Source organism: Solanum dulcamara, chromosome 11 (assembly GCF_947179165.1).
Source record: "Solanum dulcamara chromosome 11, daSolDulc1.2, whole genome shotgun sequence".
Taxonomy (NCBI): Eukaryota; Viridiplantae; Streptophyta; class Magnoliopsida; order Solanales; family Solanaceae; genus Solanum; species Solanum dulcamara.
This window is the reverse complement of record NC_077247.1, coordinates 61,647,708-61,708,890: the sequence shown is the minus strand read 5'-3', so window position 1 is coordinate 61,708,890 and position 61,183 is coordinate 61,647,708. Positions and strand designations below refer to the sequence as shown.

At 34.0% G+C, this 61,183-nt stretch overlaps 6 protein-coding genes across 14 annotated transcripts in view; 3 read left to right on the top strand and 3 right to left on the bottom strand.

Moving 5' to 3' along the window:
- Positions 1–4,507: 4,507 nt before the first annotated feature.
- On the bottom strand, positions 4,508–8,712 carry LOC129873782 (cysteine-rich receptor-like protein kinase 42). Its single transcript, XM_055948957.1, has 6 exons — positions 7,669–8,712; positions 6,663–6,773; positions 6,192–6,542; positions 5,742–5,976; positions 5,512–5,656; positions 4,508–5,152 (listed from the first exon to the last, which is right to left on the bottom strand). Exons 1-6 carry the CDS (start codon positions 8,417–8,419, stop codon positions 4,751–4,753), a joined length of 1,995 nt encoding a protein of 664 aa, XP_055804932.1. The 5' UTR covers positions 8,420–8,712; the 3' UTR covers positions 4,508–4,750.
- Positions 8,713–23,244: 14,532 nt separating this feature from the next.
- On the bottom strand, positions 23,245–33,901 carry LOC129873601 (polyribonucleotide nucleotidyltransferase 2, mitochondrial). Its single transcript, XM_055948727.1, has 16 exons — positions 33,450–33,901; positions 32,600–32,755; positions 32,331–32,501; positions 30,742–30,867; positions 30,502–30,663; positions 30,247–30,366; positions 29,678–29,815; positions 29,398–29,560; positions 28,444–28,569; positions 28,104–28,234; positions 27,049–27,268; positions 26,861–26,944; positions 25,967–26,046; positions 25,449–25,592; positions 24,247–24,909; positions 23,245–23,861 (listed from the first exon to the last, which is right to left on the bottom strand). The coding sequence occupies exons 1-16, from the start codon at positions 33,789–33,791 to the stop codon at positions 23,757–23,759; spliced, it is 2,931 nt and encodes a 976-aa protein (XP_055804702.1). The 5' UTR covers positions 33,792–33,901; the 3' UTR covers positions 23,245–23,756.
- A 1,521-nt stretch (positions 33,902–35,422) lies between these two features.
- LOC129873800 (isocitrate dehydrogenase [NADP]) lies at positions 35,423–41,265 on the top strand. Its single transcript, XM_055948985.1, has 15 exons — positions 35,423–35,798; positions 35,875–35,918; positions 36,040–36,149; positions 36,465–36,502; positions 37,008–37,085; positions 37,621–37,674; positions 37,754–37,855; positions 37,962–38,050; positions 38,153–38,256; positions 38,396–38,464; positions 38,556–38,671; positions 38,811–38,845; positions 38,927–39,069; positions 40,110–40,232; positions 40,689–41,265. The coding sequence occupies exons 1-15, from the start codon at positions 35,546–35,548 to the stop codon at positions 40,780–40,782; spliced, it is 1,452 nt and encodes a 483-aa protein (XP_055804960.1). The 5' UTR covers positions 35,423–35,545; the 3' UTR covers positions 40,783–41,265.
- Positions 41,266–42,579: 1,314 nt separating this feature from the next.
- Positions 42,580–44,054, top strand: LOC129872364 (glutaredoxin). The gene is made up of 4 exons (XM_055947352.1): positions 42,580–42,740; positions 42,837–42,925; positions 43,588–43,686; positions 43,813–44,054. The coding sequence occupies exons 1-4, from the start codon at positions 42,685–42,687 to the stop codon at positions 43,893–43,895; spliced, it is 327 nt and encodes a 108-aa protein (XP_055803327.1). The 5' UTR covers positions 42,580–42,684; the 3' UTR covers positions 43,896–44,054.
- Positions 44,055–44,643: 589 nt separating this feature from the next.
- LOC129872363 (uncharacterized) lies at positions 44,644–50,146 on the bottom strand. 3 transcript variants are annotated; one of them, XM_055947349.1, is made up of 9 exons: positions 49,936–50,146; positions 48,280–48,662; positions 47,979–48,012; positions 47,560–47,781; positions 47,175–47,264; positions 45,644–45,709; positions 45,462–45,553; positions 45,327–45,374; positions 44,644–45,086 (listed from the first exon to the last, which is right to left on the bottom strand). In XM_055947349.1, exons 2-9 carry the CDS (start codon positions 48,618–48,620, stop codon positions 44,984–44,986), a joined length of 996 nt encoding a protein of 331 aa, XP_055803324.1. In that variant the 5' UTR covers positions 48,621–48,662; positions 49,936–50,146; the 3' UTR covers positions 44,644–44,983. The 3 variants fall into 3 exon arrangements, with proteins under 3 accessions (XP_055803324.1, XP_055803323.1, XP_055803325.1); XM_055947348.1 differs by having other exon boundaries at positions 48,280–48,651; positions 49,936–50,145; XM_055947350.1 differs by lacking the exon at positions 49,936–50,146 and adding an exon at positions 49,590–49,884 and having other exon boundaries at positions 48,280–48,651.
- Positions 50,147–56,417: 6,271 nt separating this feature from the next.
- Positions 56,418–61,183, top strand: part of LOC129873975 (uncharacterized) — a 5,860-nt gene continuing 1,094 nt past the window's right edge. Inside the window, exons 1-3 of one of the 7 annotated variants that reach the window (XM_055949180.1) lie at positions 56,418–56,734; positions 58,360–58,402; positions 59,170–59,645. In XM_055949180.1, coding sequence (XP_055805155.1) covers positions 59,194–59,645 — 452 coding nt within the window. In that variant the 5' untranslated portion in view covers positions 56,418–56,734; positions 58,360–58,402; positions 59,170–59,193. Of the gene's footprint in view, positions 56,735–57,293; positions 57,632–58,359; positions 58,591–59,128; positions 59,646–61,183 lie in introns of those variants that run through there. The other 6 variants (XM_055949179.1, XM_055949176.1, XM_055949183.1 and 3 more) reach the window with 6 other exon arrangements.

The following is a 61,183-nucleotide window of genomic DNA, read 5'->3' as shown; positions in this document are numbered from 1 at the left end:
CACCAGTCTAGCTTTCAGCCTTTCAACCTCACCTGTGGATTTATACTTGATTTTGTACACCCATTTACAACCAATAGGTCTCTTGCCAGGAGGTAGATCAACCAGAGACCAGGTATGATTAGCCTCCAAAGCATCAATCTCCAACTGCATTGCCTGAACCCATTGAGGATCAAGAGAGGCAGTTTTATAGGATGTAGGTTCAGTGATGGCTGAGTAAGAAGCTAGACAAGAGCTGTAAGCAGGGGAGACATGAGAGTAGGATATGTGTGCTGCAATAGGATAGGAACAAGTGTTGCCTGTAGAGGTGGTGATAAAGTCTTGAAGCCAAGATGGTGGCTTACTGGGTCTGGAGGATTTTCTGGGTGGAACAGGAAGGGAAGGAGACTGAGATGGTAGCTCAGGAGGTGATGCAGGAGATAGAGGAGATTGGATAGGATCTGAGTGTGGCTGTGGAGGGAGGTAAGAGGTGTCTAGAAGAGTGAGGACTGGGAATAAAGGATTAGAGGAGACTTGGGCATCCTTGAAAGGGAAAATATCTTCTTTGAACACAGCATGTCTATTGACAAAGAAGGATTTGGAGTGAAGATCATACAGGAGGTACCCCTTTTTTGATGAGGAGTATCCCATAAGAACAGCTGGTATGGCTCTAGGAGAGAATTTGTCATGAATGTGTGGGACTGTGGCATAGCAAAGACAGCCAAAGACTTTAATGTGGGCTAAGGAAGGAGGGTGTGAATGAAGCATTTCAAAAGGAGTTTTGAACTGAAGCAGCTTGGAGGGAATTCTGTTAAGAAGATAAACTGCAGTAGTGACACACTCACCCCAGAACTTCAGAGGGACATAGGATTGGAACCTCAATGCCCTGGCCATCTCCAGGATAGTTCTATGCTTCCTCTCAGCAATACCATTTTGTTGAGGAGTATACACACAGGTGGTCTGGTGAAGGATGCCAAGTGTAGACAGCATATTCTGGAATGCAGCACTCATAAACTCACATCCATTATCAGTTCTCAGAGTCTTCACAGTTGTAGAGAATAAGTTGTGAACCTGTGTGAAAAAATTTCTTAACACTACAATAGTGTCAGATTTAGAGGTTATAAGAAAAATCCAAGTAAACCTGGAGTAATCATCAACTACAGTCACAAAGTATTTCTTTCCATCATGAGTGGGTACCCTGTAGGGACCCCAAATGTCACAATGAACAAGTTCAAACACAGCATTTGACACATGAGAGCTTAAAGGAAAAGGAAGTTTAGTTTGCTTAGCAAGTGGGCAAACTGTACAAGTAGAATGTTCAGTGTCTAGTATCTCAATACTGGATGATTTCTTTATTATATCTACAGGAATGTGGCCTAGTCTTAGATGCCATAGAGAAGCTGTGGCAGGTCTGCTAGTTGGGATGACACTGCTACTTGTGGAGTTTGCAGGAGCTACACCCTTGAACTGAGTTGCACAACAATTGAATTGTGCATTTGAAGCATCTTCCTTCAGAATGTAAAGCCCTTGATCCTCTTTACCAATCCCCTTGACCTGACCACTGAAGAGATCCTGGAAAACACAGAAGTCAGGGAAGAAAGCTGCCATACATTTGAGTTCTTTGGTGAGCTGTGATACAGAAAGAAGATTACACTTAAAGTCAGGTACAAACAGAACATTTCCAACGGATTGATTCCCAAGAATGTTTGTGCTACCAACATGGGAGATTGACATAGCATTTCCAGTAGGCAACATTACTTGTCTCCTTTCAGATGATGATATAGTGTGAAGGTCATTTAGAAGTTCAGTTTTAGATGTCATATGATTTGTTGCTCCAGTATCAACTATCCAGCTTTTATCTACATATTTTGAGACTAAAGCAGATAGAGCACTACCTGCTGTAGCTGCTTTAGCTGAGTGTTCTCCTCCATTCTCTCCTCCTCTGGCCAGCATCTGCAAAATCTGATTGTACTGATCCTGTGTGAAGAAGGCTGCAGGTGAAGATGTGTCATCTGTGGAATTTTGATCTCTACATTGAGTAACCTCAGCTTGATTAGCATATGAGTTTGAATTAAATGTTTCCCTCTTCTTCTTTGACTTCCATCCAGCTGGATAGCCTTTCACTTTAAAACATTGTTCCTTAGAGTGTCCCCTGTAGCCACAGACTTCACATACAATAGTTGACTTCTGGAACTTTTGTGGCTTGTATTGGTTGTCATAGTGCCCTCTTCCTGGGTTGCCATCACCACCTGGTTGATGTCCAAAGTTGCCACTCTGATTTGTGCCATTTCCCCTATTTTTACTGAATAGAGCAGTGCTTTCAACCATTTTAGAAGTAACACTTTCATGACATGAACTTGCTAGGTTCCTTTGGCTTTCATGATCTACTATTAGTGAATAAGCTTTGTTTAGGTTGGGAATTGGACTTTGCATCAATATCTGACCTCTACCAGCTGAATAGGACTCATTCAGTCCCATAAGAAACTCAAGCAGTCTCTGGTATTCAAAGTGTTCTTGGAACCTCTTTGATTCAGCACACGAACACCCATGGCATGGCATGATAGAGTCAAACTCATTCCACAGCCCTCTTAGATGTGTGTAGTATTCTGTAATAGTCATAGTTCCTTGAGTAAAACTATGAATTTCCTTGCGCAATTGAAACACATGCGCACCATTAATTTTGTCAAACCTTTCTTTCAGATCACTCCAGACCTTGTATGCATCACCGGCATAAACAATACTACTCAAAAGTCCAGGTGTAACAGCATTCATTATCCAGGACAACACCACAGCATTACACTTTTCCCAGACATCAAACAACTCAGGCGCAAATTGAGACTTAGGAAACCTTCCATCAACAAAGCCTAATTTGCCTTTCCCTAACAATCCGATGCGCATAGATCTACTCCAAACCGCATAGTTTTCTGAACCTATGAGCTGAAGCGAGATTAGAGAACTACCTGGAGTATCATTCGGATGAAGATATAGAGGATGATTGTGTCCTACGGTTGGAGATTCAAAGCCGGTTGGACCAGCAGTTGCACGAGCTCCATTTAGATTTACATCACCCATTTCCATAGATCCGGACGTAGTCTCAGCTGTGTACATATCTATTGACAGCTGAAGCCCTAGCTCACAGGTTGACTTCTTCTACTGAAGTCTAGACCGCCGATTGTAGTCTTCTTCTTCTACCCTACGATCTTTGTAGGCTCTGATACCATGATAACTCCATCAAAGGAGTTAGAGCAAGCATGCAAGATGCTAGATGAAGAAGATGAAGAAGACGAGAGGAAGAAGATGAAGAGTGAACAAACAGAGTTATAGAGAGAAGGGAGAGCAGAGAGTTTTAGAGAGAGGAAAATATCTGTAAAATGAAGTTGTATGTATATTCATCAGTACATCACCTTTTATATATACATCCACATTGTATATGTACTGTATATATGTACTGCATTTATACCTTTATACAAGTTGATTCTTAACTACATTTTAACTAACCATAACAGCTTGCTAACAAACTCTTAACTACTTTTACCAACTTATAACAATATTATAACCACTCTTCAACCTTGGTAGCTTGCAAGGTTAACAGTCTCGAGGCTAATTAGGTTTAGTGGTGAAAGTGTAGATGGTGATATGTGGGTTAGATGCATGTTACGAGTTATAATATTGTTGTAGACAAAAAAATGTTACTCCCTCTGTTTTATTTTTAAAAAGACTTAGTTTAACTTGATACAAAATTTAAGAAAATAAAGAAGATTTTCTAATTTTATGGTCTTAAATTAAAGTTATATCAAATGTACTAAAATGTCATTTAATCTTGTGGTCTTAAACATGTCACGTTTGACTTGGTATAAAGTTTAAGAAAATAAAGTAAATTTTTCAATCTTATAGTTCTAAATTAAAGTTATGTTAAATGTATTAAAATGCTTTTTTAATCTTGTAACTTTAAACATGTCACGTGAAAAGTTAAAATTAAAATATTATATAAAAAAAAAGAGTCATTCTTTTTAAAACTACTGAAAAGAAAGTACATCATTCATTTTGAAATAAAAAAAATATCTAAGTAGAGAATGGTAAAAATTGACACATTAATTTAATCAGGTTAAATAATCATGGGTAGTCCCTTGGAGATTTCTCAATTATAAAAGAATTAAAAAAATCCATATATGAATTTTGGACATTTTTACTCTTGATTCAAAATTCACAAATAAACATGTAATGTAATTGAGTTCTGAAATAAAGCTACGAAAATAAATCCAAAAAAGGTTCCTTTTTTTTTTTTTGCTAATTAATTCTTTTATAAAATCTATTCAGATAGCTCAGTTTTTGATTCTGTCATGTAATTTCCTTCCCCAGGCCCCACCCCCCCCCCCCCCCCCATTTGAAAGAAATAAAAAAGAAAGTCTATATCCACAAAAGCTACGACATAATAAGATCCATAAAAGTAGGTAGTTGAGGTAAATGAATTTAGTCGGCATTTGATAGCTAAAAATGGGGTCCAAATTGAACCGTCTATATACCCACATGATTTAATTATATGAAAGCATTTCATAATGACCAAAAGTCAAGGACAAACGGATTAGCTTTAAGCAATTCACACACCTCTTTGAAAACGATATATGTAGCTATGCTTCTGTCTACACATTTTTGTATCATTACTCACCAAAAAGGTCCAAAATAAATCATAAAAATGCACAACTAGTTCTATTTCTGTACAAAAAGTGTACAAAAAAATATCTCAAAATTTCCATTTCTATGTTTGTCCTTGCATTTATTTCGTATTTTCAGACTCTTTTAAAAGGAATTCATCACTTTTGTGTGGTCCAGTTGATGAGCTTTGCATACTTGAGGACCCAGTGGTGGTGGCATAAGATGATGATTCATCAAGCTTATAGAGTGCATTTGAGACTAAACTTCTTATGCTGGATTTGATAGAACCGCCAGCTAATAAGCTCGAATTTAAGAAAGGTGGTTGGCGTGGTTCTGGAATTTGATAACCCTCACACGTTAGCATTTGGACAACTTCACTCATTGATGGTCTTAAAGCGACAGAAGCTTGAGTGCATAACAACCCAACTTTTAGGACCTTTGATGCCTCTTCTGGCGGAAAATCGCCTTTCAACAGAGGATCTATTGCTTCAATTACCTGATTTGTTGTGTATAGCTTCCACACCTGAAACCAAAATGACAATATATTGAGTTCAACAGGACTCATTATAACAGTAAAGTCGCAAAATTATTCCTTGTCATACTAATTAAAGTGATTGAACTTTGCTCGCCATAACAGTGAAGTTACAAAACAATTTTTTATAATTAAACTTTACCCAAGTACAATGCCAATGAAGTCACTGAACTCTACCCACTATAACAGTTACCCTTTGACGTTATAGCGAGTAAGTTTAGTAACTTGATTGTTATAGTGGGTAAAATTCAGTTACTTAAATATGATAAAAATAGGTTTTGTGACTTTACTACTAAAGGTCAATGATATTCATAATGATCATGCTAAAGAGAAATCTACAGCATTCTTACTGTTTGTAGTAGGGAGCCAGAGTCCTCTGCAAAGGCAATACTTTTTCTGCCACAAACAATTTCAAGAACAAGCACCCCATAGCTATAGACATCAGCCTTCTCTGTAAGCTGTCCTTTTACGAGGTATTCAGGAGCCATATATCCTCTGTACAGCGAAAATCACTGATTAAGTTTAAAACGGACCAATGTTTGTGAATTGTAATGATAAGTATTTGTGAATTGTGACATACAATGTTCCAGCAATTCCAGTGCTAAGATGAGTTTTGTCAGCTCCAAAACACCGAGCAAGCCCAAAATCAGCAATTTTTGCTTCAAGATTTTCATCGAGAAGTACATTGGAGCTCTTGATGTCCCTGTGGATGATTCTGATCGCTGAACCTCCATGGAGGAAATCAATGCCTTCTGCTGCTCCAACTATAATACGGAAACGTTCTTCCCAACTTAGAATCTTTACCTTGTCCTTATCTACAACAAAAATTCAACAACTCAAATCACAAGTCTGCAACTGTCACAACTTAGAAATGTATAGGTAAGAACAATGCTATGTCAAAGTCCAGGTTCAACTGTCAAGGTATTTTCCGTTCTGCCCCAACCTTTGGGGCCTCACGGTATTGTCACTTTGGGTTTTACCCCAAAAGACGTCTTGACAGTTGGATTCCTTAAGAAAGAAAGATAATTACCAAAGAGGTATTGGTCTAGACTCTTATTGGTCACAAACTCGTATACGAGCAGGCTCTCGGGGCCTTCAATGCTGCAGCCCAACAACTTGACAAGATTTTTGTGTTCAATACCATGGATGAGATTAACCTCATTGAAGAAGTCATCAACCCATTGTCTTGTATTGAAAAAAAGTCTCTTAACTGCAATAACATTCCCATTAGTCAGAGTCCCTTTGTATACAGAACCATTTCCTCCTTGGCCTACTTTTGTTGAAGGATCAAAGTAGTTTGTTGCCTTCTCAAGATTTTCATATTTATAATTCAAGCTCGACTTGTTGTATGAATTCGATATTTTGCCAAGATTAATGCGTGCTGCAACATTGCAAACAAAAAAATTACAATACGTCTTAAGGTTACGTAGTAGTAATATATAGTCATTGAACGTTAGTAATTGTAACAGTAAATTCACAAAACTATTTTATTTTGTTCTACCTCGTTTTCGCTTTAATGATCTTTTACGAGCTGTGTAAGCAGCAGAGAGAGCCAGCATGGTGAAAGCTGTCGCTCCAAGAACGATAGCTACTATCACCCCTTTGCTTACCCCTGAAAATGCAGAAGATAAATTCAATTAATTTTGTATTCTTTTATAAATTTTGTGTTTGTTTTATCAAAAAAAATATTCTTTTTACATAAAAGATCAGAAAATAAGATAGTATTTATAAAATATAAAAAAAAGTCATTTTCTTTCCATTCATATTTGAAAATGACCACAGGGACCATTTCCTTGAATTTGACAACTGAAAATCTCAATTTTATAATAGAAAAGTTTTAATTGTAGGTCACGAAACTTTATAAAAAATAATGAGATTTTAACGTTAAATCGTTTTTAATGTTTGCCGTCAAAATAAAAGCAAAGCACCGCCCCCTCCGCCACTCCACCCCGCCCCCAAAGAAAAAACATTGGGAAAATTTGACCAGGGATGGAAGCAGCCACATTTATTTTTGTCATGGAAATACATTGGATGTGTGAAAATTACCAAAAAAAAAATAATTGAAAAGGTTAAACTCTATATTCCTATTTTTTTTTAAACACAATATATTCAATTTTAGAAACAACTTTAAAAATTAAATTCCTTAACTTTAAATTCAAAATACACTTCTGAATTTGATCAGCTAAAAAAGAAAAGAAACTTTAAAAATAAGAACAGGTTACTGTATCTTGATTTTTCTAAATGGATATATAGTTTAGAACTTCTTTTAGACCAAAAAATATACTTAATATGGAACGGAGAAAATACATGAATCGGAGAACAAACATATGGCAAGAAATCCTGATTTATCAGATCAAAATGGTTTTAGAAGTAAAACTCAATTGATTAAACGAGGAAGAAAAAAAACAGATATAATTCAGTTAGAGCATTCAAGTAATTTTTCAAAAAATTTGTTGATTAAACGAGAAATAGAATCTGTATTGAAAAATGAAAGAAGAAATACTTACCGCCACTACTACCCCCAGATGAATCATTGAGAAAATTTTGTGTAGAGTATCTCAAATAACAGCCAGCAATCAAAGCTCTAGCATCTCTGTTCGGAAAACACCCTTTGATATCTCTACTTGCTTTGTCTAGACATTTTTTACAACCATTTTTACTCACAGTTTTCCAACACTGCGCCAATCCATAAACTCCGTTCAAATTCGCCGCTGCGTAACCGCCGTTCGCCACCGCTGTCCTCGTCAATTCTCCGATCAAATTTCCAGCTGATGCGTTTAACGTAGTCATTTCCTGTCCAGTAGCAACTCCAATTGAGCTGCTACAGTTCACTTTATCTTCAACTGAATCAGTAGTTTCGTTGAAGAAATCGTAGTGATCGTATCGGAGAAAACATCCGTCGAGATATATTCGACCGGATTTACCAGGAAGACAACGAGGAAGTCGAGTTCGACTAGCAGCGTAGCATAGAAGACAATCCTGATGTGATAGATCCTGATAACAATTCGCTAATGCATAAATTGAAATATTTGTTGATTTTATACCATGATTTCCCCAATCGTGATCCGTCACGCGTTGTGAAACAACTTCCATTAATTTAACAAATTGGGGAATGATGATTGCCGCTGTTGTCCTGTTCGTGCCGCATACTAATCCAGCTTCTGAAATTCGAGGATCCGCTTCACAAATCAAAGCAAAATTCACCAACAAAGCTACAATCCATTTTAGAAGTGGAAAATTTGAGCTGGAGTAATTCATCTCTAATTTCTGAAACGATATGAGCAAGCTGCTACTCAATACGAACAAAAGTTCACTGAAATGACGAATGGAGAAGCCGAATGAATCCTCCTTCTGCTTCCCCTTCGTCTTGCTCTGTGAGATTATTTTCTAGTTAATTTGTTTTTGATTAATTAACAAGAAAACAGAAATATGGTAGTTAGAAACTGGAACAAGAGGAGAAAATATTTTTTCTTGAATGATGTTGTCCAAAAATGATTCGGACTTTACAGCCAACCATTGTCAGCTACGTTCCTCTTTTATGTGTCCCCATTTGACCTCTTTCTACCATTACTACTATTAAAAGTCTTTATCTACTTTGTGCCTACTCTAACTATTATATTTTCATTCTGTGTTAAGTCTCTACTATATGTATTGTTTAATCTTTATCTACTTACCAATATATCTAATACTACTTGTTTACTTTATATGATTCATTTTATTTTTTAGATCGTTATATTTTTGTATTTAGTAATAATTTAATTTTAAAATATTTATTTAATTTTTAATGAAATAATTTATAGTTATAAATATTTATGATTTATTTTAGAACACAATTTTTTAAAAAAAAATTCTTAAATTTAATATCAAATCTAGCTACATCAAATAAATTAAGATAAAGAGAATTTATTACTCTCAGTCATAGTCAAATAAATTGTTTCTTGGTTGAAAATTGCATTGCCCTTCATAGTCATTTAGGATGTTTCTAGTAGTTTAATAATAACATGTTTTTGCCCCAAGTAAAAATAAATAAATTACACAATTAAGACGAAATGTCCGAATGGAAAATTGACCAAAAGGAAATCAAGCACTCCCTTCGTCCTTTTTTATTTCTCAAATTTTGATTTTACACATCAATTAAAAAAATAATAATTGGTATATTGAGTTTATCTTTTTATCTCTATTAATTGGTATAGTCTTAAACATATTTACTCACTATATTTTTAAAAAATATTAACTCCATGTTAATAAATTGAGAATATAATAAGAAGTAAAAAATTGATCTTGTCAAAAATGACAAGTAAAAGGGTAAAAATGAAAATTAAATTAGAAAATATTTTACGAGTAAATAAAGACGAAGAGAGTATTTGATACATCACTAATGACATCTTACTTGGCTGCGAAGAGCTACAATTAGATTTTCTTTTTAAAAAAGATGATGATGAATTTGAAAAACGATTACACAATTAAGAAGAGATGTTGAGAGAAGGAAAAATGTCCAAAAGAATCAAGTATTGGTAGTTGATACTTGATACATCACTAATGACATCTGAATTACTTGGCTAGCAAAAGCTATAATTGTAGTTTTAAAAACATATGAAAGTCAAGTATTCAAGAAGATGATGTTTGTCGAAATACACATGGTAATATTATATTATAGAAAAACAAACAAAAAAATACTCCTAGATTGCTCCTCTGGTCCATAAATTCTACATCTCTGTCGGATCATCATATGCAAGTTAATGCTAAAGAATTTCTGATATAACCAATCTGGATTGTGGTGCAGTGGTGGAACTGTTTTATTTTTAATCATAAATTTGAGGTTCGAGCCTTGGACATAGAGAAAATTATGTTGAAAGCAGCACTCCTGAATAAGTCATGCAGTATGTAATTCGAATTTAGTTAAGGCTCCAATTCGAATTTCGAACCCAGATGAAAAACAAAAAAATAATCCTATATTATAAATGTTAAAAATTTATAATACTTCAATTTTGCATCAAAACAATAAATATAAGATATGTGTTAAGGATTTAAATTCATTTAATTTATTAAAATTAAAGTTTGATGTAACATTTTCTCTATTAGACTAAATTTTCAAAAGTATATTTTAATATCAAATTTTATATTTTTTCAATTGTCACTTTGGAGTATATGTGTCACATTGGAATTTAAAACTCCATTTGCACTGAAATGTTGTAAAATAAAATGAATATACAAATTTTTAATAATCCATCCGTGAACAAGAGTCAACTATGGACACAAAAAGACAAATATAGTAGTTGAAACAGACTACAAATTATTATTTTTCCTAAAAAAATTGGACGAGTAAGGGAAAAAAAAAGGAGGAAAATACAAACATAGACAAAATCAAACAAATTAAAAAAATATAATAGTACACAATAACATTGCTTTTACGTATATAACGGCTTTTATGAGGTGATTTTTGTGTAATTTGAGTAGTAGATACATCGTTTTCGTTATTTTTCTTTAAAATCACTAACAATAGAAAAAATTTAAAAATAAAAATCTCCTCATTGAGGTGAAGCTGTAATTTTGCCAGAAGATTAATTTTGATTAAAATGGTATATTTATAATCAAAATTCATTCAATACATATAAATAATTCAGTAAAATATAAATAAAAAAAACTTATTAATTCTAGCGTCGTCTCTATTCTTCGACTTCTGTCTCTCCTTCTAGAAGAGAAAAAGTAGAATTGAATGTCAAACTAACGACAACAAAAGAAAGCTCTTGTTTTTGTAAATACGTTTAGTATTAGTTACTGTATTATTATATCTTCATCATCATCTCAATTGCACAAGTTATTGACTAACAATACATTTTTACAATATAACTATGGAGCAGTTGTAATTTTGACCCCCTTAGTTATTAATAATAAATCATGATATTGATTATTGTGATACTTTATCAAGCATTTTAGATCTTGAATTAATTCAAATATATGTTTTTGATCGCTTTAATTAGAAATGTGTTATAATATTATTTTTAAAATTATATTAGATCTTGAATTAATTTAAATATGTGTTTTGGTTGCTTTAACTAGAAATGTGTTATAATATTATTTTTAAAATTATATTGTCTTCAAATATGGAATAACAGATAAATTTAACATAACACAAGGCTATAAATTGTTTTAGTAATTCACAATTTTTTAGATTTATAAAATTTGCTAGAAAAGTGATCAAAAGTGTATGTTTCAAGTAATTAAAGATTAATTATACTTAATCAAATATTACAAAGACCAAATAATAATTTATCAATATTTTAGGGACTAAAAGAGCAAACATCCGTTTTCTTTTTCTACGTTCTCCACCTTTCCTGTCAAAGTAAAATTTGCTGAGTCCATCCATCCATTGTTCCCGTAAATATTACAATATAAAATTTGAACAGAAGGTACATGCGTTAGATCCTAAAATCAAAAGGAATAATTACGGATTTGAACTATTCTATCATTTAATTTATAAAATATGTATAAAATGTATGAATAATGTATACTTTTTATTAAATATACATATATGTCATGCATATTTTAGCATGTTAATAAACTAACTGACTGAAGGGCATACATAACTTTTCCAAGTCAAAATATAGATAAAAAAAGATGACAGAAGAAGCTTTTTCCCCGCCCCGCTCCCCTGCATAATAAAAGACAGTCCTATATTAACAAGGACGAGTTTTTTCACAAAAAAAATCTCTTACCCAACTGCTTGTATAATCCCTCCCTCCACACGCACACACAAAAAAGAAAGAGCCACTAATGGTTAAACCAAAAGGAAAAATCTAAGTACGTCTGTGTAGTCGGAGTCTTAAATTGGAATTAAACAGTATCTAAGAGTATATTAATTGAAGTAAACAATTCATAAATAGTGTGTATGTATTTAATAATAGCATTTTCAAAAACAATATGTATACATACAACAATAGTATGTATGTTGGCCTCAACTGCTATAATAATAATTGAGAAAATATTACTAATATGGTATAGTGTAAACATCGAATGCGAGTAATTATTTTTGTTCAAACATTTTTTTTAAAAAAAAGAATAATTCAAATAATACTTTAGTGGTAACTAGACAGTGGTTTCATTTTTTCTTTTTATGCTTATATACTTTTACTATTCCATATTAATTGAATTTTTAGAGTTTTTTTTATTGTTCAAAATAGTTAAATTGTTTAAAGTTCAAGAAAAATGTTTAAAGCTTTTTCATGTTTACCCTTTTCATTAATGAAGTTTTGTAATTTTCTAGGAGTTAAACTATATTATTTACAAAGTTATAATTTAATAAAGGACTATTTATATTTATAATTTTATATTTAATCATTTTTATGAGATTGATTAAATAAAAGGGTAATGGAGAAAAATATGATTTAAATTTTATCCTTAAATACTTTTCTTAATATATATGCATTACCTTAGAAATTCAATTAATATGAAATAGATGATGCAGTTAATAAGGAAGCATAGAAGCCTCCAGTGAACAAAATAATGACCTAAAAGTTGTCAATTCTGAGATTATAACTCATTGCTAGGTTGATTAAAAAGTCGTCTCTAATTGGACTTCTTGCTCACAAGAAAATGCTATTGGATGATTATCTGTCACATTTAACATCAATAATGATACAAATGGGGATATATGGGAGGGATGAAAGTCATCTAACGCCATCTCTTGTTATACCCCCAATAAATAGAAAAAAATTCAGTAGAGAGGCGTTTCCTTTTAGTGAACGTAATAAAAATTTGAATGAGTCGATTTTGTAAATTTTTAATACCGTATGTATAAAGAAAAACAAGGAAAAAAGGATAAATTCTCTTACATGGTAAATTATTACACATCTTTATTATTTAAAAATAAATTTATTTTAACCCAAGCTGATGTGTCAAAAGAACTAAAAAGAAAAAAAAAGTTTTTTTTTTGTATTATGTGGTGGGAAGTGATTTGACATTGACGTCCAACGTCATACTCTCACCACGTCTTCACTATGTGATATGATACGGCAAAGATGTAGTGAGATTGTGAAACACTTCTTATTATGTGACTGATTGTATACTTACGTTAGTATAAAAATAAATTCACTTTTAAATAATTCAAATATATAATAAATCGTCATAATAATTTAAATATGTAACTAAGTTTTTTCTCACCAAAAACAGAATGAAACACATGACAAACTTTGCACTGTATCAATGTACTAAGAAGAATGGGTCGACATGTGTGATTCTTTTTGGAGCCGAAGTCAAAAAAAGAATATTACTAGAGTCATTTTCAGATAAATGGCACACGCACAATGAGTCTTTGAAATGACGAGTAAACGTCAATCCCCTAATATTGAACACAAAATTTTCTTTCCTTTTATTCACATGTCTAGTAAAGTTTGCAAGTTGGGATAATAGTGGGATGCTTGAAAAAATGGCAAATTAATTAAGAAAAAAGGTACAAAATAAGGATGCGTTTGGTATGAATGAAAATATTTATTCTTAAAATACTTTTTTCAAAAACAAATAAATTTCTTATTTATTTCTAATATTTGACAAGTAAAAAAATAATATTCCGACAATAATTATTTGTAAGCTAGCAAAACACTATAGGATTAGATGAGATGGGGAGTAGGGTTCGAGACTTGAGGAGGGCAGGTGAGATGGTCAAGGAATGAGATAATCAACTATTGAAATGTTATTTATAGAGCTTATTTTTTCTAATTTCATTAAAACTCATTTTCTTCATTTTTTTTTATGGAGTTTGTTTTTTCTAAAACAAATATTTTTCAAAATATTTTAATCAATCAAACACACAGTAAGTCTCGCTGAATCTTCTTATTCTTTTTGGTGGGTTGGTAAAGATTTTGATTTATCAAACCGCAACTAATGGAAATGACTTCAAAATTCAAAAACATCGGCTGTTAGATTGACGTTAGTACAAGAGTACTCCTACTTTTCGTCCTCTTTCGTTGTTTCTTTCTTCTTTCCTTTTTAATAAAAATGATGTTCAAATTAATTAGCTAGCCTTTTTTGTTTTTGTTGAAATTTGAATTTAGGTCATTATATATATAATAATTCTTAGGGAAATTTATATAGATATGTTATAATAAAAAAATATTTATCATTTATAGCAATAAATTTTATTTTTATTGGATACTTATAGTACATTTATAATATAATTTTAATATATATTACAAAAAATCATTTATAAAACATATTCACACACTTATAATGCATTGTGTCAATTTCTTACCAAACAAGCATAATATATTTTAAAATACTTATAATACATTTATATTGCATAAATTTATCATAGTATTGTTATAGATGGTAATAAATAAAAAATATCGCTAAAATCAGTAATTATTTATTAAAATGTACTCACTCAAGTAATTTTTTCAAATTTCTTATCCCACTTTATTTATTAAAATGTACTCATCTACATAACGACTTGTTCTATAGAAATGATGTTTTGATCCTCAAGACCGGAAAGACCCCTCTAAATGGTTCTAAAGAAATAAAATTGTTTTATGAATAATGATTACTGTTATAAAGTAAATTAACTTAGCAAAATAAGGTGAGAATAAGAGAGAGAGAGGAGCAGAAGAATTGAGAATGTGTTTTTATGTTTTTCATTTCATTGCAAAATGACCAATTTATAGCCATAAGATAAGAGAACAAATGAGCATCTTGCAGTGGGCCCCACGTAAAGAAAAAAAACAATTCAAGTGGACAACCACTTGCACCACTTGTTCTTTAACACTCCCTCTTAAATGTCCATCTGAAATGTGTCTTATTAAAATTTTTACAATAAATAATATACATAGTTATCGTGAACACCCATAAATGTTGTGGCTCGTTAAAACCTTACTAAGAATCACCAGTGGAAAAAAGTTTAATGAAGGAAAAAGAGTACACAACTTCTGGTAATACGCTTTGAGTGCTGCCTCATTAAAAACCTTACCAGAAAAACCCAGTGGGACAAAACCTTGGTTAATGAAAAAAGAGTACAACACGTATTTTACTCCCCCTAACGAAAACTTCATTTGATATTTTGGAGACGACGCATTCCAATTTTGTATCTCATTTTCTCAAAGGTTGAAGTCGGCAATGCCTTGGTAAACATATCTGCTAAATTGTCATTTGACGAACTTGTTGGACATCTATTTCACCCTTTTTTTTGAAGATCATTACTAAAAAAGAATTTTGGGAAAATATGTTTTGTTTTGTCTCCTTTGATGTATCCTCCCTTTAGTTGAGCTATACATGAAACATTATCTTCATACAATATTGTTGGAACATCTCTTTTCAAAGAAATGTCACATGTTTCTTGAATGTGTTGAGTTGTTGATCTTAATCAAATTCATTCTCGACTTGCTTCATGGATGACTATTATTTCTGCATGATTTAAGGAATTGACAATCATAGTTTGCTTTGTTGAACACCATGATATAGTTGTACCACCACATGTAAATAAATAACCTATCTACGATCGACCTTTCTATGGATCAGACAAATACCCACATCTTCGTAACCAATCAATTGTGACATGGATTCATTTGAGTAAAACAATCCCATATCAATGGTCCATCAGAGGTATCTGAATATATGTTTAATTCCATTCGAGTGTCTTCATGTTGAAGAATAACTAAATCTTGATAACAAACTTATAGAAAAAGTTATATCTGGTTTAGAATTATTGGCAAGATACATTAATGCATTAATTACACTAAGATATGGTATTTCAGCACCAATAAACTCTTCATCATTTTCATGAGGTCGAAACGGATCTGTATTAATATCAAGAGATCTCACAACCATTGGGAAACTCAATAGATGTGCTTTATCCATATAAAACCTCTTTAAAATATTTTCAGTATATGTTGACTGATATACAAATATCTCATTTGTAAAATGTTTAATTTGTATACCAAGATAAAATTTTGTCGTTCCGAGGTCTTTCATTTCAAACTTCTTTTTCAGATATTTTACTGTCTTTGGAAGTTCTTTCGGAGTTCCAATAATATTCAAATCATCAACACATACTGCTATTATGACAAATTCAGATCCTTCTTTTAGCAAATAACTTATTGAGATTTCTTCATTCTCATTATTTTCAGGTGCTTGGACCTCCTTGGTGGTATCACCATTTGTTGTGTCTCTAGGCTCTTCTTAAGCAATTTCTCCCAAATTATGATTATCTTGATCATTTACTTCTTTCTTTTTTTTGAGGATTTTTATCTTTGAAATCAATTGGTCTTCTACGTTTTAAGCGTGGCCTAGACTTATTCGCCTGAATAAATTGTCCTACCGGTATATCAACTCGAACTTGAGCATTAGCAGCTGGGATATGTGATTTAGTAACCCGTGAAAGGTAGTAAATGCACCCGGCAGTTGATTTGCAATATTCTGCAAATAAATTATCTTTTGAACTTCTTGCTCACATTGATTTATTCGCGGATCTAAATGAGATAGTGATAATGAATTTCAATCTATCTCATTTTCCAATTACATATGTTCTCCCCCTAATGTTGGGTATACCAATTCATCAAAATGACAATCAACGAATCTTGCCGTAAATAAATCTCCAGTCATAAGTTTTAAATATTTTATAATAGAAGAAGATTTATACCCAACATATATTCCCAACCTTCTTTGGGGACCCATTTTTGTGTGGTGCGGTGGAACAATTAGGACATATACCGCACACCAAAATATTCTAAGATGGGATATATTTGGCTCTCTTCCAAAAGCCAACTATAATGAGAAATATTCATGAAAATTTATTGGCCTTATGCGCACAAGTGCTGCTGCATGCAAAATACCATGCTCCCATACCGAAAAAGGATGTTTTATCCTCATTAGCAATGATCTAGCTATCAATTGGAGACGTTTAATTAATGATTCTGCTAGACCATTTTGAATATGAATATGAGCGACCGGATGCTTAACTTTTATTCCAACCGACATACAATAATCATTAAAGGATTGAGATATAAATTCACCAGCATTATCAAGATAAATTGTCTTTATTGCATAATCTAAAAATTATGCACTTAACCTTATAATTTGAGCTAACAATCTCGCAAAAACCATGTTGTGAGTTGATAATAAGCACACATGTGAACATTTTGTAGATGCATCTATCAAAACTATATAATATTTAAATGGTCCACATGAAGAGTGAATTGGACCACATTTATCACCATGTATACGTACCAGAAATGCAGGGGATTCAATCCCAATCTTAGTTGTTGATGGTTTAATAATCAGTTTTCTTTGGGAACAAGAAACACAAGAGAATTTGTTAGATTGAATAATTTTTTGATTCTTCAAAGTGTGTCCATATGAATTCTCAATAATTTTGCGCATCATATTATAATCGAGATGGCCCAATCGGTCATGCTAAATAATAAAATCATTAGAATCAGCAAACCTTTTGTTTACTATGACATGTGATTCAACAGTACCAATATTTGTATGGTACAATCCAGAAGAAAGTGCATGTAATTTTTCGTACACAATTTTCTTCTTCGTATTTATTGTAGTAATATAAATGTATTCAACCTTTCATTCATTCGCAGTCTTAATATGATAGTTATTTTAACGAATAACTTTGAAACTTAACAAGTTTTTTTGACACTTATTACAATATAATGCATTATCAATTACCAATATCGTTCCTCCAGATACTAATAAGGTCGTTTTTCCAGAGCCTTCAATCAATTTTGTACTATCGGATATTATATTAACATAGGCCCTTTTCATAATTAAATGACATAAATATATTTTTTTTAATATCGTATGAGTTGTAACACAATCCAAAAGGCACATAGCTCCATTACTCATCTTGGATCCAATTGAAGATTGAGAAATTTATTTATTTTTGTAAAATAAAAATACATTATAAGAGATAAAAATAAGTAACAATATTGCTAGAAAAATATAAGTCCTTTTTTTTAAATAGACAAATGTAAAAACATGATAATCAAAAGTACATAAAAACGACAACATATTGTAAATCATATAATGAAATTAAACATCAATTATAATTTCTAAAAATATCTTCAACCTCCAAATGAGTAATATCATTGAGGTCATTAAAATTGCCATCCTTCAAAGCCAGATTTGCTTTAATATTATCATTATGTGGAGGTTTTACCTCAACATTATTTCCAAATGCCAAGTGTGACTTTATTCGAGCATTAGAAGACGAGGCACCACCTCTATTTGCCTTTCTTTTGAAAGAATTTTGATAAAGCCTTACAAAATGCTCAAGCGTTCGACATTTATTTTTCTAGTGATCTTTCATGCCACAATGATGACAGTTACCTTTTGAAAGGCTACTTTGAGAACTCATATTATTCTCCCTTTTATGTTAATCACCACTACGACGATTATTATATAGTCTTCTTCCATTGCCACATCCACGTACATTATTGTGGCCTTGATTTTTATTTTGTCTTCTTTCAGATTGACCATGTGCTTCTACTACATTTGCTTTCGATAACGGAGCAGTTTCAGTGGGACAAACTTCATAATATTTTATTAAAAAAATATTATGTTGCTCAGCCACCAGAAGACATTAGATCAATTCAGAGTATTTTTGAAAATCTTTTTCACGGTATTGCTGCTGTAATATCATATTAGAGGCATGAAAAGTAGTTAGTCTTTTTTTCCAACATGTCCTCATCATTTATAATTTTTCCCACATAATTTTAATTGAAAAGTTATTCTAAATACAATTAAATTATACTCAATTATAGTTTTAAAATCTTGAAACCGTAAGTGCATCCATTTATAACGAGCCATTGGCAATACCGTTGTCCTGAGGTGGTCATACCTCCCTTTTAAATCTTTCCACAATTCAAGTGGATCTTTCACTGTCAAGTATTCAACCTTCAGCCTATCATCTAGATGATGACGAAGGAAAATTATAGCCTTCGCTTTATCTTGACTTAATGCTTTATTTCATTCGATTATAGCATCATCAAGACCCTTAGCGGTAAGGTGAATTTCAGCATCAAGTACCCATGACAAATAATTTTTGCCAGAAATATCAAGTGCCACAACTCCAATTTTGACAAGTTTGACATGATGAAAATTAATTTAAAAATAAATAATGAACATAATAATTTCAAATAATTTTAAACAAATTTATAAAGGCAACATCGTCCGATTTCAACAACACACATTTATGAAGTTGTTTTGCACTTTAATCAAATAATTTTTTTACAATAAATTTTATCAAATCTTGATAACCAAGCTGCAAGAACAAAATTTAAAAGTTTAACGGAAATAATTTAGATAATTAATAAAGTTGGAGAATAAGAGAGGCTTGAATTATTTTTTGAAGAAAAGAAAATGGAGCACAATTTTTTTTCGAAAATAAAAGTGTTTTTAAAAAAGTATGAATGAAAATAGCCCAAATCTGATTTATTTCAGACCCATTAAGAGATTTTTAAGTAGAAAAACAAACGCACTTAATGGTCAAAATTAATTAACTACGCACCCCTTTTTATCATATTTTTTAATTTTTTCTACTGTTTCACAAAAATATCAAAAATTTCTTCTTTTGCTTCCATCATCCCCTTTTTTGGATACATCAATTCAAAATACCATACCCATGATTTTCTTCCTTTTTTCACTCCACAAATCTCTCCACAGTTACATATATTAATCTATTTTTGATTTCAAATATTTTCTCTTTCCAATTAATGATTTCAAGATATTCAAGAGGTAGATTTCTTTCCATCACTTAATTTATTTATTTATTGGTTTTTCATCTTAAAAAATTGGTGATACATATGGATGAAAGTTGATTTTTGTTGTTCATGTTTTTGTGATACATATAGGTTCACATTTTTAATGTATCTAATTATTTTATTTCTTAAATTAATGTATAATACCTTCGTTTCAACATTATGATGCATTACATTTGAATTGTATTTTCGAGATGAATAAATTTATCATGATACATTGCTATTTGTGTACCTTGTTTGAATTGTTAGTACAGTATTTCTACTAGATACATTAAATAGGTAATTATTGCCCATAAGATGTTACATTTAAGATAGATACATTACTGGTAGTCGTTATGTATCAGATACATTTATTATAAATTTAAATTTATGTATCATGTCCAGAACTCACATGTATCAGAAAAAAATTAACAACAAAAATTTTTAAAAAAATCAACGAGTTGTTCTATAAATGTTGTGTCATATACATAACTATGAACAGGGACGGACCCAAGGCAAGTTCAAGGGGTTCATCTGAACCCCATTCGTTAAAAAATTACACTGTATATATAAAATAAAAAAAATTAATTTATGTGACAAGAAGGTGTCACCACAACTTAAGGGCAAGTTCTACAAACTGGTGGTTAGACCAGCTATGTTATATGGGGCGGAGTGCTGGCCAGTTAAGGTCTCTCACGTGCAAAAGATGAAAGTTGCCGAGATGAGAATGTTGAGATGGATGTGTGGGCATACCAGGAGCGACAAAATTAAAAATAAGGTTATTCGAGACAAGGTAGGAGTGGCCCCGGTGGAAAACAAGATGCGTGAAACGCGACTGAGATGGTTTGGGCATGTGAAGAGGAGAGTCCCAGAGGCACCAGTGCGGAGATGTGAGAGGTTGGTCATGGATGGTTTCAGAAGAGGTAGGGGTAGGCCGAAGAAATATTGGGGAGAGGTGATCAAACAGGACATGACGCATTTACGACTTACCGAGGACATGACCTTAGATAGGAGGGTGTGGAGGACACACATCAGGGTAGAAGGCTAGTACATAGTGGCATTATTCCCCCTTATCCGTAGGCGTATTAACGCATTATGATTTCTTGTACTCTGATTTATGTTATTTATGTTATGTGTGTTATGTTACCTAATTATGGTATTTATGTTATTATTTGTCGATATCTACTGTTTTTTTGGTGCTTTGATTATACTATTATTTAGAACTCTTCCGTTATCTACTTTTCTACTTTTAATATTCGTGTCTGACCTTTCTTCCTATGCTTCTTATTGAGCCGGGGGTCTTTCGGAAACAACCGTCCTACATTGGTAGGAGTCAGGTCTGCGTACACTTTACCCTCCTCAGACCTCACGATGTGGGATTTCACTGCGTTGTTGTTGTTGTTGTTGTTGTATATATTTAACATTAAAACCCTGAGCATAAGTCAAAGGATTAGCTCAGTGGCAAATGGGGTTCAATATTTTGTCGCATAAAATTCATGGGTCCGCCACTGACTATGAATATGATACAAACTAATATTGTTATAAAAATATTAGTGCTTATAAATCAATAATTATATTTGATAATGTCTATAGATACACAACCTTCTAGTTGAATAAGTTAAGATGTATGTATCTGATAGTAAAATATAACGAAATTTGTAACAGTTATGTATCAAATAAATAACTATGAACAAGATACATACTAATTTGTTTTTTAATAAATTAAGATTTTGTATCAAAATTAATATTTGAACACAATATATTGTGCATGATAAAAATATAATGTATCATAATATTAAAACGAAGGCATGATACATTAATTTAAGAAAGAAAAATAACTAGAAACATTAAAAATCTGAATCCATATATATCACAAAAAGATGAACAACAACAATTTCTTTAAAAAATAAATCAACAATCTGATTTGTTGAAAAGAAAAAACGTAATGACGAAATCCTTCTACACATTTTTCTTTGCTCTGTACCAACTTCCGTAACTTTTTTTCACTTTCAACAATGGCTCCATTTATGGATCTTGACTCAAAGCCCTTACCGAAGCCACCACCAACTCCTGTATTTTGACCAACAACAATTTCATCACTTTTGTATCGTTCATACCTCACCTCACTTTTTTAGATTTCGGAATGTCTTAACAAGATCGACAGGTTCATGCTGTATCAGTACAATTTGTCGACAATTTTGATTCAAATACTGAGAGTTTTTTTTTTTGGAAGAATAGAAAGAAGAATTTTGAATTTTGAATTGTACTAGCATGTTTCAATTTGCCAAAGATTGAATTCTATTGCCAATAAATTTTTTTCATAATTTATGCTTTCTTTATTTACTTTTATCCTTTTTAAGCGTAACAAAATATTCAATCAACAAGTCTTCCATTAATTTTTGTTTTACCACAAGAGCATTAAAGACATTATTATGTATCGATGACTTATGTATCCTATTTTCTCAAAAAATAAGGGATTTTTGTAATTTAAAAAAATAGAAATAGAATGTAATTAACTCTTAACGCTATGTGATTTATGTAAGTTATACTTAAAATTTACCAATAATTGAGTGATCAAAAATGCTATTAACCCTTTATTTAATGATTTCAAGAATATTTAGAGATGCCTTTTTATTTAACTGATATATTCAAGTTCTTCAAAAAGGTAAAATTTATCTCCACTTTTGAACTCATCCTACTTGAATATTATAAAATTGATATTTAAACATTTTTTAACATAATATATTTAAGGGTGAAACAAGAAACAAAAATAATGACAATAGATCCGTGTATAATCAAGACAGGTGGTATAATCAACTTTAAGTAAATCCGTTCATTAATATCATTTTTTTTGTAAATAATTATAACCAGGTGGAGAAAAATGATCAGTAAAGGTTTTGCGTAATCATAAAATTAATAAACTAATCAAACTTCATTTCCTCCCAAAATTTCAACATACTTGAGCAAAACGTGAACATTTTTCATAACCTTCCAATTGAACAATTGAAAATGAGGAGTGCTTATCATTCGAACAATCCTTTTTGTTGGAACAGTTATTTGATTATACTAATTTTTTTTATTACATGAATAGTTGTTTTTTTATTAATTTTTTTTTTCCTTATTGAGTTTCTTAGATCTCCTCCCGTTGGACGATTTAATAAGTATCTCTCATTGACATTAAACGTACAAGGTCAATTTTATTTTTGTATATATATAGTAGATGATAAACAACGTAGGTGAAAAATGCTACATTTTCCACTGACCGCAACTCAACTCTTCTTGGAGTGGTTGACAAATATAGAAGCAATAAGTAGCTAGCCTATAGTAGTGCACTTAAGTTCTTAACCATAGAGATAAATCGAGTGTCTCATTTGCAAATCTTTTCAAGCATATGGAGTAAAAGTGAGAATTTTTGGTATTCATACAAAAGTGTAGTTATCAGGAGAAGGAAACAAATATACTAATGAGACCTAGCTATCACAACAGAAAAACATCCCCAAACCCCCTATTGTTTGCGTAGAAAAACTTAATATAGAAAGAGCCATGAAAGAATGATTTACATTGACCAAAATCTGAAGCTATTCGCGACACAGAGTGACATGACTAAATCCGACCAGAGGTGTAGGGCTTTGGAACAACCCTGTTCCGGAAGGCTACCTGATTTTAGGAGGCCTTCTGTTTTCTTTATTCTCACGATCCAACTCATAGCAACGATCTCAACGTTCTCTGAGAAATGCAGCTCTTGAAACAGACTTCACAAGCATTGGTGTCTTGTGATTCCCAGTCAGTATTTTCTTAGTTGACATTTTTTACAGCCTGCAGTTTTATGCTTTGCTTTGGTGGTATAATAGCGCCTTAAATTACTCTTCTTTCACCAAAGACAATACTGGAATCCCTTTGGTTGAAAAACTTGAGCACTTCACCCGCAGCTCATCACCTACCTCAAAGTCCCTCTTCGTACCAGGCTACACCAAATAAGAAAATTTTCATTGGGCTTGGAATTAGGATCTCCAGGTTAGATGAATGAAATTCTATTATGAACATCTAAAAGTGGTACAATGCACATTAAAACCTACTGGGACCATCATAATATTTGCTAAGGCTTTTATGAATATCATATGGTTAAACAAGGAAAAGAGGGAAAACAAGCAATGTTCACCAATAGAAACATAAAATAAAGCAAGGGTAATTGAAAACAACAACTTGCCAAGCTGAGCAAGGACAAAATAAGAAAAGATAGCAAATATTTTGACCACAACATGCAAAAAAGGCATTTCACATAAAGCAGACTTATTAATGTAGAAAGTTGAAAATAATAGAGAAACTTGGAGACAGTAAGGTCAAACAAACCTCAAAACGATACATTCCCCGAATTCCACCACCCAAATCAAGCACCAAACCAAGGGCACGAATTTGATGCACTTTTGCTGATACTCTCATACCAAGCTTTAGTTTCTTTGCACTCATAGGGGTCTCAGACGTAGACCCTATTTGAGAATGCAGGCCTACTTCAGAAGTATGTTTCTGCTCACTTTCATCATCACTTATTAGGTCAAGAATGGCATCCTTGGCTCTTTTGGACTTAATATTTCTAGAAGAAAAACCGGATTCTGAAAGTGAGGACGGTGTCCTTGTCTTCTTATCAGATTTAGAAGCACTTTGAGATCCATTATCACTTTTCGAATTCAGACCATCACTTTTTTCCTCTTCATCGCACTCAGCTGCACTTCGGATTAGAACCGCTGGTGTAGCTGATTTCAAAGTTGAATCATTAGTTTCAGGTCCTGCAGTAGCACCTTGTTTTTCTTGCTCATTGGATATATCCTCAATGGCAGCCCAAACATTGACCACTTGACTAGCTGGAGCAACAGGTTCATCAACAATGTCTGTCTTGAATTCAGATCTAGGCAGGGTGGCTTTTAATGATAACTTAATATTACCACGAACATCCTGTCCTATACACATTAAAGAAAGTTGCTGTCCCACAGATACCACATCTGAAACTCGGGAAACCTAATAGTAAAAAGGCACAAATTAATCACAAAACAATAACATGGAAGGAGTAGCCAGTCTAGCCTAAAACCCCATGCCTCAGACTGTTTCTCAAGTACAACAAGGACAATATTAACTATTTGACTTATAAGTTCAACATAGCTTTAGAAACTATAAATCTATGCATGATTTACACAATTTTGACGTATATAGACATTAACCTTTGCTGAATGAAATTTTTTGAGAGGAACCATGGCAGACTGCAAGCAATATTTTAGTTAGTTTCAACGTTTCAAAGAAAAACTACACATTTGCCCTTGAAAGAAATAATATCCTATCACAGAAGGTCATGATTATTTTCTGCAAATAGTCTCGAGCTCTATTTGCACGGTAGGGGTGAGCAATTGCAAATTAGTCAGGTAATATCGACTCCTGTAGAGTGAGTACTAATAACTATGACTGAGCGAGTTCAAAAAAGCATTAAGTTTTTAAACTGCTAAGATCCTTGGCATTACAAAGTTTTGAAAGAGAGGGAGGGAGAGAGGAAAAAGAGAACCTACCGGGTCGTGTGACAATTCTGAAATATGTAAGAGGCCCTGTTGTCCACCATTAAACTCCACAAAGGCGCCGTATTCTTTAACAGATACAACAATACCTTTGTATACGCCACCAATCTCAATTTCACGTCCAATTATAAAATCAACCTGTCAGCAATAAATTACAAAGGATGGAATTGGTTGGCTCAGAAACTTTTCAAGAACAGTGAAGCCAAAGGGAAGTGAAAAACAAGGTATAGAAACATCTATAGCACTTGAGGAACTTTCCAAACAATCCTTTTTAATACCTAATTCACCATTCTGTCTTAGCTGTTCTCCTTTACTTCAGTTACATGATTGTGCTCAATCTCTACGAAAAATGTTACATGCTAAAACAAGAGGCAGTTTTTCTCTAAATGTACATACAGTGGGCCAAACAAAAGCAGTTTCCATCTAACTGAATGAATAGTAGGCCATCAGAGCAAGACTAAAGTCTTAAGCAGAACCTACAGCAAGTAAACAGGAGGGAAACAGAAAATTACCTTCTCCTGTACTTTCTCCATTACTGACTGATTTTTGGCAACTATAGTAAGTGTTCCATCACTAACCGAGATCCGTGCACCTACATTATGAATCAGCAAGGATAAATGAACGCACTCTTAGGAGTAACAAAGGAATCAGCTGGAGAAATTAAAAAATAAAAACTGCAGCCTGGAAAGAACACCATCACAAAGTTTTACATATGAAAATGCAGTATTGTAAGACGTGCATTATCTGTCTCTATGTGTGTGCCTGTGTGTGTATCCATTTGTTAGAGGGGTTAGAGCCCCACATTGATTGGCGAATGGATTGGTTGTCCCCTTATATAGACTTGGGCAATCCTCTCTTCATGAAGTGCTTTTGAGGTTGAGTTTGGACCAAATGTCATATTTTTACATAGTATCAGAGTCAGGTCCGCCCTGCTTGGGCCCCATGTAATGTTGTCAACGCTCCAGTTGGCGGTTTGGACGTGCGAGGGAATGTTCGAGTGGGTTAGAGTCCCACATTGGTTGGGAAATGGATTGGTGGTCTCCTTAAATGGACTTGGGAATCCTTCCCTCATGAGTTAGCTTTTGAGGTTGTGTTGGGCGCAAGTGTCATATCTTTACAACACTTAACAAAGCAAAGCGATAATGTGGATAAGCAATATGAAGCAAAGAAAAAATTGGTTTACAATCAGCACATTAAAAGCCAAAACAAGTATCCCTGCAACAAGTTTGAAGGGAAGAAAATTCTACTTAAAAAATCAAGAACAGTTTACATTAGAGCTATCATCAATGGTCATAAGCAAGAGAGGCACGAGGAAAAATATTATTAACCAAGCGATCACGTCAAAGATCACCAAAAGTACCCAGGTAAAAGTAACAGATAAATCTAATGCAAACTGTTGACTGCACCTGTTTCATCTTCAATTTTCCTCTTCAAAGCACCAACAGGACCAATCAAGCGACGAAGTGCGTCATTGCTGTATTTTAACGTAACTGTATTTGAAGCAGTCATCAAAATATGAGCAAAAGAGAAGTGTCAAATGAAGCGGAACTAAAGAGTTTAGAGAAACATAAGATCGATGATTGAAGCTACTTACCTAGCCGAGGAGAATATCTGTCATCCTGAATACGTGGAGCACTTATCTCACGCTCCATGTGATCAAGGATTTGAAGCCTCCCTTTAAGTGCAGGATCTAGACTCTCACATATGATATCCAAAGGAATTCCAGCAGGTTTAATATCTAATTGTATTGCAGTTACTCCATTACGAGTACCAGCAATCTTAAAATCCATGTCACCCAGATGATCCTCCAGACCCTAGAGAGTTACTTAATCAAGTAAGTAAAACTCACACCAAATTTAGAGAAATATAGAGACCAGCCTCAGACAATAGAAAATTAGGATACAACTTAAACCAATAAGTCAGAGGAAAAGCAGTAATGTAGACAACATGAGTGGTGATGGTAAGTGAAGTTTTGAAGTTGATAACTCTTGTTTACATGATTTGCAGTTTCCATTACATTAAAAGTTTTATGAGCATAAAGTTCAGGACTTCTGGTATGAACTAAAATCTATTCATGCAAGTGCAAGGCAGACAGACAAGGTTCAGATTGGGAGCTTCTAAAGGAAACACACAACAGTGGACTCCACAATCTAACTTTATACCAAAACAAACAAGAGAAGTTTTTCTTAAATTTGATGAAATCCAAGAGTAAATCAAAGGTCATAATGAAAAGTCTAGAGTTTCATATTACAATCATTAAGCATGCAAGAGAGTGTTGGCTGAATAGTAGATACACCTCTCAAAGCCTAGGCCTTTAGTGACTGGATGATTTCATAACGTTAAAGCACACTTTCAAGGTGACCAAATAAATTGGTCTTACTCCAGCCACCAGTATAGAGCAATAGTTTATGAGTTCCAGTTACTATCTTGAAAAAAAGATCCAAAATCCAAATATCCATTTGAATACTGAACGAGGTAAATTTTACCACCTAGCTTACAGGATATTTACCAAAACTAATTTGTTTGTTTCTTCATCCTTTTGAGGACATTCATTAAAAGATGCTTCTTTCTCCCTTTTTTTTGGTCCCCTTCACTGAACTTCACAGAGCTAAGACAAACATTCAAAAAGATCGAAACAACAGTCCTCACCAGAATATCAGTCAATATACGATAATCCTTGATTTCACCAGTTGATGGGTCAACTTCACTAACAAGCCCCACCGACAAACCTGCCACATGTTCTCTTAGTGGAATGCCAGAATCCATCAAAGCCATGCTGCCTACAGAACCCAAATAAACAGGAAGCATGACATTTGCATTTTGAAAGGAGAACTATATTTTACAAGCACAGCCTTAGATCAGGGAAATCTTCTTAGAGATTTTTCCACTCAAAATTTCATCATCATTAGTGCATAATGAAAGTGTGAAAGCATATGACTAGCATTTGCCAGATTGAACAACCTTGAGATCAAGAAAATTGAGAAATTACCTCCACAGACAGTTGCCATTGATGTTGAGCCATCAGATGCCATGACTTCAGAATTGATTCGGACTGCATATGGAAAATCATCTTCTGGAGGTAATACAGCAAGCAGAGCCTTTTCAGCAAGAGTGCCTGTAGAAGATTAACCATCCAGTATCAAGAAAATGATTCACAAATTACCCTGGTGATGCTATAATTAGAAAAAGGTAACATGAATATAAATTTGATGAGCAACAGATTTATCATCAAATGGCTGCCAATCTTCACCAAGCAGATTAAACTAGGTGATTATAAACAAAATCAGAACTCAAATTACTGGATCCTGACCAGGCGCAAAAATGTCTATAAGCTAGCCATATGCCAAGGCTCATCACATAGGAAGCCACAAGAGTTTTGTGGCCAAAGAGTTAGATCGTCTTTTGAGTTAAGCATCATCAAAGCACAATTTCTGAAAGGAGCATAGTAAGGTAGGTAAGTCTGGTCTTCACAAATGCATTTTCATTCTTTTTTACTTTTTGGAGTTCGTAGCAAATGAACAGAAAGACCAAGAAACCCAAAAGATGATCCAAGTGGAGAGAGACTCAACAACTAGAACCGATACAAATATTTATTAATCAAACATATAGAACAACGCAGGCAACCCTGCCCCCTAGTTTAGGATCTTGCATGAGAGAGAAATAAGATCTTCACTCTTTTTCCTTTAGTCAGTATTTGGTTTTTACATGAAATAAGGAAACAACAATAAAACAAGAAAAATAAGGCTAATAGGGAAAGGGAAGAGAGTACATTATTAACATTTCTCTTCCCTCATTGCCTTGTTGGTACAAAACGGCATAAATGTTTCCACATATTGAGGTTGATTACAGCTGCAAATTGACATTCTAGTATTAAGATCCATTTACAGCTTTCACTAACCTCAGGAGCAGACCATATTATAAACCTGAGAACCAAATAGCTTACCATGACCAACTTCACGCCTATTCAGGCCAGTTCGCTTGCCAACTTCATTTGTACAAAATGGTGGAAAACTATAATGCAGCATAAAACGCTTGCTTGAAGGACCGACCAGTGAATCCAGACGTTGAGCATCCCCAGGGGCTCCAAGGGTAACAGTGCAAAGGACCTGTATAAACATCCCATAAGAGATAATGAATGGCAACAAGATTGCATATTTGCATGTGATGATAACCCTAAATCATTAGTACATCCTGTGTTCTTAGTGAAAAATGAAGATACTGACCTGAGTATCCCCTCTTGAAAAGATTGCAGATCCATGTAATACAGGTAAATTACCAGCTTCACAGTACAAAGGCCGAACTTCGTCAAGACGCCTTCCATCCACTCTAAGCCCTTCTGACATGATCCTTCTGTGAACAACCTGATTTTATCAGAAACTTGAGGGGGTTAACATCGCGAAGTGATATCAAGAGATTAGAACCTTAGTTTAGGATGTAATTAAAAATTAGAACCTTATTTTAGGATGTAAAAAGAAGCCCAAACAAATATTCCTTAAAATGCAGAAACTGAAGTATTGAAGTCTTTATTTAGAATATGTCAATGTTTGCTAATGGACTTATAAAGCCAAAAATACATGCAACCTACTATTAACTGATTATGAGGGAAATACACATTATTTTGACAAGGATCACATGCATGACGAAATAACCTAGAAGGCCAATCATTGATCATGTGTTCCTCTGCAATCAACAAAGCGAAAAGAAGAAACAATTTTTTTCTGTTTAAATGATGTAAAAGTAAAACCTCAAAATCAGAAGCACAAAAGATAAACTTCAGAATCTACAAGCATACCTGCTTCCTCACTGTATCAACTGTCTTTGGTAGAATTTTTAGGCCTTCATCATCACCTTCTTCCTCAAGAGCTCTTTTAACGTCCTGTGTGATTTTTTCTAAAGCTTCTCCACGCTCGAACTGAATAAGAATGGGAAACATAGTATTAATGAGATGAAAAGAAGGTCCATGCTGTCTTTATCAATAGATTATATAGCAGGAACAGTGAAAAACAGTGAAATCCCTAAATTCATCTTGCAGTAAGAAAATATGTACCTTTCCATACGTAGGGTCTGTAAAAACAGCTTCTATAGGTTCTTTGGCCAGATTCTGAATTTTTTCAAATGTTTTTTCTGATACCATAGACAGCTTATATTCTTTCTTTTGCTTACCAGCTTTAGCTGCGAGTCTAATTTGAGGCTCAAGATACTTAACAGCCTGAATATTCAAATATCAAAATTACTGGTTTGGAGTAATGGTACAGCAATGAAAAATTGATAACCAGCAATATCTCACTTCTGGATGAGCAAGTCTCAAAGCAGCTTCCAAATCCTTTTCAGAAATTTCACGAGCTTGGACGTCTATCATCAAAGTTTTATCCCTCGTACATGCATATACCAAGTTAAGATCACTGATGCTAAGCTGCATACATCCAATATGGAGACTTTAATCAAGGACAGGACTGCAATTACTGGTGAACATAATTGGCATCAGTGAAACAATTAGCATAAGGCACATTGGTAGTTGGAGTTGCTGAGTAGCTTTTTGTTATATTCTCTAATTATGTCGTTCTTCCTAATACTATAGCTTTTGTTATATTCTCTTACTATGTAGTTCTTCCTAATACTATGGAAGAGAAGTGGTTTCCCTAGTATGCAAATTTTTGGAAATGTAAGCTAGTTATTACTATTGACACCCAGCAGTGGCTACATAATCGAGAAACTACAACCTCTGCATGAGACACAAAGCTCCATTTCTTACACTTAATTCAACCATCTTCTGTTAGAGTGTAACCAAGTACGGCACCTAAGGGTATGGCCAAACTGTCAAAGAAGTTGGAATAGACTATGGGAAACTGCGGTTCAAATCCCAGTACAAGTAAAAAACATTAGGTGATTTCTTCCAATCTGTCAAAGCAATTACCCTGTACCTTTTTTTTTCTGATAAGGTTACTCATAACCTATAATGGGAGGTAACAGGTACTGGTGATTAGTCAAGGTGCAGGTAAGTTGATCCCACCAATATATAAAAAAGGGCAGTCCGGTGCACTAAGACTCCCGCTATGCGCAGGGTCCGGGGAAGGGCCCGACCACAAGGGTCTATTGTACGCAACCTTACCTTGCATTTCTGTCAGGGGCTGTTTCCAAGGCTTGAACCTGTGACCTCCTGGTCACATGGCAGCAACTTTACCAGTTACTACAAGACTCCCCTTCTCCCACCAATATATCTTTTGAAAGAAAAGAAAAAAACTTGTGTTATCATGCTCGTTTATTTAATGTTATGTGTGTTATCATGCTTGCTCCCGATATCAAACATGTGTGAAATACCAGACATAGTTTGCATGGCGTGGGAACCTGTGACCTAATTCACAAGTCCCTCAACCTTAGTAACTTGAACTATGCCCTGGGGACAAAAACCCATGTTGCTTCTTTTTTTGAGGATAAAACCCATGTTTCTTCTCTTACATGGAAAATGTGAATTCAGAAAATTCATGCTTTTCCACTTGTTCTCGCCTTGAGCTGTGAACACTGAAAGTTAACACTATATCCAAGTTTATGAATCTTAACATCTGAGATCTTCACTTCTGAAGTTATAAAGAGATCCATTTAGACTATGTCACACACCAGGATATCAAGGTTAACTGAAGGTAAAACATAATTTCTACTCCTGCTACAAAATGTTTTGGGAATCTCCAATAACTTGGCCCTGTTTCTAGTAGTGTAATTTCCAACTTTTCCTAAAAACATACATGCTAAAGCTGAACCCTTGAGTTCTCAAGATGCCAGGGTCGTAACCGCCGCCAGAATGAAAGTCGACTTGCTGAAATTGGAAAGTCTTAATGTTAAAAATTTATCCCAAGGATGCCAGCTGATATAAGATATTACCTCCTCCATGCTTGGATTCACAACAAATTGACCTGAAATCCTTCCAATACGTATTACTCCAATTGGCCCACCCCAAGGAATATCTGACAACATTAGAGCAGCAGATGATGCATTAGCTGCCAATATATCTGGATCTTGTTTCCCGTCAGACGAAAGCACACTTGCCATCACCTGGGGAGAAAAAAAAAGTAATGTGAGTCAGCGAAGCTAATAGCCGCCAAAGAAACTATTACTATCAAGTTAATTGCAATAACAAAACACCAGCTTACCTGCACCTCGTGGTAAAATCCAGATGGAAAAAGTGGTCTTATGGGTCGATCAATAAGACGACCACATAAAAGTTCGCGTTCTTTTGGAGCACCCTCTCTCTTCATGAATGTTTTCGGAATAACACCTTGAGCAAATTGTTTCTCTTGGTAATCAACCTAATAGAAGCAAACATTATCAGCATACGACCAGATAATGAACAAAAGCTCACAACACTTATTTAAGCATCTATAAATAGGAAAATAGAGACAGTGCAAAAGGCATGAAAGAAAAAGGAAAATGAGAAAAAGGGAAACATGGCCTCCTGGATGTTGAATCATAAATACTCTATAATGTGCACAACCAATTATTATCAAACCATAAGCCACTCTATTGTAATTTGACCTCCTATTGCCATCACTTTTGCAGTATCAACGTAACACAAATATGCCTTGCTGTAGCTTTCGAATTCTAGTATGCAATGCCACATATTTCCCTTCTCCAACATTACATGAAAGCAGCAGAAACTCCTCAGGTCTTTCTGTCTGTACTATAAAGCTTGCGGCTTTAACATTCATCAGGTGAAATGCCAAAAAGCTACCTATCAAAATCTAGAACAGAAAATGCTAGATATCTTGCCCCTATGTTAGAGCTTGATGTCAATTCTATCAAAGCTACAAAAAATAATGCAGATTGAAGTTGTGAAAAAAGAACTGCTCCAAGCAAAAAACTTCTTTTTATTTATAAAAGTCTGCCTTTTGCTTTTACATGATGTTGCATATTTTCAAACCCTTCAAGTGAGCAATATTAAGAAGAATAAGTTATAATTTTAAAAGAAATAGAAGAAGGAATTCAGAAATGTGCTGAACATACTGTAAGAGGCAAAAAATCACGAACTGCATCGCCTTTAGATGAAGCGACAGTAGAGAGAACTTTCGTCTCTTCCATGGCTAATATTACAGAGCCATTAGCAAACCTCGCAATCTTTCCGGTTTCTAAAGTAATTTTGCGTGATCCAATCTCAAACTCCTCAGCGAATGTATCGAGAACCTTGGTGCCAGCAACAGGAGTATCTACATCGGCCATTGACGGTGATGTGGACGGCGCAAAGCCAAGACGACCACTGCAGATTGTACGGAAACCGAATTTTCGCCATGTGAGAACGTACGGTAAGTTACAGAGAAGTGGGTTTACTTTGTTTCTTACAGACGCCATTAGAGAGTGAAAAGGGACAAGTGGAAATTGAACGAAAAGCTTCTGTAGGGTTTAAGGATTTTCTCGTAGTTGCTGTAGGAGGCCTGGGGTTTTAGGAAACTCTACGAACCGGAGCCAAAAACCAACCGGGTCTGGTCGTGAGTGGCATTTTCATAAAATTAGTAAAGAAATAAATATTTCAATAATTATGCTTCCTGAGTTTTATTTGTTCATCATTTCATACATTATATTTTTCTAGCTGTAGCATAATTTTTTGCATTATTAGTGCAATACTTAATTTTCTATACTACTTTATTTATTAATACAATTCTTCATTTTAAGTATCAAATTCATAATAATAATATTTTCATTTATATCTATACTATATTAAAAATATAAAAAAAATTAATAATGTTGTTTAAACTTTTTACTTTCATTAAAAAATAGCGCTTTAAATAAAATAGACTTGGTCAACAAAAAAATCCAAAAACTTCAAAATAATAGGCAAAAATTTTTTAAAAAAACTATATAATAGATAAAATCATTAGGTGAATATAATTTATTTTCTTATTTGAAGGATAGTGTGAATACTAATACTACACATGTTAAGAGTTATATTAGATGTTAAACTTTTTCCTTAAAGATTTTGAGTTAAACTAATAATATGTATGTTACGAGTTATTTGTTGTTTATTTACGCATTATTTTCTTATTTAGTGGTCGGATATCAACTCTCTAATTACTTTAAAAAGCTTAAAGTTTTCATCAATGTGGTTCATCAATTATTTATTTTTTTCGTTTTCAATTCTTTAAACTATTGACATTTATTAAAAATATGAAGGTTCTTAGAAATGTTGATTGAATTTTTTATTCTTTATTAAAATACTATATAATATATAAAATTGTCATTTATTGTTTTCCTTTAATAATTATTATTTAATTATTATTTTAATATTTAGGACTTTGAAATTAATTAAAATCGTGGTTATTAAAATCTTACTCTTATAGTTAGTACTTTAAAATTTGATTAAAATTTTTCGTCTTAAATCTTTTCATATTTAATTATATTAAAAATCCTAATATTGAAGACTTTAAAATCAATTCCAAATTCATTAACATGAAGCATCGATCCTTTCTTTATTAAACTAACTAATTTTGTGTAGTCACGCTATCGCATCTCTCTCTTATATATAAAAGTTATAGATGGCATAGTATGATGGTATGGTACAATACTACAATATAATTTTACATTGAAGCTCGACATAATATAAAATTAAATACTTACATGTAAGAGTGTAGACTATTGACTGATGAAGTAGTTGAAAGTCTTAAGTGATCAAGTTCAAATTTCATCGGAGATAAAAGTAGGTGCAGAAATTTGAGGTGATTCTTCTCATTTATTCTAATCTTGATGGACAAAGTTATTTATGCATATTGCTTAAATTAATCGAAAATTAATTCAGATTCCATGATCATAAAAAAATATATAACAAAACCAAATACAAAATGATTTAACAATGATAAAAATATTCAAATTTACTATAATAATACACCATTTTTCACAAATCATTCCCTCTAATCAAAGAAAAGAAGATGCCTTCGTGGTGCTTTTTAGTCTTTATGATAAGTGGAAATTCCAAACGAGTCCAAAGCAAAGATAAATAAAGAAAACAAGAAAAGAAGCGTCGAGGCCCAAATCGCGCACGGCGGACAAACACAACTGAGTTTTCTCACGGCAGCAGAAATTGTCTACTGATTGAAGCCAACAGAAGTGTTATGCTCGGCGTCCGACTCAGACTCCGGTGTTCCTCCATGGCCGGCGTTTCTTCTTTTATCTCATCTTCATCGGCTTCAGCATCATCCGTAGCTTGTAAAAAACTCTATTTTCAAGTCAATTCCAATCGGCAGTTCTTCAATAGCAGAGTATCTCTCACCACGCGAATCTCCAATGCCTCCATTCGGTGCTTCGCTTCCTCCTCTGGTCCCACTACCAAAATCCCCGTTCAAAATCCCATCGTCGAAATGGACGGTAAATTTGCTGCCGTTGAGATGAGTAAAAGCACATCTGTAATTATTCATTCACTCTAACTTTTTTTTTTATATAGGTGATGAAATGACGAGGGTTATATGGAAAATGATCAAAGACAAGGTATAGTTATTGTTAGCTTTTGAGTTTTGAATATAGTATCTTTTAATATTGTTTTGCCAATTTTTCTTATTCCGTTTCTAAGGTTTTATCTTTTGTATATTCTTGTATCATCTGGTGGCAGCTAATATATCCTTATCTAGAGTTGGATACGAAGTATTACGATTTAGGTATATTGAACCGTGATGCCACTGACGACCAAGTTACGGTTGAAAGTGCTGAGGCAACTCTGAAGTAAGTTCAATTATCTAAATGATTCGCACTGAGAAATTCACTGCTTTAGGTGATTAAATGTTGTTTTTTTCTCCTTCAGAATTGATGCCAACTTATAGTTTATTAAAACCATCAGTTGAAGTAGATTAATGTATTAGTTTGAGAAGTTAGCTATCTTTGTGTTGTGTTGTTTTCTTTTGCTTTTTTTTTTTTTACTTGTTGTTGTGCAAATGCTTCTGTATTTCACACCAAATCTAGTTGTAGTTAAATAGCCGTTGATTGCTCAAAACATTCTAGTTCCAAAATTGATTTGGCTTATACTCCTTTATTGTGCAGGTACAATGTTGCTGTGAAATGCGCTACTATAACACCTGGTCAGTTGTCTTTTCCGGTTTTTGAAAAGCTTTTGAGAAAGTTTAAAGGAGAGGAAATTTCTGCAAGATATTTAAATAATCATGGTTCATGCTTTAGTCCAAGTGTTTCATTTAAATGGTAGTTTCCAAATCACTTATGGCTCTCTCATATTTTAGCCATGAGAGTTTGGATTTTTCAGAGTACATGAAGCTCCCGTTTGACCATAGATCATGAAGTTGAAACTTGAAATTTGAGTTTTTGAAGTTGTGTTTGGACGTGCATTTTACTTGGAATTTTTTTGAAGTTTTGTGAGTGGAAGTCCCAAAAACCCCAAAAGATTAGTTTTTGGAAACTTGAAAATATTTGAAGATCATATTTTCTTGGTCAAAATGCATTGCCAAACAGATATTTGAAGATAAATTTTCATCTACTTCCAAAATCTATGGCCAAATGCTAGCAAAGTTATGTGGAAGTCGGCAAATTGCAGTTTGACACTTTCTATTTCACCTACTGTTGATGTTTCAGATGAGACCAGAGTCAAGGAATTTGGGCTGAAGTCTATGTGGAGAAGTCCCAATGGCACAATCAGAAACATTTTAAAAGGTGTGCATGCAACTCAATTTGTTTGTATCTCAATGGCAAGGACTATTCATGTGCATGATGTGCATCTATCATAATATGACAGTGTTTGGCTCTTACTCAACATCTTATTCATGCAGCAAGGAAACTTTCCTTATTTGTAGATGCTTTTATGTTAATCTCATGAAATATTAAAGGTGGTAGATACAAGTGGCTATTGATTGAATCATAAGATATCATAGTTGGTGGGAGTGCCAGCTCTACAATATATTGGACTTGTGCTATGGGTTTAATGATCTGGTCATTATATGATACTAAAAAAGAACACGTGCCTAAAATGTATGATCCTTTGTTAAATGGACCATATCAAGGAATAATTGGAAAAAAAGTTATACCTTCATTATACCCTGTTTCTTATTTGTTATATCAGAAGTAGCTGGTTCATTCGAGCATTCGACTTGTAAAAAAATTAAAAATATCAATAAATAAATAAATAGATGCAATACTTTCTAAATTCATTTTCCTAAATGGCTAGAATGACGACAGTTTCTGCCTTCAGGTACTGTTTTCCGAGAGCCTATACTGTGCACGAACATTCCCAGGATTGTTCCTGGTAACATCTTCTTGATCTACTTTGTGGTATAAGTCCAATATCATTAGTCTCTTCAGTACCTAACTTCTGAGATCTGCAGGTTGGAAGAAACCCATTTGTATTGGTAGGCATGCTTTTGGTGATCAGTATTGTGCCACAGATGCAATTATTAATGGGCCCGGAAAGCTCAAAATGGTTTTTGGTGAGCTAATTGATTTCTGTCTGTATTTATTTTATGAAGCAAACGTACACATACAGAGCATACTCATGCTAATACTTAAACTTCTTTGTTAATTTTTTCTTTCCAGTGCCAGCAAATGGGGAAGCCCCTACGGAGTTGGATGTTTATGATTTTAAAGGTCCGGGTATTGCACTTGCCATGTACAATGTTGACCAGGTTCTTCTTCTTTATGCTTGGATAAATGATTATGCTATTTCACTTTCAAGCCTTTTCCTCTCTCTTGTATACTTATTCTTTTTCTGTGGTGAATTTTGCTAGTCAATTCGAACGTTTGCTGAATCATCAATGTCAATTGCATTTTCAAAGAAATGGCCTCTTTACTTGAGTACAAAAAACACAATTTTAAAGAAATACGATGGAAGGTATCCTTCAATTAATGTTGATCAAATCATTTCTCTTCCAGCCCTCAGAAAATTTCCCTGGGGATGCTACCTTGAGTCTTCAAAAAAATATTTTTTAAGAGTTTAGCTGAATTATTCACTATCAAATTGATTGTGCCAGGTTTAAGGACATTTTTCAAGAGGTATACGAAGAGAAGTGGAAGCAACAGTTTGAGGAACACTCTATATGGTTGGCTTTTTATGAGATTAATGAGCACTTTTTGTAGTTTATTTCTGGAAAATGGTTGCATTATTGGTCAAAAGTTGTCCCTGGCATATAGGTATGAGCATAGACTGATAGATGACATGGTAGCTTATGCATTAAAAAGCGAGGGTGGATATGTTTGGGCATGCAAGAACTATGATGGAGATGTCCAGAGTGATCTGCTCGCTCAAGGTGATTCTCATACTTGTACTCTGTTACTTCATTCTGTTCTTTTGAAATTCATGTCTTAGTTGAAGGCTTTAATTTGGCGTGATGATACAGTTACTATATCAACTACTTCGAGTGTAATAAGTCTGTCTTTGTTTTGTAGGATTTGGTTCTCTAGGCCTCATGACTTCTGTATTGGTCGGTATCTCCCGTTTAGCTTTATTTATAGCATAGCACATCCATTGGTCCTCTGTATAACATAATGTATCTACTCTGCAGTTATCTTCTGATGGCAAGACATTAGAAGCCGAAGCAGCTCACGGCACAGTAACAAGACATTTTCGGCTGCATCAAAAGGGTCAAGAAACTAGTACAAATAGTGTTGCTTCTATTTTTGCATGGACAAAGGGACTTGGACATAGGTGAGTTTCTACTATTCTCTAATCCATTTGTTGCTTTTACTGATTGGGGTAACTTTTTGTTCATTTATACATGGTATGACTGGTAAAGTTACTGCCATGTGATCAGGAGGTCTGGGTTCGAGTTGTGAAAAGAGCCTCTTGCAGAAACGCAGGGCAAGGCTGTACACGAGAGACCCTTGTGGTCCGTCCCTTCCCTGGACCTTGCGCATATTAGGAGTTTAGTGCATCGGGCTGCCTTATTTTTTATACTTACTTGGGACATGTTGCAATATTATACACCACTTGATCCCTCTTCCCCTTCTCTCTCTCTCTCTCTCTCTCTCTCTCTACACTCACTCGATAGGCTTTCCTCTTCTTTCCTTAATTTCTTGGGATTGGGTGAGGTTGCCTGTCTACCTAAGCTATAACATTTTTGCTTGCCTTATCACGTGAATCAATTTTCTGACTTGGCACTATGACTATTACCAAGAGTAGGTCGAATAATGAACTTATGGCCTGCTTGATTTCATGTTGCCCCTATAATTAGAATGGAAAAAAAGGAAGAGTAGTGGATGCAAAAATGGATTCTGTACAAATTTTGTGTCACTCTCTGTGTCCCATATAGTGGGTCATAGTTACTTCTTTCCACAAATAAAGGAAATTAAAATTTATTTCTGCTCTCCCTTGAGCAAGAGCCAAGAAGTATTTCAGATGTTTTTGAGGGAAGTTGAGGAATGAAAAGGCCTTTTGTTATGGTGAACTTTTTGGGGCACTCCAAAAGCAAACACAACACTGGTGTTCTATTTCTTTTCCTTTTTATTTTACTTTAAGGGAAGTGGACATTATCTAATTTGGCAGAAAGCTAAAGGTGTTTTTCACCTTTTAATTCCTTAGGAAGTTCTTAGTTGCTCCAAATGAGATCTTTGGGGATCTGTGCTGTTTCTTAGCTTCTCAGCTTTAGATGCACCACTCAATTGTATGTCCTTGTCAATTTTTATAATATCCTGATTTCAGTCGATCTGTCTCTTAATGCCTAAAAAATACACACTATTCTTTTGCAGGGCCCAGCTTGATGGGAATCAAAAGTTATTGGAATTTGTTCACACCCTGGAATCTTCTTGCATTGGGACAATAGAGTCTGGGAAAATGACTAAGGATTTAGCTATATTAGCTCATGGACCCAAGTAAGTGATGGTTTCCTGTTTCAGTGTCATCTGTACAGCATATATATTATATAGTCCAGCTCTTGTTCTTTACTCCACACTTGGAATTTCTGATATCTCCTCTAACTGAACGTAAACCCTTACCCCACTCCTGGGTAGGGACAGAGTCCTTCTCCTTTTGGTATTTGGTACTCAAAATACCAATTATTTTGAGGTGCACTAAAGCTGTCCCGGACACCACGGTTATTAAAAGATAAAAGTGAACAATAAATCCTATAGCCAAAGTCACCTTGAACAATTCTACAAAGAAGTTTTCACCTTCTTACTGATAAATTATTTTTTTATGAAAAATGTTTGACACTAAGACTTGATTCAGTTAGCAAGATAAATCAAATGAAGAGGCGTTAACATGAATAGTCTGTGACTTCTCTCTCAATTTTAGTGAAACTCAGTTTTTGAGTAATTATACTTGTGCAGGGTTTCAAGAGAATTCTACTTGAACACTGAAGAATTTATTGATGCTGTAGCACAGAAACTTCAAGAGAAGCTTCATGCCTCGGCACCTATTTAAGTTATCCTGGATTTTGTGTAGTGGGAAGTGAGAACATGTATGAGCTGAAGAAGATCATGAGCAGCAAATCATCAGACTTTTTTGCATCGTTAACAATACCCTTCACAGTGAACATAATTCTATACACTGCCCATTGACATCTTTACTCTAGTTTGTTTAGTCATTCAGATAGGAGATAACAGGTACGCGCATGGTCCATTTCTACTACCACTCAAAGGGTTGTGTATATTGTCTCGTGTGGAATTAGGATCCTTCATAAAAATCCATTTTTCGAGTCACCTGTCAGCATTATGTCATTGTGCTGGTGTTCCTGAAACACACTTGGTTACCATTGCAAAAATCAGTCAAGTGTCAACAAGGAGGAATAATTCTTTTGAATAGAAAGAACCATATGATTACTTCAATGTATTCTCCACTTGACTGGAGGCAAATAGCTCAGTTTGGTAAAGCTCCACTCTTGCAATTGGGCTTTTGTTACTGTTACTTCTTTGTTACAAATTAAAGTTCTATCCATTGAGAAAGAGAGGATCTGCTATGGTAATTTAGGCGATTGGTGGCCCCTCCGAAAGCTGCGGGTCCTTACCATTGCATGAGTGCTCACGTTCAAAACTTCGATATGAATTTAAGTTGACAAACGTAAGAAATGAAAGCTTTTACCGAGTTTGAAGTTGAAAGGCTATGTTGCGTGCATGGGATAAGTTCATTTTCAAAGTATTTTTCCTAAAATTTGGCATAAAAAACCCACATTTTATGATTAATATCTACTATGTGTTGCTATTTTTGTGAATAGGAAATTTGGCATTGAACCCATTAAATCTTTAAATTTGGCATCGAACTTATTAGAACTTTGAATTTATGAGTAATATCTATTATAATATTTTTTATTATTTTCGTGAAAATTTAAATGTGAATTTATGTTTTATGTAGAGAATATTAGATTTAGATAAATTCGAGGTTGGTATACTACATTCGCCTCTGATTGTCGTCCAACTCGATGCAAAGACAGAGAACAAAGACAAATTAACATTTGAAGTTTATGTTGTTTTTTAAAGTTGATGCATAATAATAACTATTTTTATAATTAAATATTTATTAAATTTATTAATACATACACAAAGTTTAAAAGAAAATAGTGAGATTCATTAAACCCGTAATTACGTGTACATCCGCCTCTGATCGGCACATTCTTTCTGTCCATTTTATACAGCAAACAAATAAATTAAAATATCACCACTCTCGTAATTATTCTTTTGGAATGAGGAAAATTTATACAGTATACTATAGCAACCGACTATGACTACTGACCACCATTTTGAGACTTAAATTTTGGAACGTACTGGTTATTCATCTCTTGTAAACTATTTCATTAAAATAAAGCTTAATTGATTACATAAATATTGAAGACAATTAAATTGCATATATTTGTTAAATACTTCTTTATGTGTCACTATTATTTCTTTAATATGTTAAATAAAATGTCATTTTTTCATAATTTAATTTTTTCTTTTTATTCTTAAAAAAATATTTTAGAATCATATAATTATTTAATTACAAATCTGAAAATTATTTTTTTGTTTTTTAAACTTGATGTTACGTTAATTGAGACGAAGGGAGTAATTTTTTACATTTGTGTGTGTGGGAACGAGTTGACGAAACTGATGCCGGGTCCATCCATTACCTGGAGTCGTCTTTAATGGACCGGTCACGGTCTAATAAAATCTCGTGGGCCCATTACATTGGGGATATATTCGTCTTTCTTGCACTTGTTTCTTTTGCGATAAGATATTACCCGTCGTCGTCAGCTTCTATAAATTGAGTTTTTTGAAGGCATTGTTAACAAAATAAATAAACTAGGAACATTCCTGGCTAATCTAGGGTTTTGAAAAAACAAATCGATTGAAGATGTCACTTGCCAAGGCTAAGGAAATCGTTTCTGGCAATCCAGTTGTGGTCTTCAGGTAATTACCTCTCTATTTCTGCATTTTGTTAAATGTGAAGAAGTGTTATTAGTGTTTGTTTGTTTGATCTGAAATGATCGTCAATTGAATTCGCAGCAAGACGTACTGTCCCTTCTGCGTTAGCGTCAAGGATTTGTTGTCTAAGCTTGGTTCATCTTTCAAGGCTGTTGAGTTAGATTCTGAAAGTAAGGCCTCTTGTTTATGATTAACAATTACAGTTGTTTTGATCTTAATTAAGACAGTACAGTTTCCTTTTGTTTGTTTGAACAAATGATAACACGATCTATTCGCCTTCGTTCTAACAGGAGTAATTTTTTTGTAAATTGAACTTAGTATTGTCTTGACTGGACAAGAGAATGCAGTTTCAATTGTATTTTTGTGTTGTGTTTTAAGGGATAGTAGCAGTTATGAAGCTCCGATTTGAGCCGTAATGTCACAATAAGATGAGTTACTGTTAAGTTGGATTTCATGTTTTAACTATCTGAGAGAAGTAACATCTTATTGTTTGCAGCGAAATTTGTTGCATAATCCTATAGTTATGTAAATCTATCATTGATTTGTTCTACATTTGGCTAGTTAAGCAAGGCAATTGGGGAAATCGAGTTGGTTTAATTGGAGTAATGTAATTGAAACAACTGGCTCCTTTAGTGATCAGTTTAGTTGTATTTCCTCTGATGGATAACTTTTCTCAACATATATTTGTTTCTTGTCTATAGTTTCTAACCTCTTATATTCTTCAGCATAAAGTGAATTTATTCTTAAAAACGTATGAATACTTTAGTCAATTGGTGAAGTTTTCTTTTTTTTATTTCGTCTGTTGAATCTGATGTTTGTATTGATTATGTAGAGGATGGAAGTGAGATCCAGGCAGCATTGGCTGAGTGGACTGGTCAGCGAACTGTGCCAAACGTCTTCATCGGCGGGAAGCACATTGGTGGCTGTGACGGTATGAACATCCCATTTTCCCTCTTTGTTTCTTCTCCTGTTGTTAAAGACATAACAATCATAATAAGACGTACTTCGGAATTGATCGTTATGAATTTATTCTGAAGTTAATTTTCTTTATTTGCAGCCACAACTGCCTTGCACAGGGATGGGAAGCTTGTTCCTCTGCTAACTGAGGCTGGAGCACTTGCTAAAACTGCTACAGCTTAGAGGATAAGATAATCGGTTGTTTAATGAATCAATCTCGGGAACTTATCTCCCATAAATAAAGTAATTGATGTTTTCTGTAGTTGAGTGGTTATGTGAATGATGTTTGATGCTTCAAAGAAAGTTGAACGAGTAATAGTGCATAAGAAAATTTCCCTTGAAGCCTGGTTTATTCTTTTTTGTTATGGATGTTCTGTGTCAACAGTTAACATCTAATTTGCATGCTACTGATCGCTGCTAACAATGACGCCCAAGGCATTTCCAGCCATTGCGCAAAAGGATGCCGAAGCATTGGTGATTTTCTTGCTAATTATGGCAGCGAAGAGGATGTTTTATCATCCCCTCAACTATCCATCAGAGAGTGTTTTTAAAGACAACTTCCAAGTTAAACCAAAAATTAAGCCACCAAATGAACCTAGAGAAAAACAGATTAAATTATTGAAACACTCAAGGCACTGAATGATCGATTACAGAAAATTTGATCTTGTTGCCCACCAAAACTCGAGCAAACTAATCATAGCAACTAGGGGTAGGTGGCCCAAGAATAGCCTATGTGAAGCCATAGGTTATAATTTCACTTCGGTCAATTTGTCATGGCCTAATCCCCAGTCAAATGAGACGAGGCCCAAGTTTCCATGTCCAAGGCCAAGCTGAATAGGCTGGGGAGGCCTTGAAGAAAAATGGGGGTGTGGGATTAAGATAAATAGTGATTTATGGTAATTTATTATGCAATAGATAATGTAGGCATCTGTTTGAAAAGAAAAAACTGAAGCATCATCCTGTGTATATAAATCCAATCAAATTTCTGAGACAATGAGTTGGTATACAATTTTGAAATTAGTTGGTGTCCGGAAAATATGACTACTGCTTGTCTTCCACGCATGACGGTGGAAGACAAGCTGCAGATAAAGGAATGTTTCCTTCGTACTTCACAAGATAGCTACTGATTTAATTCTTGATTGAATCAATACCCACTTGGCTGACGTTCTGCAGGAAATCTGCCCATCACTCTCAAACAACACCATTTGAGGAACATGAGACAACTTGGCTTCAAAAGTGACCAACTTGAGATGATAATTTCATAGACACTGCTATGATTGGGGGGACCATCGCCATAAAACATACTGTTTAAGTCTAACAAGTAACGCAAATATCCCGTAGCATGGAATATGCAGTAAAGCCACCAATAAATACCTGCCCCAAAATCAACAGAGAAACAATTTAGTTATGCAAGAAATAAGTTTTGCCTGTATGTCAAAGATTACAGACCAGCAAGAACAAAAGACAGCTTTCGGCACTTGAGTTTTCAAAGGAAAACGAGAACTATTATTAAGCCTAAGAAACCAAATGTGACAATTTTGTTTGCACGAAGGATTGGTACTTTTATCATATATGCGTACCATTATAAAGAATATATCCTAAAAGAACACATACCACACAGGAGCATATTTTAATGATAAGTCAAGAAAGGGATACGGCCACCTGAAAGAAACAAAAAACAAAGGGGAAACCCACTTAGAGGAATAAGATGTATTCATTAAATCATAAACAAACTGAGATGAATCTTACCACATTGATTCAAAGGCATGAACAATCCACTGGAAGATGACATAAACACCAGTCCATATGATAAAGTAAGAAATCCGGAACAAAGGGAACCACTGGAAGAACAACTTGATATTTTAATAAAAAATATCCTAAATGATATATTCAAAAGAACAGGGAAGAAGTAAAATAACACTAGCATTTACCAAGGAATTCAGAGCTGCATCACCAAGGAGCAGGACAGCATTTAGTGAATGCGTAACAACAGTGAACTGGAATGAAAGAGAAATATTGTTTAACTTCATAAAGGGGCAAAAGATCCGAGAGAAACTAACAGAATTAGAATGATATGACTCACTTCATATTTGGGAAGAAACCAAATATTTGACATACTTTTCTGAATTTGCTAATGCAAATTCAATGATGTTCAAGGATTTAAATTGAAAAGAGTTCAAATTCAAACCAAGAAGTGATGGTTTTCCTATCAAACTAATTTTTCGACAACTACTAATATGTTGAAACTATTACAATTGATATAATATGCAAGAAAATTAACTTAGTTGCAGCATCTTTTCAAATAAAAGACCTAAGGTACCAATAACAATATGGGGAAGATAGAGAAGAAGGAGCTCATCACTTATAACTCATGAGGTTTGAAGATATAACGTCCTAAACCTTAATTCCACCAATTATACTAGGAGGAGGAAATGTGTTTAAGAATATGGTGAGAGGGGGATCCCCGTGACACCAATGGGAGAGAAGAATTTGCAGCAAGTAGATTAAAAAGCCGTCATGTATCCTTGTATGCCTGGATAATATATTTATCAACAAGCTCCATGAAGACTACCCCAGAAAATAATGCAATAACATCTTAGAAGTGGTTACTGCCCCTAGGAAACAAAGTGAAGACAGCATGATGTACATGATGAATAAGCAAATCATTATTTTCTGTGTTGCTCAGCTCTTAATCCATGTAAAGGAGTGAATAAGATTCAGTATCCAAGACCCGACAGGGAAAATCAGATAAAAGAAAACCATTTAGGTCTATGTGCTCCAGAAATAGTAGACCAGAGAAGACTGGATAAGAACCGTCTCCTTCTGACCCAACGAAACTAGCAAGAACAATGACAGGAGCAGCTTTGCATGTTGAATTGCTTCATCTTTTCTCTTGGAAATTTAGAAAGGACTGTATCATAAAGACCAATTCAGTCATCCAAACAAGTTTCTAAAACATTCATGACCAGAAAGCAAACACCTTAAAAGTTGGCTCAAAGACTGGATAAGAACCGTCTCCTTCTGACCCAACGAAACTAACAAGAACAACGAAAGCAACATCAAAATGAAGAGGGTCAGAGAGAAAGGAGCAGCTTTCATGTTGAATTTCTTCATCTTTTCTCTTGGAAGTTTAGAAAGGACTGTATCATAAAGACCAATTCAGTCATCCAAACAAGTTTCTAAAACATTCATGACCAGAAAGCAAACACCTTAATAGTTCGCTCACTGGCATAAGCAGCCATATTAGAACGATAAAGGTGGTCCGTGAACGGAAAAATTGTACGAGTGCTTCTTTAACAAAAGTTGGACATATAGGAGGCTGTTACTGCAAAATCATGGCTATGTGTCTAAAATATAGCCAAATATCTCAAATCAAGTTTTAGAATTTTAGCAGCTGATATTAAGCACCCAAGAGAAACAAAGAACGGAACCAGAGATATCCTTTAAATATTAGATACTTACAATGTTAAATTCGTAGTTTTTGAGCGTAAGAAATGGGAAGATCACAAACCAGTAAACAGAGTCAGTGAGCATCACTGCTCCAGCAGCCATCTGTAGAGAAAAGACGGGAAAAGAAATGATTTGAATTACACAATCTACATGAAACTTCCAGGAACTTAACTTCTAACAAAGTACTTTGTAACAGTAAGTGCAGAGATTCTCTTTAGGAAAACTATATATGTTAATGACTAAAGGTAGAGGGATGATATTTCACAAGCATTAACCAGCGGGAGGATGTTCTCAAAATTACAAAAGAACATGCATAAGCAGGTAGAATAAATCTACAGCAGTTTCTACTTTCTACCTATTAGAAATCTGGTTTGGGTCCCCTAAGAAGAACGCGTACCTGGAAAAGAATCTGGAAGAGGTAGCCACATCGTCCAGCAATTTCAGGAACAAGAAGCATTCCCTTGTAATCCATATTGTTCACTAACTTGACGCCATTCGTGTAGTCTGTGCATGTAAGGGACTCGAGTAACCCTTGCTCCACATCCATCTGCATTTTGCTGACACTGCTGTTTGTTTTGTTATACTGGTAACAACCATAGATGGAAAGTCCTGATCCAATCTACAGATAGTTACAAAAGCATGATGTTAGGGAAAATATATTTCCTTAGTAGCATAATGCAAGCCAAAGTAAAGGATATCTCTGTATCATGCAATCACATGCACATATATAAAACAGGTCAAAAACATCGAGTATGTACTAATAAAGTTAGTAAATGATACAAATTCAAGGAAGTAAACTGTAATTAACATACATACCCAGAAATAGATGGTGGTCAAAGCAAATGTCAACCTGCAGAAACCAAACATTGTGAGCACTCCATTTTATAACACATAGTGTATTTCTTTCCCCAGGTGAAGCAATAAAGCTTATATATACTGTGCATATAAGATACAAAAGTTGCAAGTCATAATAGAATAGAATACCTTCAAACAAAAACAAACACTGTCGACCTTACTTATATTAAGAAAAAGAACACGATCACATACAGTCCTAGTCCTGAAAATTGAACCTATATAGTGCTACCTACTTACAAGCATTGTAAACAGGAATACTTACTGAGTATAATAGTAAAAAATGTCACCTCCATGAGTAATAAAATCAGAGACAATCACCAGTGTGAGTAAAGCAAGTGCAAAAACTCGGAAAGCCGCCAAACAAATTGGGTTTATTCTTTTCACACATGGTCTCCAAGCTTTGTCAAAACACAAAAGCCAAGACCGTTTTTGGCAATCCTCCCTTCTATCAGATTCTGGAATGACATTAACTGATCGTTCATACTTCCATAGAATGATCACTGCTATAACTGTTGGTGTCAAGACCCATATTGCACAAAGCAAGAACCTCCAGTTCAACCAATAACTCAGATCAGTAGTATCAGCAGTTGTATGGAGCTGCATCCTGCTGGAGACTCGTGGTATCAAGCTTTTGCTGCATATTAGCTAAATATTTATTAATATCACAGCAACACCTAAATCATAGTGTTATATTGTTAAAAGGTTTTACGTAGTTTTACAATGATCTTAATGGTATATCCCAATCAGGACGTCAACGAGTAGTAGAGAATGTGCGCTGTTACCTATCTTCATTCAAAATAGCAGAAATATTTGAATCCCTAGTTTCCTTTTTGACAAAAATTATTCTGTACTTTTGAATTCAGAAAGACTGCAGACTTTCAAATGTGGCAATCTCAATGTTCAATTTACAAAACGACTTAAATCTCAGGCAAGATCATGTAGATTTCTGTTAGCTAGTAGATATAACTCTGAGGGGACATTACAGGTAATAATTTCATAACACTGTTGCATTTGCAACTTAAATTCTGTTATAAATCTAACGCACTACAGTCACTAGCGAATTTATTGGCAAAATGACGGGGCTCGTGAACAGGCGGTCTTTCTGTAAAACTAGATCTTTTATGTATATATTTTCTAAAATTGGTATAGATCATCTGTTGGCACTCATGATGCAAGAACATTAAATAGTGCACTTGGTTGAAAGTTGAGCTCTTTACCTATAGGACCTCAAAAGCCCACAGGAACAGAGTTGATGCTCCTACATCCTAGGAATCAATTCCCACTAATTACACTTTTTCCTTCTTTCTCTTTTAGTGGTGCACCCGTGTTTTAGAAATACTAGTTTCACCTCTGCCTCTGACTAACGTAGTAACACACAGAGCAGATCATTTAGCATTGATAAATTTAATTCTGTTGTACAAATCATGTACCATATCAAGTCGAAACACATGGAGAAATTAGCAGTTAAGGGTAGTAGCTCTGCTATACACTGATCATTACAATATATGATTTCACCTTATCAATAAAGTTACCTCGTTACAGTAGACATATATAAATTATGAATAAAGTCACCTCGTGATCCCGAATCCTTCATTCTACTGCTACTTCGTATATCGTCAATTATTGGCTATAGCCCTATAGATGACTACATTCCATCAATCAATGCAAATTTTTTTAAAAAAAGCATCGATACTTTCCAGTAAGAACAGGACCAAATTATCAATTGTTTATTACTAGTATGATCTTTTGCGGCACGAACATATATCCAAATCAGAACATTTAACAAACCTAACACACAAAACAAATGCAGGCATTCAAATTACACTTTCATTAATCACAAAAATGAAAAACTTTCGTTTTTCTGGAAGTTACAGTCAAAACTCGCGGCGATGAAAACGAAGAGTGATAAGGCACTCACCGGCCAGATCGCACGGCGTCTATGTCGGAGAGAGAAATAGAGAGAGAGAGGAAATATGCAAATCACATGAGGCGTGCAAATAGCCGGTGGAATGGATTTTACTTCTTTTTCTATTTTTTGCTGCCTTTTATGAAAATGGAATGGATAAAAGGAGGAAAAAATGAATAAGGAAGTGTGTGAAGTTTGTACTCTTGAAATTTTATCGTGGCATATGTCACAAAACTGTTGTTTCATTAGCAACACACAAGTTGCTATCACAACGAAATTAATATATAGAATTTCTCCGTCCATGGGAATAGCGATAATTGATAATTACTCTTTCATCTTTAATATAATTTTTAAATTTGAGAGCTTTTATTTTTATAATATAAATTTAAATTTAGTCGAACTTCAATAAAGATATCAAATACGAAATAAAAAATCAAACAAAAAAGAGAATTTATTTATCTTTATTGTTTATTATTATTTACTTAGGTTTGAGGCATTTGAGCCGATGATTTTTTGAAAATAACTTCTTTACCTCCTCGAGATAATGACAAAGTCCATATACATTCTATCATCCACAAACTCTACTTAACGAAATTTTACTGTATATGTTATTGTTATATTTATTTTGATAATTATTATTAAGCACTACTAATTATTTTCAATAAGTGATATAACTTATAAAGTATCTCAAACGGAGAGAATAACAATTAGATATAATTGACATGTATAATTTTGATCGAGCAGAATCCCACCGAATCGAGCCATATAGGTCGATCAACAAAAATATGATTCACGCTCTAGATCAACTCCAGTATTAGCAATAATTCCTTTGACTATAATTTTATATTTAAATATATATATTAATAGTATAATAATATTATTTTTTTCACAGAACAGATGTAGTTGATCCACTACAATAACACTATATTTCTAGGTTCTTAGTTGGAACTTTTTGTCATAATTCGACACGTTTATTAATATATGTATTTTGAAATGAATACATCTGGCAATCATTGAAGGACGTGTTGGGTCCGGTCGAAATAATTACAATTCTTTATGTTTAGTTGATTAAATTTTTTTGTCTAAACATACAAAATTAATTTTTTAAATAAGAAAATAGTGACATTTCACAATTATGTCCTCCCCAATTTACCTCATCTTTACGTCCAATTCCATAGCCTTTCATCTCACGACCATCGATGTACATAGTTTGTCAAAATTATATATAAATATTTTAAATTTATTTACATATTAAAAACAAAAAGTAAAATTTAATTTTGTTAAAAAATATTTTCAAACACGGCCAAAATGGAAAAGAGAAATTCACGTTTGACTCATCAATGACGAATCTTGGACTCATCAATGCTCTCTTTCGATTCGGGAAACGGCGAAATATACCCGGTATTATTAAAAATGATATTACTGTATATAATTTTTATATTTTAATAAAAATAATTTTAAAATTTTATAATCTAAAACTAAAGATGTATATAATATATACCAAACATCCTTTAATCTTTTATTTAATTATGTCACGAGTAAAATTACAATTAAAAAATTAATTAAAAAAAATAAGAAAAACAAATAAAATAAAGTAAGTGTCTTATCCAAATACCTTCTCCTTGTATTTTGTAATCCAAATACACTTCTCTTGTTATATGATTTACTCTTACACCTTGTTTGTATGGTTGTTTATTATTAGTTTAAATATAATATTTATTTTGATTGTTATTTAAATTGAATTCTATCGTATTGTTTAAATTTATTATTAAATAATGATGAAAAAATTAATTTTATTGAACATTTAAATTTAGTGTGATCACGTCATTATTTTAAACTATATATTTTTTAAATATATTTAAAAAAAAATCTTACTTATTTTCAAATGTTTAGTAAATAAGTAAAAGAATAAAATATATCTCATAAAGAATTATATGTAAATTAGCAGAACATCATGATAATGGCTTAGGAGTGAGCAGGTGGAACTAGGATTTGCATGGAACGGTACTGTACGATATTTGAAATTTTGATAGATTAATTTTGATATTCGATTTTTAAAATTATTATACTATTATCATATTAATTTAATTCGATACAGTTTGATATTTTGAGTAAAATGGTAACCATAATTTGTTCAATTTCAACTAATATATACGCGTATAATAGAGTATTATGACTTTGACAATTCAAAAAAAGGTCTTACTTGTATCATTCGCACACATAAAAATACATATTCGAAAGAAAGTATAAACAACTCTTTTTGTTAATCAATTACATTTAAAATGCATTTCAATCAAAATAGAATAGTCAAAGTTTCAACTTCTAAATATTTAGTTTATACTAATACTAGTTTGCATATTTGTCAGTATTTTAATAATTAATATATGTTAATTATGTAACTATATAGTTCAGTATGGTATTCGATATTTTGGTATGTTATTTCTAAATACCAACCTACTAAATACGAAACATATTTAAAATATGTACCATATACCATACCAAATATCATAATATAAAATTACTGTATCAAAAATTTTGATATGATATGATAATTCGATATTATACCATACCATGTCCATCCGTGGATGGAATAGTGAAGAGATGGAGGTGGGGATAACAATGCGGTATAACACCCATCGGAACAACGTTACTTGCTCAACACAGACGACCTTATTACCTGGCAATGACCTCCATTTTTGTTCTTTCTATTGTTGTGGAGATAATGTTTAGTATTTATTTTTCCTTTTTAACACATATAATTAACTTATACATAAAACCAAAATAATAGGAACATGGTGGATGTACCTGCCGAGGGTATATATTGGTGGTTATAATAAGAATTGTGGGCTGAGTTGGACTGGACAGTGGTGTCATCCATTATATATGGACTGGACAGTGGTGAAGCCATTATATAGGCGCGGCGGGTCATGCGGGGTGGGGTGAAAATAAAAATTTATGCTATGTTTGTCAGAGCGGGACGAAAAAAAGTTTTTGCGGGTTAATACGAATTTGCTCCGCCTCGCTCCATTATCATCCCTAGATGAAGGCGGAGACATTGCGTGGTGAAGAGACAACTAACTTGAAATTTACGTATGAAACTTATTTCTCCTACTCCTATTTTAAAAAATCATTTTATTTTATTTTTACAAGATTTATTTCGTAAAAAAGATATTCATTCAACCAAACATAAAAAAAATAAAAAAAATAGAAACATTCTCCTTACTAGAAAAAAGACCCCGCAAGAGAAATTGCATGGAAGGTTTCATTACTATCTCATTTTGATCCACTTACTCGCACATGTGAGCAGAACGTCCAAAAGATCACCCACTTACAGAACATAGCAAATCAAATGCCAGATGCATTTACTGATTTAAAACGGATAACTAAGTCACATATCCCTGCAGTGAATATGCCTATCCGGATTGATGTTCCAAAAGGACTATCTACTAGTATCATAGCTTCTGAATCTCAAACACGCCTGAAGCGTGGTAGACCATTGGGTTCAAAGGATAAAAATCCTAGAAAGAGAAGCGTAAGGAATAACAAAAATGATACTAAAAAAGAACCTCTCGGAGAAGGTCAAGATTTGAGTAATCCTGAAGAAATCCGTGAGCCCGGGACTCAAGTGAATGAAGACTTTCAACAAGTTCTACCGGTGATGAGATAAATTTAGATCGATCGAAAATTATGGTGGATAATATTTTTGCATATAATGTTGCACTTAACCTCATGAAAGATAGTGAAAGTCTTGAGCCTAAATCAGTTGAAGTCGACGTAGATGTGATTGGCTAGAATATCAAAAGGCAATTCAATCAGAATTAGACTCACTTGCTAAACGTGAGATTTTTGGGCCTGTAGTCCAAACCCCTGAAGGTGTAAAATCAGTTGGTTATAAATGGGTTTTTGTGCGAAAACGAAATGAGAGAAATGAAATTGTAAGATACAAGGCACGCCTTGTTGCATAAAGATTCTCTCAAAGTCCCAAGGTCAACTATGAAAGAACATATTCACCTGTTATGGATGAAGTAACTTTTCGATATCTCATCAGTTTAGCTGTACATAAAAATCTTAAAATACATCTAATGGATGTAGTTACAGCTTACCTGTATGGTTCATTTGATAATGAAATTTACATGAAAATCCAGAAGGATTAAAATTGTCTGAAACATGTACTAAACCTCGGGAGATGTACTCAATGAAATTACAAAGGTCATTCTATGGTCTAAAATAATCAGGGCGTATGTGGTATAATCGCCTTAGTGGGTAATTAATAAATGAAGGTTATATAAATGATGTCATTTGTCCATGTGCTTTTATTAAGAAAATGAAATCGAAGTTTGTTATACTCGCCATTTATGTTGATGACATAAATCTCATTGGAACTCCTGAAGAGGTCCAAAAGGCAATTGAATATCTAAAGAAAGAATTTGAGATGAAAGATCTTGGGAAGACAAAACTTTGTTTAGGTCTGCAAATTGAACATTTAGCAGACGGGATCTTTGTCCATCAATCTGCCTACACTGAGAAAATCTTAGAATGGTTTTACATGGACAAAACACATCCATTAAGTACTCCAATGGTTGTTCGATCACTTGAAGTGGAAAAAGATTCATTTCGACCTCCAGAAGAGGATGAAAATCTCTTGGTCCTGAAGTACCATATCTCAGTGCTATTGATGCACTTATGAACCTTGCTAACGCAACCAGGCCTAATATAACATTTTCTATTAATTTGCTGGCGAGGTATTATTCATCCCCAACGCGAAGGCATTGGAATGGTATCAAACATATTTTGCGATACCTAAAGGGTATTATTGATATGAGTTTGTTTTATACTAACAAAGATTGTGCAGACCTTATTGGTTATGCAGATGCAGGTTATTTATCAAACGCACATAAAACTCGATCTCAAACAAGCTATCTATTTATACACGGAGGAACTGCTGTATCATGGCGATCTACAAAGCAGTCTGTTGTTGCTACTTCTTCAAATCATGTTGAAATAATAGCAATTCATGAAGCAAATAGAGAATGTGTATGGTTGAGATCGATGATACAGTTCATTAAAGAAAGATGCGGCCTAGAAAATGATGTCAAAGTACCCACAATTATATTTTAAGACAATGCTGCGTGCATAGCTCAATTGAAATGTGGCTTTATAAAAAGAGACAGAACGAAACATATTTCATCAAAATTATTCTTCACACGTGATCTCCAGAAGAATGGTGATATTGATGTACAACAAGTTCCTTCAAGTGATAATCTTGTAGATTTCTTCATAAATACATTATCAACATTAACTTTTGAGAAGCTAAGATATAAGAATGGAATGCATCATCTCCAAAATATCAAATGGAGTTTTAATAAGGGAGAGTAAAATACGCGTTGTACTCTTTTTTCCTTAACCAAGGTGTTGTCCCACTTGATTTTTCTTAGTAAGGTTTTTAATGAAGCAGCACTCAAGGCGTATTACCAGATGTGTGTACTCTTTTTCCTTCATTAGGCTTTTTTCCACTGATTTTTTCTAGTAAGATTTTAACGAGGCACAATATTTATGGATGTTTACGATAAATATGTATATTATGTCTAGTAAAGTTTGTAATGAGATACATTTTCCGTGGACATCAAATGAGGAGTGTTAATGAGCAAGTGGTTTAGTGGATGTCCCTTTTGCGGGGCCCACTTAAATATACCAACTTGCCCACTTATTCTTCTTTTTCCTTCCATTGCTGGCTATAAATGTCAGGTTTAGGCATTGTAAAAGATAAAGAGATACATACGAACTCTCTCTCTGATCTCCCTCCTTTTCTTATTTTTCTCTTTATTTTGTGAAGTTAATTTATTTTATAACACTTACCAAACACACCTTTATTTTCGCATACCAATAGCGAACAACAAATAACTCATCACCAATATTAAATATTCTCGTTGTCCATTTCTATTGATTCATATTTGATTCGACACACCTCTTTAGAAATAATAAATAATAAGATAATTTAATTATATTATCTTATTAATTATTATGAATGTAATATATTTAGATGCAACAAAATATTAATTAATTAATTTGAAAAAGGTTTTTTTGATTCATTAAATAAAATAAAAATATTTTCAAATTAAATTATTGACGACAGAAACATTTTTAGATTAAACTATTAATTAAGGACATTTTAAATATAATTTTGCATCAGTTAAGAACATTTTTGACACTTTTTTCCGTGATTACATTGGGCCGGGATGGGATAAATGGATGGGCTTATAAAGTAAATTGTAGATGAGTGGATGTGTCCGTCCCTTTGAAAATAAGGATAAATCACTGTCAAAGTAAAATGAAAACGATATATTTGAATCAAAATTCAAAAGTAGGATTGGACATATTCCAGTTGAAATCGAAAAATCAATCAAACTGATTTTTCCAAATCGAAAATCAATCAAATTGATTTTTTTGGTTGATTGATCGTGATTCGTAATTTTTTAATAATTTATTTTGATTAGCCGAAAATCGAATTTTTATATAAGTTGCTCTTTTATACACACCCACAGGCCGAGCCTAGTTTGGGAGTGACCCAGTCCCCACAGTCCACTGCCCACAGAACTGAAGAGTGAAGTCTCAAATCTGAAAAAATTGAAAGCCCTAAAGTCTCAACTCTTGCCTCTCGTCGAGACGTCGACTCGTCAGTCTGGTCCCTACTCGTCTCACGTCAGTGCGTCATTCGTCCCACATAAACTCGTCCATCGTCGGCGCCGGCTCGCTGACATTCAGTGACTCATTCCAAGTTCCGACTTCCAACAGTGAACACTGAACAATCCAAGTAAGTTTTTTTTTGGCTTTTTCGATGGAACTTCTTCTAACGTCAAGGAGTTCTTTGTCTTCTTGCATAAACTGCTACGTCTATAGATATCAAAACCTTCTATGTTAAATACTTGTTGCACTTCTTTCATCATTTCAAATTATGTGTAATTGAACTATATTGAGTTGGACCACTGTCATATGACTATATTTTTAACTTATTCTTTCTTTTATTGTGATTGAAAATGTGTTACTATAATAGTAGTAACAGTATCATTGTTTTATTGTTTATTGAGGAACATGTTTACTGGTAACAACGTAACCAATGTAATCTCACAAATCAAAATAAATCAGATTGAAATTGTGAGAACCGAATCAAATTTATTTTAGTTTGGTTTGGATTGACATTTTCACCATACCGAAAAATTGAACCTAAATTTGTTAACCGAACCCATCGAAAGCCCAACCCTACTCAAAAGTATGCCGTGAAAGATATATTTGAATCCAAATATAATCAAGTGATATATTTAAACTATTTTTGACAGCACATGATATATTCAACTCTTTTCTGCTTTAGGATTTAGATCTGTACTCGAATACTTTAGGGTAATTAAGCGGGTCACTAGGTCAGTTTGGGCAAGTCTCAAAACCCAATTTTTAGCCCATCAAAACATGGACCTGGATAAATGGCAGCCATTAACCCGAATAAGGTTCATGCCCTATCCTGTTCCAAGTAACCCCCTAGATAAATGGCAGCCATTTTCCCATCTTCATATTTCCCAGTGGCTGAAAGTTGTTTCCATTGAAACTGAGAGCATAGAAGAATCTCATACGTCCTCTGTTTGGTTCTGGGTATTTTCTTCGTTTGAAGTCGTTTATAAGAATACATATACAGAGGCGTATCTAAAATTTTTAAAAAGTGAGTGCACAACTTTATACTTATTTCTAATTCTGTTAACTTCTGGAAATCATGATATAAGAATACTATGTTTGACGAATTGTTAACAATTCAGAAGAAAGGGCTTATGTTGAAATCAGCATACAAATACTAGGTTGCTATATATTACATTGCACGTATGATGGGCTGGATATGACTAATTTCTCTGAGGGGCTAAATAACAGAGGTTAAAAGGGTTGAGTAAATTCTTTCATGAAGTCCCGAGTAAATTTTAAAATTTTCCATGTTGATATCGTGTTGTTAGCTTCAATTGTTGATACCTTTTATTTGATATGTAAGTACTAATAGTTATTCCCCATAGCAATTAGTTCAATACTAGTTAGTTGGCGGCCAAGGATTGGAGCTTCTCATTCCTGTATGGATGGTCAGGTCTGATGTAGAATTGAATTATCCGAAATTTATATGTTATGTTTCTGTCATTTATTGCTGAACCAGCTTGGCTGTAAGCAAAAATGTTTTCTGTGTTTTAGCTCTAGTGTTTAGTTATGAAATTATGGTATTTTTGGAGTTCTTTCTGATTGTCACTATACCTGAACCCAGCTTTTCCTCTGGTTTTCTGGTGGTTTTACAGGAGTCTGCCATATAACATGTTGAGAACTTGATCTAAAATTTATTGTTTGCATTATCTAGAGAATATAGATGTTATCAAATTGTACTTTTTAATGCTAAAAAGATGATCATTATTTCAGGTAATTAGCCTAGCGGTCAATAAAGAGGGTGAAAATTGTAGAGGTTAGTGTTCAAATCTCAACATAGAGATAGAAAGCTTAGATAAAGTTATTTGGTACTTGTACCGGTGGAAGGGAACAACCATTATAGCTGATTTGAAAGCCGCCATTATAAGAAAGGTGAGATGAGGCAAATGCATTGAAGCGAGCTTTGCTGAGGTATGGAGCGTCCCTTACAACACGAGCCTGGGGGTAAGCGTGCAAAATTAATCATATTAATTAGGAGTTGAAGCGTGATCCTAAACAAGACGCTAAATCAACCCGATGAAAAGATTAATATATAAGCAGTACTTTACTCTATTTAGATTGGTCTCCGCAACTAGATAGGCAATTATTCTGTTAATCATTTCAGTAATTTGTACTATTCAGAGTAGTAGAAGAGAAAACAATCCCCCCCCCCCCCCCCCCCAAAAAAAAAGTCAGGCAAATATCATCGTACCCAAGGTTTGGTACATTCTTTTAGGAGAAGGCGTGGGACAGAGTACATCTTTTCTAGATGAACTAGTGCTCCTAATGCTAATGGGATGTAATACATAGCAAGCCTAGTATTCTTTAACTACAAGAAACATTGCACATATTCAACGGATTTCTTAAGACAAATACAAGATTTGGGCTAAAGCTACAGGGTTTACCGAACCCATAAGCTCTAGGCTTGACGAATTGTTAAGGTTACAGTTCTGTTTTTCAAGTTGCGTAGCTTATTGGGTTTCTGCTGTTTTCTTTTCTGCAGTTTTTGAAGCTCTCGAGTAATTATTGGGTTATGTTTGACAGGTGATTAAGATTCAACCATTCTAAATGATTCTTCCGATTGACCCAGCAAATAAATTATCGTTTAAGCGCTTTATTAAAGATGGAGATTTGGTCATTGTGTATGAGAGGCATGACACAATGAAAGCAGTGAAGGTCCGTGAGGATGGGGTTCTGCAGAATCGTTTTGGTGCTTTTAAGCATTCTGAATGGATAGGTAAACCTTTTGGGTCCAAGGTTTTGAGTAACAAAGGTGCTTTTGTTTACTTGTTAGCTCCAACTCCTGAGATATGGACGCTAGTACTGAGTCACAGAACGCAGATTCTTTATATAGCTGATATTAGTTTTGTTGTTATGTACTTGGAGATCGTTCCTGGTTGTTTGGTTCTTGAATCTGGTACTGGAAGTGGATCTTTGACAACTTCGCTTGCAAGGGCTGTTGCCCCCACTGGCCATGTTTATACCTTTGATTTCCATGAACAGAGAGCTGCCTCAGCTAGGTAAGACTCTAATACCTTGGAACTTATTTGTGGATTTATAGTCATTAAGTCGTCAATTGTTCTAGCTTGATTTCTCCCAAGCTTTTGTTGGTTTTAAGTTCATTTAATGTCATTACAACAGCAACAACAACAACCCAGTGGAATCCCACAAGTGGGATCTGGGGAAGATAGGATGTACGCAGACCTTACCACTACCTCATGGAGATAGAGAGACTGTTTCCGAAAGATCCTCGGCTCGAAAGTCACAGTTCTAAGTACGAGAGAAAAAAACAATATATATAGCATAAAGAAAAAATAAAAAAATAAAATAAAAAAAATAAATAAATAAATAAAAATAAAAATAAAATGCAGTGCAAAATTTACAAGAGAAGAACAATAACTAGAGCAAAGTATTGCAATAATCAAAGGCAATAACAACACAACTATAAAGGCATGCCTAGACCTACGACTACCCTAAACCCACACGCGGTAAGACACCATTCTATCCCTACTAGCCTTTTACCCTAATCCGCGACCTCCACTCTTTTCTATCTAAGGTCATGTCCTCGGTGATATGGAGTACCGCCATATCTTGTCTAATCACTTCTCTCCAATACTTTTTGGGTCTACCCGTATCCCTCCGCATAGCCTCCAAATCCAACCGCTCGCACCTCCTAACTGGGGCGTCGATACCTCTCTTCTGCACATGCCCAAATCATCTCAGTCTCGCTTCTCTCATCTTGTCGATCACGGATGCCGCTCTCGTCTTTTCCCGAATAACCTCATTCCTGATCTTATCACTCCTAGTGTGTCCACACATCCATCTCAGCATCCTCATCTCCGCAACATGCATCTTCTTAACATGAAAGTTCTTTACTGGCCAACACTCCACTCCATATAACAACGTTGGTCTAACAACCATTCTGTAGAACTTACCTTTAAGTTTAGGCGATACCATCTTATCACATAGGACTCCAGAGACCAGCCTCCATTTTAACCATGCTACCCCAATGCGGTGCCTCCATTTTAACCATGCTGCCCCAATGCGGTGTGTGACATCATCATCGATGTCCTAACTGCTCTGGATGATGGATCCAAGATATTTAATGCTTTCTGTCTTGGAGATAGGTTTGGTGGCAAGCCTCACTTTCCTGCCCCCTTCATCCATCGCAACACTAAATTTGCACTCCAAGTATTCTCTTTTGGTCCTGGTCCTGCTTTATCTGAATCCTTTGGATTCCAGCATTTGTCTCCAAACCTCCAACCTATGATTAACTCCGTCCCGAGTCTCATCAATCAAAACTATGTCGTCCGCAAATAGCATACACCATGGATCTATTATCATTTATCATTTACTGGAGTCCAGAATACTTGAAGTCCAAACTATATCATTTACTGTCATTCTAGTGCAAAATATTAGTTTTAGTAAGATGTTTAAAACTCATGTTGAACACATTTTTAGTTGTAGAGCACTCCTCAAGAGGTTATAAAATTGAATCCTTCTTTTAACTAGGGGCCCTTTTTACTGACGAAGTACATTGTCGTAAGATTTCTTCTTG

Coding starts and splice junctions, on each gene's coding strand:
- LOC129873782 (XM_055948957.1), bottom strand. CDS start 8,419: ATGAATTACTCCAGCTCAAATTTTCCACTTCTAAAATGGATTGTAGCT. Junction 5,657..5,741: donor ACTGGAATTGCTGGAACATT/GTATGTCACAAT, acceptor TTCGCTGTACAG/AGGATATATGGCTCCTGAAT. Junction 5,153..5,511: donor CTGGCTCCCTACTACAAACA/GTAAGAATGCTG, acceptor TTTTGGTTTCAG/GTGTGGAAGCTATACACAAC.
- LOC129873601 (XM_055948727.1), bottom strand. CDS start 33,791: ATGGCGTCTGTAAGAAACAAAGTAAACCCACTTCTCTGTAACTTACCG. Junction 26,945..27,048: donor CAGATATTCTCCTCGGCTAG/GTAAGTAGCTTC, acceptor CTTCAAATACAG/TTACGTTAAAATACAGCAAT. Junction 26,047..26,860: donor GAAAATTGAAGATGAAACAG/GTGCAGTCAACA, acceptor TTCATAATGTAG/GTGCACGGATCTCGGTTAGT.
- LOC129873800 (XM_055948985.1), top strand. CDS start 35,546: ATGCTCGGCGTCCGACTCAGACTCCGGTGTTCCTCCATGGCCGGCGTT. Junction 37,675..37,753: donor CATTCCCAGGATTGTTCCTG/GTAACATCTTCT, acceptor TGAGATCTGCAG/GTTGGAAGAAACCCATTTGT. Junction 38,465..38,555: donor TTTGAGGAACACTCTATATG/GTTGGCTTTTTA, acceptor CCTGGCATATAG/GTATGAGCATAGACTGATAG.
- LOC129872364 (XM_055947352.1), top strand. CDS start 42,685: ATGTCACTTGCCAAGGCTAAGGAAATCGTTTCTGGCAATCCAGTTGTG. Junction 42,926..43,587: donor TGTTGAGTTAGATTCTGAAA/GTAAGGCCTCTT, acceptor TTGATTATGTAG/AGGATGGAAGTGAGATCCAG. Junction 43,687..43,812: donor GCACATTGGTGGCTGTGACG/GTATGAACATCC, acceptor CTTTATTTGCAG/CCACAACTGCCTTGCACAGG.
- LOC129872363 (XM_055947349.1), bottom strand. CDS start 48,620: ATGCAGCTCCATACAACTGCTGATACTACTGATCTGAGTTATTGGTTG. Junction 47,265..47,559: donor TCTTCCAGATTCTTTTCCAG/GTACGCGTTCTT, acceptor TTTTCTCTACAG/ATGGCTGCTGGAGCAGTGAT. Junction 45,087..45,326: donor TTAAAATATGCTCCTGTGTG/GTATGTGTTCTT, acceptor ATTTTGGGGCAG/GTATTTATTGGTGGCTTTAC.